This window comes from Hordeum vulgare, chromosome 3H (assembly GCF_904849725.1).
Source record: "Hordeum vulgare subsp. vulgare chromosome 3H, MorexV3_pseudomolecules_assembly, whole genome shotgun sequence".
Classification (NCBI taxonomy): Eukaryota; Viridiplantae; Streptophyta; class Magnoliopsida; order Poales; family Poaceae; genus Hordeum; species Hordeum vulgare.
Window position 1 is genome coordinate 228,213,950 of NC_058520.1, and position 72,089 is coordinate 228,286,038.

Below are 72,089 nucleotides of genomic sequence, written 5' to 3' on the forward strand. Positions count from 1 at the left end.
TCCATCTCAAGTAAGGGTCGCGCTACACGTTGAAATTTTGAAGGTGGATATTTTTAAAAGATCATGATCTCACGAGCCGTCAAATCTAACATAATCTTGTGTTGAGCATTGTCTTTTTATTTAGCATCTTTTCAACAAAGGTTCTCTTGTAGAACTTTTTTATAACAAAGGTCATGTTGTAGAAGGCATTTGTAACATAGATTGTGTTGTAGACTTTTTGTTGCAATAGAGATTATGTTGCAAAAACATTTGTAACAAAGTTCATATTATAGAAGACATTTGTAACACATGTTGTATTACATATAATTGTTACAACAAAGATTGTGTAGCAAAAAATTGTTTTGTCATCATCGCACCATTGTATTGCCACTACAACATTCTCTATGTTTCAGAAACACAGTCAATGTTTCAAAATCCAAAGACTGGCGGTGTATGTGACTATCCCAACACGTGTTTGACTCTCGACGCGGGGGACGAGAGGCATAGAATTAGCCGGATGATTCTAATCATTTACCATTGCCAAGCCAGTGAACCCGTACCACATCAAATTTTCTACATTTACCTTGCACGCATGTCCTAGGCAAAATAACCATTCAACCCTCATAGCATTGAATCGTGTCGCCTGACTATGTGATTTATTTGTATGGCTATTACATAGAGCAAATCAAATAACCTCATGTATCATCTCTTCCCATTCTGATTTTTAAAGTTTGGCTGCTTCCTCCCCACGCAAATTTAGCCCCTCAAACGATCCTAAAGAGTGGGTATCAGTCATGCTCTAGGCTCTTGATATCTCCAACGTATCAATAATTTATGAAGTAATAATGCCACATTTACCAATGTTAACAATACTTTTATATGGCTTTGATGCACTTTATATGATTTAATTAGAACTAACCCGGAGTGACGTTGTTTTCTACAGAATTACCGTAATGTTGTGTTTTGTATAGAAAATAAAAGTTCTCGGAATCACCCGAAACTTTTTAATGTTTTTTCCAGAGAAAATAACTAATACCAGAGCAAAGAACCACTAGAGGAGGGCCAATTGTTGGTGACAATCCAGCAGGGCGCTCCCACCCCTTTAGGTGCGCCCTGATGGCTTGGGACCACCCCGTGGGTCCGGTACGCATGATTCCAACATTGTAAAATCTTGTAGATCCCGAAAACCCAGAAGTTAACCTTGAACTTCTGCTAAAGCCAAATCCTTGTTCCGGCACCCCACTGGAGGGGGAATCATCAACACTGGCCATATGCATTATCCCGGTGGTCTCCAAGTCGAAGAGGGAGTAGTTCACCCTCTGGGCTGAGGGCATGTACCTGTAGCTATGTGTTTGATCTCTCTCTCTCATGTTCTTGAGATGTCACGATCTTGACTATCACGAGATTTGTTAATATAGTTAGATCATATGGTGTTTCCCCCTTGCTATCTTGATGTGATAAATTGAATCTTTCCCTTTGATATTTCATTATGTTGGATTGAATACTTTGGATTAGAACACTTGATGTATGTCTTGCATGTGAATCCCCGTGGTGATAATGGGTTATTCTATTGATTTAATTAATATATGTTACGGAATCAACTTGCGGATTCCGGTGACATTGGAGGATCAATGTCTATGGGTTGATCACTACTGGAATCAGAGATTTTGTCGTCTGCCTAGTCTTTGCCGTCTGCTAGCTGACGGCAAAGACACTCTTTGCCATCAGCTTCAGCAAAACTGACGGCAAAGAACTGGCTAATGGGAAAGAAGGTCTTTGCCAGCAGTCAACTCTTTGCCGTCTGCCGCAGACGGCAAAGAAGGGGCCAGCAGACGGCAAAGAAGCTCATCTGGCCGGGGGAACCTTAGGTCAAACTACTCCCTTCTTTGCCGTCTGCTGGCTGACGGCAAAGATGCCAGAGGCAGACGGCAAAGAGTATAGACCCCTTTGTCGTGTGCCAGCAGACGGCAAAGGTCTTGAATCTAGTAACGGCTGTCCCGCCCCCACCGCGGCCCTCTCTCTCTCTCAAACGGCCCCTCCCTCTCTCCTCCTCCCCCGACACCCAACGCCGCCACCAGTGTCGCCCGGCCACCCCCGGCGCCGCCCCGGTGCCCCTGGTGCTGCCCCGAAGCCCCACAACCCCCCTGGCGCCCCCTGGTGCCGCCCCTGAAGCCCCACCGCCGGCGCCCCGTGGTGCCCCTGGTGCGCCCCCGCTGCCCCACCCCCGACGCCCCTGGTGCCGCCCCCGCAGCCCCACCGCCGGCACCGCCAGCCCAGCCACTGCCCCACAGGCCTCGGCTCCGCCCCCGCAGCCCCACAGCCGGTAAGCCCATCCACCCCCGCCCCCTTGATTTTTTATTTTTTGATATTTAGTTTTTTCGAATTAGATTATAACTACCGGCATGATTTTTTATTGTTGTTGTAGTAGTTGTTCTTGTTATTGTAGTTGTTGTTGTTATTGTAGTTGTTGTGGCATATATAGTTTAGTTGGTAGGTTACTTAATTAGTAGTTTTAGTGGTAGTTTAATTAGTTGGTAGATTTAGTTAGTTAATTAGTAGATTTAGTAGGTAGTTTAGTGGTAGATTTTGTTTTGTTATTTAGTGGTAGCTAGATTATTATTTAGTTACTTAGTGATAGATTCTGTTTTTGTTATTTTTTTGCTGTTTAGTGCTATCTAGGTTTAGCGATAGGTTTAGTTAGATTGGTTAGTTAGGTTAGTTAGTTAGTTAGCTTACTAGAAAGAATAGGAAGAAGAAGAAGAGGAGGAGGAGGAGAAGAGGAGAAGAGGAGGAGGAGGAGAAGAAGAAGAAGAAGAATAGGAGGAGGAGAAGACAAAAAGAAGATCACATGTTTGGTATTTAGTTTTTTGGAATTAATTAGTCCATTTAGCTCCAAAATACAATAATAAGCTCAAAATGGCATAAGAACCTTGGTTAGCTCATTAATATTATATACTTAGCTTGTTTTCCTGTAAAATGGGATAATTAGCCCATTTAGCTCAAAAAAGACATAATTCGGTAATTTAGCTCCAACAAGAGGAGAAGAGGAGAAGAAATAGGCAAAATCAAAAGAAAGAAGAAGAAGAAGAAGAAGAAGAAGAGAAGAAGGAGAAGGAGGAGGAGGAGGAGGGGGGGGAGAAGGCCAAGGACCTTCTATCCTTCTCCTCCTCCTCCTCCTTCTTCTTGATTTCTTCTTCTTCTCCTCCTCCTCCTCTTTCTTCTCCTCTTTCACATTATCCTTGCTTTAATTAACCCAACAATGACATAATTAGCCCATTTAGCTCCAAAATACCATAATAAGCTCAAAATGGCACAAGAACCTTGGTTAGCTCATGAATATTATATACTTAGCTTGTTTTCCTCTAAAATGACATAATTGGAATATTTTGCTCAAAAAAGACATAATTAGGTAATTTAGCTCCAACAAGAGGAGAAGAGGAGAAGAAATAGGAAAAATGAAAAGATAGAAGAAGAAGAAGAAGAGATGAAGAAGAAGAGAAGAAGGAGAAGGAGGAGGAGGAGGAGGAGGAGGAGGAGGAGGAGGAGAAGGCCAAGGATCTTCTAGTCCTTCGCCTCCTCCTCCTTCTTCTTGATTTCTTCTTCTTCTCCTCCTCCTCCTCTTTCTTATCCTCTTTCATATTATCCTTGCTTTAATTAACCTAACAATGACATAATTAGCCCATTTAGCTCCAAAATACCATAATAAGCTCAAAATGGTATAAGAACCTTGGTTAGCTCATGAATATTATATACTTAGCTTGTTTTCCTCTAAAATGACATAATTGGAATATTTAGCTCAGAAAGAAGGAGAAGGAAGAAGAAGAAGAAGAAGAGAAGAAGAAGAGAAGGAGAAGGAGAAGAAGAAGAAGGAGAAGGAGAAGAAGAAGAAGAAGGAGGAGGAGAAGAAGAGAAGAAGAAGGAGAAGGAGCCCTCCTTCTTCTCCTTCTTCTTCTCTCCTTCTTCTCCTCCTTCTTCTCCTTCTTCTTCTCTTCTTTTTTCTTCTTCTCCTCCTCCTTCTCCTTCTCCTTCCCCTTCCCCTCCTCCTCCTCCTCCTTCTTGTTTTTCTGCTCCTTGTTCTCTTGTTGCTTCTTCTCTTTCTTCTTCAATTTAGCTTATTTGTCATATATATGTTGTTGTTCTTCTTCTTCTTCTGACTTTCTTATTCCCATTTTGCAGATTGGATGTACTACATGCATGGAAGCTGGCGTTGGAGTGCTTTAGTTTCCGTTTTTATTTGAGTTGATGAATAATGTGTTGGTTCTTTGTATGTGTTGATGAACAATGTGTTGATGAACAATATATGTGCAACTATATGTATGTATATATGGATGAAACTTTGTATGTGTTGGTTCTTTTGATATATGGGATGTACGTTGATGAACAAATGGCATTGATGAGCTTTATATGTATATCATATATGTGTTGTGATCTATTTATGATATATGTGCTATGAATTATATGTATATGTGCTGTGAAATAGAAAAAATACATAAAAATGTGACAATAGAGGCTCTTTGCCGTCTGCCAGCTGATGGCAAAGGCCTTTGCCGTCAGCCAGCCGACGGCAAAGGTGCCACGTGGCGCCAAGCTGTGCAACCTGGGCAGTAGCAGCTGGCCATATAGTCTCTTTGCCGTCTGCGTCCTGGGGGGCAGACGGCAAAGAAGAGGGCACAGAGGAGGAGGCAGACGGCAAAGAGTGGAGAGAGGGGGGAGGGGAGGACCCGGCAGACGGCAAAGATGGTCGTGGAGGCAGACGGCAAAGATGGAGGGGAGGGGAGGGGAGGAGAAGGCAGACGGCAAAGATTGACGGGGAGGCAGACGGCAAATATTGACGGGGAGGCATACGGCAAAGGCTCCGTTAACCCCTAACGGAGGCAACGCCTGTCGGCTGCCGTCTCAAACGCTTTGCCGACTGCTCCTAAGGAAAGCTGACGGCAAAGAGCTTTGCCGTCCACCTTGCGCGGGCAGACGGCAAAGAAGGTCCTATGCCGTCGTAAGCTGACGCAGAAATTTTGCCGGCCGTGAGAATCTTTGCCGTCTGTGATACTGTCTTTGCCGTCCGGGATATTGTCTTTGCCGTTTGTGATGGCAGACGACAAAGAAGCTGATTCCTGTAGTGGATGCACGTTTTTGTCCTAGTTTCTCTGATAGAAATCTTGGGGTACTCTTTGAAGTTCTTTGTGTTGGATTGAATATGATGAATCTGAAATTGCTTGATGCATGTCAAATAATCAACAATGGATACTTGTGGTGTCAATTGGTTCATGCGTATCATAGGTGTTATTCTAGAACAAACTCTGGGGATTTTTCTGACACTTATAGGAATAGCTCAATGCATTGAATGAAAATAATAACTTTGAGGTAGGTGGTTCTACTACCTAGAAAAAATCATCTTGTGTTCTCCGCATGATATGAACTTTGGAGTGATTCTTTATTGCACATTGAGTGATAATCATATGATTCTATTATGTTAGCATTGTTGAGAAATTGCACTAGTGAAAGTATGCACCCTAGGCCTTATTTCCAAGCATTGCAACACCATTTATGCTCGCTTTTACTACTTCTTAACTTGCTATTTTTATATTTTGAGATTACAAAACCATATATCTACTATCCATACTGCACTTGTATCACTATCTCTTTGCCGAACTAATGTACCTATAAAATTTTCCATTGTATTAGGTGTATTGGGGACACAAGAGATTTATTGTATTTGATTGCAGGGTTGTTTAAGAGAGACCATCTTCACCCTACACCTCTCATGGATTGATAAAACTTAGGTCATTCACATGAGGGACATTTGCTGTTGTCCTACAAAACTCTGCACTTGGAGGCCGAATTGTCATGCCTGTGGGACCGGGGATACCCAGGCCCATCGGCCTGCGGCCCGACTCGCAACGCACTGCATTAGCCCAACTCGGCCTAGCGACAGGTCAGCCGACAAGACCCTCACGAGGTCCCTTGCCTCGTGAGGCAAGCACCAGATGATTGTTGCCAATTACCACGGGAGGTCACCCGCTGCAAGGACACGTCTTGAGGCCACCCCTGAGGCCCTCGTGGGGCGGGCTCATCAAGGGCGACCAGGCAACACTACATGAATCAGCTTCTTTGCCGTCTGCCATCACAGACGACAAAGACAAAATCACTGACCGCAAAGACAAAATCACAGACGGCAAAGATTCTCACGACCGGCAAAATATCTGCGTCAGCCTTTGACGGCATAGGACCTTCTTTGCCGTCTGCCCCCCCCAAAGCGGACGGCAAAGCGCTTTGCCGTCAGCTTTCCTTAAGAGCAGCCGGCAAAGTGCTCGAGACGGCCGTCGACAGGCGTTGCCTCCGTTAGGGGTTAACGGAGGCTTTGTCGTCTGCCTCCCCCTCCATCTTTGCCGTCTACCTCCCCCTCCATGTTTGTCGTCTGCCTACTCCTCCCCTCCCCCTCCATCTTTGTCGTCTGCCTACTCCTCCCCTCCCCCTCCACTCTTTGCCGTCTGCCTCTCCCCCCTCCACTCTTTGTCGTCTGCCTCCTCCTCCCCCTCCTCTGTGCCCTCTTCTTTGCCATTTGCCCACCCTGGAGGCTGACGGCAAAGAGACTATATAGACACCCCAGGATGCACAGCTGGCTGCCATGTGGCACCTTTGCCATATGCCAGCTGATGGCACATGTCTTTGCCATCAGCTGGTGGAAGGCAAAGAGCCCATATAGTACCTATTTCTTTTGTTTTATATTATTTCACAGCACACACACACACACACACACACACACACACATATATATATATATATTTGACAACACCTTTATATAATTCACCACATATATATGATATATAGTTCACCACACATATACTTGCCAACACATATATATAATTCACCACACATATATGATATACATATAAATCAATGTACATCCCCATATATCCAAAGAACCAACATACAAAGTATTGCACTGTTTATCCATACATACATATACATATAGTTCAACATTGTTCATCAACTCAAATCAAAACTAGATGATATACATATAAAGTTCATCCATCGACATTGTTCAACTCCATGAATGCCAGCTTCCATGCATGTAGCATATCCAATCTGCAAAAATGTGAATAAGAAAGTCAGAAGAAGAACAAAATATGATGTTTTTCAGCTAATTATGTCATTTTTAGCGGAAAACAAGCTAAGAATATAATATTCATGATCTAACCAAGGTTCTTATGCCATTTTTAGCTTATTATGGTATTTTGGAGCTAAATGGGTTAATTAAAGCAAGGATAATATGAAAGAGGAGAAGAAAGAGGAGGAGGAGGAGAAGAAGAAGAAATCAAGAAGAAGGAGGAGAAGGAGGAGAAGGAGGAGGAGGAGAAGGACTAGAAGGTCCTTGGCCTTCTCCTCCTCCCCCTCCTCCTTCTCCTTCTTGTCTTCTTCTTCTTCTTCTTCTTTCTTTTCATTTTGCCTATTTGTTCTCCTCTTCTCCTCTTGTCGGAGCTAAATTACCTAATTATGTCTTTTTGGAGCTAAATGGGTTAATTATCCCATTTTAGAGGAAAACAAGCAAAGTATATAATATTCCTCAGCTAACCAAGGTTCTTATGCCATTTTGAGCTTATTATGGTATTTTGGAGCTAAATGGGCTAATTATGTCATTGTTGAGGAAATTAAAGCAAGGATAATATGAAAGAGGAGAAGAAAGAGGAGGAGGAGTAGAAGAAGAAGAAATCAAGAAGAAGGAGGAGAAGGAGGAGAAGGAGGAGGAGGAGGAGAAGGAGGAGAAGGACTAGAAGGTCCTTGGCCTTCTCCTCCTCCTCCTCCTCCTTCTCTTCCTTCTCTTCTTCTTCTTCTTCTTATTCTTCTTTCTTTTCATTTTGCCTATTTCTTCTCCTCTTCTCCTCTAGTTGGAGCTAAATTACCGAATTATGTCTTTTTTGAGCTAAATGGGCTAATTATCCCGTTTTAGAGGAAAACAAGCTAAGTATATAATATTCATGAGCTAACCAAGGTTCTTATGCCATTTTGAGCTTACTATGGTATTTTGGAGCTAAATGGGCTAATTATGTCATTGTTGGGTTAATTAAAGCAAGGATAATATGAAAGAGGAGAAGAAATAGGAGGAGGAGGAGAAGAAGAAGAAATCAAGAAGAAGGAGGAGAAGGAGGAGAAGGAGGAGGAGGAGAAGGACTAGAAGGTCCTTGGCCTGTTCCTCCTCCTACTCCTCCTTCTCCTCCTTCTCTTCTTATTCTTCTTCTTCTTCTTCTTCTTCTTCTTTCTTTTCATTTTGCCTATTTTTTCTCCTCCTCTCCTCTTGTTAGAGCTAAATTACCTAATTATGTCTTTTTTGAGCTAAATGGGCTAATTATCCCATTTTAGAGGAAAACAAGCTAAGTATATAATATTCATGAGCTAACCAAGGTTCTTATGCCATTTTGAGGTTATTATGGTATTTTGGAGCTAAATGGGCTAATTATGTCATTGTTGGGGAAATTAAAGCAAGGATAATATGGAAGTGGAGAAAAAAGAGGAGGAGGGGGAGAAGAAGAAGAAATCAAGAAGAAGGAGGAGGAGGAGGAGAAGGAGAGAAGGACTAGAAGGTCCTTGGCCTTCTCCTCCTCCTCCTCCTCCTCCTTCTTCTCTTCTTTTCCTTCTTCTTCTTATTTTTTTCTTCTCCTTTCTCCTTATTCTTCTTCTTCTTCTTCTTTCTCCTTCTTCTTCTTCTCCTTCTTCTTTCTTCTCCTTCCCTTCCTTTTCCTTATTCTTCTTCTTATTCTTCTTCTTCTTCTCCTTCCCTTCATTTTCCTTCTTATTCTTCTTCTTCTTCTTCTTCTTCTTCTTCTTCTTTTTCTTCACCTTCTTTCTTCTCCTTCCCTTCCTTTTCCTTTTAACCCCCCTGTTCGTGCGCCACCACAACTTAAGCCCCCTGTTTGCCTGGCTCCCTTTTAACCCCCCAGTTGTGCTAACGATGTTGCTAATGGCCCCCTTTGAGTTGATTAGCACTACATTAAGCAAATAATAGCACCGACTTGTCTAATTATTTTCCGAAATGACAAAACTGCCCTCTCTCATCTAGTATAAGTCACACGAGCTGGGCAAAAGCTGCTCCCGTTCTCTGCTCGTTCCCCTCCCTGACCTCGCCGCCCCAAGCACTGCTGCGCCTCGCCTCCGCCGCACCTGCCCCAGCCGCCGCATCTGCCCGAGCCGCCCCATCTCCATTGCTGCTCCAAGGTAAGGCAAGCCTCTTCCCTTCCCTAGCCGCCCCATTCCTGCTACACCAACAAATCTCCAGTAAAAGGAAAGAAGAAGAAGATGACTCCAAAGAAGAAGAAATTAAGTGAACGGTGAACTCGTTTGTGCTGCCATGAACTACTTTTGCTGCTGCTACACCAACAAAGTCTCCAGCAAAAGGGAAGAAGAAGAATATGACTCCAAAGAAGAAGAAATTAAGTGAACGGTGAACTAGTTTTCTCTATTGATGTACCCATTTGTTATTTATCCATTGACAAGTCTGTTAAACATTGCAAAGGGGGGCATCAGCTACATCATGGTGAAAACTGGGGGGTGGGGTTAAAAGGGAGCCCGGCAAACAGGGGGGCTTATGTTGTGGTGGCCTAGGAATAGGGGGGTGATAATCAATTCTCCCCTTCTTCTTTTCCTTCTTCTTCTTATTTTTTCTTCTCCTTTCTCCTTCTTCTTTTTCTTCTTTCTCCTTCTTCTTCTTCTCCTTTATCCTTCTTCTTCTTCTCCTTTTCCTTCTTCTTATCCCCCTTTTCTTTTTTCCTCTTATTCTTCTCTTCCTCTCCTATTTTTCTTCTTCTTCTTCTTCTTCTTTCTTCTCCTTCCCTTCCTTTTCCTTCTTCTTCTTTTCCTTCTTCTTCTCCTTTCTCCTTCTTCTTCTTCTTCTTTCTCCTTCTTATTCTCCTTCTTCTTTCTTGTTCTTCCCTTCCTTTTCCTTCTTCTTCTTCTTCTTCTTCTTCTTCTTCTTCTTCTTCTTCTTCTTGTTCTTCTCCTTCCCTTCGTTTTCCTTCTTATTCTTCTTCTTCTTCTTTCTTCTCCTTCCCTTCTTTTTCCTTCTTCTTCTTTTCCTTCTTCTTCTTATTTTTTTCTTCTCCTTTCTCCTTTCTCCTTCTTCTTCTTCTCCTTTCTCCTTCTTCTTCTTCTCCTTTCTTCTCCTTTTCTCCTTTACTAAACAGGAAATTAACCTAACTAAACCTAAACTAAAACTGAACCTAAACTAAGCTAATTTAACAACCTAAATAACTAGCCTAACTAACCTAATAAACTAAAAAACTAACCTAACTAATTTAACATAAATAAAAATAAGGAAAAACAAAAAAAATGGGGGGACTCACCGGCGGGGGCGGCTGGGGCGTCGGGGCGGCGAGGAGGACGGGTGCGACGGGGCAGTGGGGTGTCGCCGGGGGCAGTGCGTCGGCGGGGGGCAGTGGTGGCGGCGGTGGGGTGCTGTGCGGCGGTGGGGGGCAGTGGTGGCGGCGGTGGGGGCAGTGGTGGCGGCGGTGGGGGCGGGTGAGGGGGCGGCGGTGGGGGGCAGGTGAGGGGCGACGTAGGGGGCGACACAGGGGTGGCCGGCCGCCGGTGGTGCAGGAGGGAGGCGCGCACGATGGTTTGAAGGAGAGACAGAGCGAGGAGTGGGGAAGTGGAGCGGGGGGGGGGGGGGGTAGGGGATAACGGCCGTCAGCTTTGCCGTCTGCCCCCGGACGGCAAAGGGTCCAACGGCAGATGGCAAAGGCCAGGCTGACGGCAAAGAGCCTGTCCGTTGGACCTGGCCAGGCCCAAGGTCTAGTGGGACCCATCTGCCCTCTTTGTCGTCTGCCCTAGGTCTCTTTGCCGTCCGCAGGCAGACGGCAAAGCCCTGGCAGATGTCAAATATTCTTTTTACCATCAGTGAGCCCTTTACCATCCACTTTAGGTCAGCTGACGGCAAAGAGGGTCTTTGCCATCAGCCAGCAGACGACAAAGAACTGGCTGATGGCAAATTACTGTTTTCTAGTAGTGCAAGGTGTTGCTACCCTGCATCTTCATGTTGGTGACACGGGCTGACCAGTGGCAGAGGAGCGGTGCTAGTGGGCACGGACAAGGATACTTTCCACTTTCGTGCTAAAGAAGTGGGGCCAGCTGGCGGGCTCCCAAAGCAAACCCAAAGGCTTCCCATTTGGTGCAAGAGGACCAAGGATGGGGGCTCGGTAGGAGGCAGGTTACACCCGAGCCCACCGGTGCATCATGGCAAAGGGGGGGCTCCCGAAGGAGCCCGTCAACATGTCTTCACCCGTAGAGATTCCTGCGGGATGTGTTGGGGGAGTCGCCGCCCTTCGCCCTGCGTCCTCGAGAGGCGAGGGTGGAGTCACGTTGTGATCGGGCACATCGTTTGTGCGGTTGTCCGTCACGTCTGGACCACTTCCCCCGGCCCAGGTCGATGGCGGAAGGGCACGCGCCCGGCTAGGGGGCTTGTTTGTCCTCTTGTTCGCCAAAAGCCTGCATTGAAGGAGGGGTCAGCCACACCTGGGGCAGAAAAGCAAGCAAGACAAAGGTGCGGCAATCACTCATCTATGGCGGCTCATCTCCTCCTCTTCAGCACCCTCGCCAGCGAGTCGGCACTCCCTCAGACTAGGCCCAAGGTGGGGGCCCACTGCCCCATGCCACCCCGGGTGGGGGCTTGGGGCCCGTCAAGGCTCCCGGTTCAGAAGCCATTAGGACAAGGCTGTCCTGAGGCCCCTCGTGCCCCCTCGGAAGTAGCCCCTAGTGATCGAAGAACGACATTATCCGAACAAGGTCTTCCCCGCTCTTGTACTTGTACAAGGGGTTCCCCTCGTGGGGAAGGCCGCCGATGGTCTCACCAATGACGATCTGGAGCCCGCCGTCGAGCGCGTCGACCTGCAGGCGCTCCGGATGTAGCCGCATGGGGTCATTTGGCTCGAGAAGGTCTACATCGGACGGGAGTGGCATTGAAAGGGGCAAACCGTCGCCTAAGGAACTCTCTCATGACCACTGCAGCGGTCACCCCCGCCTGCGTCAAGGTTTCTAACCTCCTCCACACCGGCGACAACCTTGGGTCGTCAAGCGTCACGTGCCCCCACCCGTAGCTTGGCGCCACCAAGGACGATGGGGTAGGAGGGGCTGTACTACCCTGCCTCCGCATACACCCACTACTGTGTGAAGCCTTTAACAGTGTGATTGATCCTCATATTGATGAACTCACACTCTTTCATGTTCATGGCCAGGAAGGATGTGCACATTGAGTGCTAGTTGGGTGCGGTCAGCTGTAGAGAGAAGAAGTATCACAACATTGCAACTGAGGGGAGAACACACAAGAAGGCCTCGCAGAGGAAGGCAAACAACAAGAGAAGAAGAATGGATCTCAGATCAAGATGCAGCACATGAATTTGGTAATGCATTAGCATGACACTGAAGAACTCCGAGAATGGGGGAAGAAAGCCGGAGAAGAGCGTGGAAAGACGAAGGGTGATGGAGGTTGCAGCCAGCTCAGCGAGGAGAGTCGAAGCCAGCAAGATCTTGGTTGGCCCCCATTCGCTACAGTAAGCCATGACCGTGGGGAGGACCTTGTAGAGCCCCTTGCGATTCAGCACTATGGACATACCCAGGGCGGGTTCCGATGCCTGGCGCCCTTCCTCTGCTGCCATTTCCTTGCTCTTCCTGCCTGCGGGAGCTCTGTCGATGTTGTGAGAGAAGGGGTGATGTTCGCTTGGAAAATTGGGATAATCTTATGTGGGAAGGAAGGCATAGGGAGATAGCGGAAGACAAGGAAGAGCAATGATGGACCGGCTATGCCTGCAAGCTTTATGGGAGCTTGGGGCAATTACCAAGGTGTTGTGTGGGAGAAGGAGCATCCCACGACTGGCCAGGCGCCATGCATCGAGCCTAGACTGCAGGCGGTTGGTGCACACGTTGCTTCGCCCCTCCCGTCGGGCGCAATCGTGCACAACGCGGGGCCGGGGGCTACCATCGGACGCTGGGACCATGGGTACCTAGGCCTGTCGGCTTATGGCCCTAGGCGTAATGCGCTGCATTAGCTCAATTCGGCCTGGCAGCAGGCCGACCGGCAAGACCCTCGCGAGGGCCCTCACCTCACGACGCAAGCACAAGAGGATCCTTGCCAAGGACCATCAGAGGTTTCCCGCTACAACGACCCGTCCTGGGGCCACACATGAGGCCCTCGCGGGGGCGGGGTTATCAAGGGCGAACAGACATAGTAGACATCAAGCTCTTTTCTAGCATGGTTGCGGGGGAGGTGAGTGCTTGAAGGTATATCTATATATCTTGCAATTGAAACTTTTAGTTTCTTGTTTATCACTATTTTTGTTTACAAAACGGAAACTAGCAAAAAATTGAATTGATGTGGCATTAAATCCTTGATTTGATGATCTTGGTATCAATGTTGTTAGTATGAATATCCATGAGGCTAATGATATGCAAAGACACAAGATTGGGGATGCTATGTTTGATGAAGATGATATTTCTAGAGCCCCATGTTGTGATGATCAAATTTATTATGATGATTGCATGCCTCCTATTTATGATGATTATGGTGGTGACATGTATGCTATAATGAGTAATGATAACCATGAAACTTGTCATCATGATTTTAATTTTCAATTTGGTTATGACAATCAAGTATCGCATGATAGTTATCTTGTTGAGTTTGTTCCCACTACCATGAATGAGAAGAAAATTGCTTATGTGGAGAGTAATGAAAATTCTATTCTTGTGGATCATGAAACGAATGCTTTACGTGATAGTTATATTGTTTAATTCTTCATGGTGCAACTTCAAATTATTATGAGGGAGGAACATATGCTTGTAGGTATTGTCATAATATCAAGTTTTGTCTCTATGTGTTCATAGTTTTGAAGTCATGCTTGTTTTGTCTTCATATGCAAGTTGATTCTTGCCACAATAAATTGTTTGCTTGCAAAATACCTATGCATAGGAATTGGGTTAGACTTAAATGTTCTTGACATGTGATTCATGATGCTCTCTTTGTGTTTCAATTCTTTACTTCTATGTGAGCATCATTGAAATCATAATGCCTAGCTAAAAGGCATTAAAGAAAAACGCTTTTTGGGAGACGACCCAATGCTTATACCTACTATCTTTCTGCTTTGTGTCTTCTATTTCAATAAGGTGCCATGTAAAGCCTTTGGGATAGTGTGGATACTTGTTGATTTGATTTTTTGCAAGAACATACACTTTTGCGTCTAGTATATGAATGATGTGATTTTATTAGAGAATCAAAATATTCTGAACTTTTTACATAGTTTTTCTATGCAAATTCTCTATGTTTAATTATTTTTTCAGAATTTCTAGGTATAGTGAATTATGGTTTAAGTTCACATCTTTAGAGACTGTTCTATTTTTGACAGATTATGTTTTGCATGCATAGTTTTCTTGTTTTAGTGTTTCCATAGCTTATATTGATTGATATAAATTTTTGAATGATAGATACAATATGTATTATGTGATAAATGTATGAATATGGTCTTGCAAGTACCTAAGTGAATGATCTACCTTTACTACACCAACCCATCTCACGAAGTTATGTTAAGTTTTGTGTGATTGAAGTTTCCAAGTTTTGGCTGAGATGCCGATATGACGAGAATAGGTAGCGGAAATATCCAAAGATGGGGATGCCCAGGGGACCCTGTAATGTCCAAGATGCGACACTTTACATATTTGGGGGAGAGGCCTCAATAGGGAAAGATACACATCTTAGCGTTTCGCAAGTACATAAATCATCGCAATATATACATGAAGAGATGAGTATATGGAATGGAGTACACTCGCCACAAGTTAAGTTACACGCCACATAACATTCTTTAATCATTCATAACATAGGGTCCGTCTACGAGCAAGATAAACAACAAAAGAAATGACTCTGCCTCGCTAGCCTAGTAGACGAGCAAGGTCCTCTAATCGTCGGGGTATGTCACGTACATGCGGCCACTACCTTCACTGAAATCACACTGAAGCTACGTAGCATCAAACGCCTCTGGATCTGCAGTACCTGGACCTGTGGTGTTGTAGTAAATTGTGAGACACGGGGATTCAACAATCTTGTGACCATGATTCCAGAACTAATCAAGTTATTGGATCTGGAAGGTTGTTGAGGTTGCAGCAATACTAAGCATATATGGTGGCTAACTTACGAGAACATAATGTATATTGAGTGGCATACGTATGCCGGTCGGAACTACATAATGACCATTAAGTGATCCTGAACACCTACTTACGTCAGTCATAACCCTATCGTGCCCTCAGCCGGAGTAGGAGCTCACGACAGAGACAGTCATGGTTACTCACACAATTGGCATATTTTAGTTAAGTTTACTTCATGTTATATAGAACCGGGTGTGAAACAAAGTTTCCAAGTTGCCACATAACCCTACACTACTGGAATTGAGAAATTTGCCGTCTGCCTTGCCTTTGCCGCCTGCTCACGCATGGAAAAGATACTCTTTGTTGTCAACTGGCACAATGCTGACGGCAAAGAGGTGGCTGATGGCAAAGTTTTCATTTGCCGTCGGCCACCTCTTTGCCGTCTGCTGGCAGACGGCAAAGGACCCCTATGGGGACGACAAAGGGAGGGCAGACGACAAAGCCCCCCCCCCCCGCCCAAATGGCCGAAACCCCACCCCCACCCACCCCACCCCTTTGTCGTCCGCCGCCCACCCTTTGCAGACGGCAAAGGGGATGTGGCCTAACGGCTCCCCATGCCCCGCCTGCTTCCCTAACGGCCGGCTTGCCCCTGCCCGCCCACCCCCCTCTCTCTCTCTCTCGTCGTACACAAAGCCCTCCCTACCCACCCGCCGCTGCCGTCGTAGCTCCTCATCCACAGACACCCGCGCCGCCGCCCTCCCGATCGCCACCCCCCTCACACCTCCCTCCCAGCCACCGCTGCCCCCCTCCCACCTCCCTCCCGGCCCCCCTACTACCTCCCTCCCGGCCGCCGCTCCCCTCCTATCTCCCTCCCGGCCGCCGCCCCCTCCCACCACCCTCCCGGCCGCCGACCCCCTCCCACCTCCATCCCGGCCGCCGCCCCCCTCCCACCTTCCTCCCGACCGCCCCCTCCCACCACCCTCCTGGTCGCTGCCCCCTCCCACCTCCCTCCCGGACGCCGCCCGAGCTCTACCTCCCTCCCGGTCGCCGGCCCAGCCACACCTCCCCTGTGCCGGCGACCCCGGCGCCCTCCGGTGAGTGTTGTTCTTCTTTTTTGTTTTTGTTCCTATTTTTCTTCTTCTTTTTTGCTGCTTAATTGTTAGATTAGACTATGTATGTAGTTTAGTGCTAGGTTAATGTTAGATAAGATTAGGTTAGTGTTAGGTTTAGTGCAAGATTAGTTTAGTGCTAGGAAGAATAAGTAGCAGGAGGAAGAAGAAGATGAAGGAGAAGAACAAAAATTAGAATAAGTAGTGGCCGACCCCCGGCGCCACTAACCCCGACCCCCGACCCCCGACGCCCAACGCCACCGACCCCCAACCCACGACACCCGACACCACTGACACCCGACCCCCGACCACCAACTCTCGACCCCCGACGCCACTGACCCCCGACCCCCGACCACCAACTCTCGACACCTGATGCCGCTGACCCCCGACTCTTTGTCATGATAGGTGTTGAAAGATGGTGGGAAAGGGTCGAATGCACTCCGTGGCTCGTTCTCCGTCGGTGGGTGGTGGGATGGGTACTTCCATTCCTGCCTCGCCTCTTCGGAGAGTGTTGATCTCTACTCTGCATGGAGTGGCCGCTTCTTCGACTCCCGCGGACCCTGTGAGAGGACGTCGACCCCTCGCGAAGCCGAGAGGTACTAAAGTTATATTGGTATTTATGTTGTACTCATGTTGGTATTTATGTTGTAGGCATGTTGGTATTTATATAAATTTTATTACTCATGTTGGTATTTATGTTGTACTAAAGGTACACGTGGCCATGGGAGAGGTATGGCGGTGGCTGCCATGCCTTCCTCGCCGCCACCCCAAGCAGATTCACCTGAGGACATGACTTCTAGGGTGGATTCATCTGAGGTGTAGGGTACACGTTCTCCAGTTCACGACCCTCAGGTCGACGAGCCTCAAGTCGACGAGCCTCGGGTCGACGAGCCTTCGACCCACGAGACTCGTGTCCCAGAGGCTTCGTTCCTGGCGACTGCGGAGCAAAGCAGGGATGAGGGTACGTCCCCAGAGACCCAGTGGGATACTGGCCTGAGCCAAGTGGCCATGCTGATAGCGACGAGGAGCTGGGTGAGGGGCCTACCGTCTACCAGTGTGGTAGTTCGGGGCTCCCGCTCGTGCCAGCGACCCGCGAGCAGAGGTGGTCGATTAAGCCAAATGGGGACAAGTAAGTTAATTTGCTCTTATTTAACCTGTTGCCTTCACATTTTCTCAAATATCTAATGTTTTGGCTTTAATTTGTCATACTGCAGGGGTTGGATTGTTGCCAAGGGTGTCCGCAAGCCCAACAGCGTCCTTGGTGTGCTTTGCCGTCAGAACTTCCCAAGGTTTGTTACATTACCCGCTCGGGGGCGAGAGGTAGGAATGAGCGAAGGTGGAGATCAACGGTGTTTTGCGCCACACGAGGGCCGACATGGTGATCCGGCAGTTTTGGGTAATTTCTCCTTTACACAATTATAAATCAACCATAGCTAGTTACTGTACTAATCAGTGTTGTCTCCTTTGCAGACCTACTACAGGTGCGAGGAGGGATACGAGGAGGATGCGACAAATGTTATCGAAACCGAATGTCGCCGCCTACTTCAGAACTTTCGGCACAAGGCTCGGGTGCAGGCTGTTCTAGACTACTATGCCTTGCAGCGTATTAGGAAGGACAAGGCGAAGTGTCGTGATTCTAAGATGGAGAAGGAGCATTACATGAAGGTAATTACATATTATTAAGGATTTGTAGTTAGTTTCCTTGATTTGGTTCTTACGCGATCAAATTTCTCTTTATTACCTTAGGTGCCCCAAGATGGTGTGGATAAGATGGATTGTTGGGAGTCCTTGGTGAATTAGTGGTGCTCCAAAGCGTGGGAGGCCAGCCACAACAACGCCAAGGAGAGGCATGGCAAAATGGTTGGTGTGCCACACCATCAAGGGAGCGTCAAGTTAATCCAATTTGGCAAGAACTAGGTATGTTGTTTGCTTCATGCCTCATGCAATTCATTCTTAATGCTATCTTGAGCCCTTTACTAATACAATTTTCCTCTCTCTCTTTTAGGCGCGTCACAATAAGACGGAGGTGCCACAGATCTACGATGTGTATGCAATGGCCCATACTGCCTCGTACAAGAAGGTCTAGGCATTCTCTGAGTCTGACCTCGAGCATTCAGAAAACTTCACCAACATCTCCTCCCACCACAAGCTCGTGAAGTACAGAGATCATGGGAAGGCGAGGAAAGGGGAGGACTTTAAACCAAGCGAGGGGCTATTGATCCAGAGCTCGTGATGATAGCTGGCAACGGGAGGCCCCATGGCTCAATGGCCATTGGAGACGGCCTTATACGTTGTCCTAGCACTCTTGGGCAGATAAAGGCACGCCAAACGAGCTCATGTCCTAAGATAACACCTCATCCACGGCCAGTCGAGCTCGCCATCGAGGTTAGTTTAATGGACTCAACTATCTTTCTGCATTATGTTGTGCGTTGGAACCAATATGATTACAATGCTAACAATGAGTTGTGTTGCAGGCTGCTATTCTAAAAGAGAGAGAGGCAATGCGGGCTGTTTTGGCGGAGAAGGATAAGGAGATGAAGGAGCTGGAGGAGAGGACGACTGCATTGGTGGAGGCGAAGAGGGCACGGAATGATGCGTCTAACACGGCCATATACGAGCTCTTCGTGATAAATTTCTTCTTCATATTATTTCAAATCTTGCATTTTAATGTCCGTTTCATTAATAACGAAAAAGTTTGACTTGTCGAAACCAAATGTACAGTCTATGTGCGAGAAGACCGGCAGGGTCCCTCCGGCGATGCCAGTCATTAACATGGCGGGGACGGTGAGTTTCATTTCAATGCAGTGATCTTAAGAGTGTCATCATGCTAACGACACATTGCAAACGATGTTTGGTGCAGAATATCTCCTGAAACGCATCGCACGACCCTTCTACAGTGGATCCTTCTCCAGGGTAGCCTTCTCCAGGTGAAACAAGCCAGAGCCATCGTGCTTCACTGCCATGATGACTATAATGGTATGTTATCCTCCTTCTTCTCTCCTCCTTCTTTTACTTCTTCTTCTCCTTCTTCTATTCTTCTTCTTCTCCTCTTCCTTCTCCTTCTCCTTCTCCTCCTCCTCCTCCTTCTTCTTGTTTTTCTTCTCCTTCTTCTTCTCTTCTTGCTTCTTCTCTTTCTTATTCTACGTAGCTTATTTTCCCAAACATAGACATACTTAACTAATTGTCCTCCAAAATGACATAATTAGTTTAGTTAGGTAAAAACATCATCATAACCTTGCTTAGCTCATTAAAATGACCAATTTATCTCCAAAATGACATAATAAGCTCATAATGGACCATTTAATAAACAATGACCTATACTTACCTAATTATCCTCCAAAATGAGATAATTAGCTCCAAAAAGGCATAATTAGCTAATTTAGCTCGAAGAAGAGGACAAGAGGAGAAGAAAGAGGAAAATGAAAAGAAGGAAGAAGAAGAAGAGAAGAAGAAGGAGAAGGAGAAGAAGGAGAAGGAGTTAGCCCTCCTTCTTCTTCTCTCCTTCTTTTCCTTCTTCTTCTCCTTCTTCTTTTCTTCTTCTTCTCCTCTTCCTTCTCCTTCTCCTTCTCCTTCTCCTCCTCCTCCTTCTTCTTTTACTTCTACTTCTTCTTCTCTTCTTCTTCTTCTCTTTCTCTTCTTCTACGTAGCTTAGACTCATCCAACAGAGACTAAATTGGCTAATTATCCTACAAAATGACATACTTAGCTTAGTTAGGTGAAAACATCATAAGAACCTTGGTTAGCTCATTAAAATAACTAATTTAGCTCCAAAACGAAATAATAAGCTCAAAATGGCATAAGAACCTTGGTTAGCTCATGAATATTATGTACTTAGCTTGGCTTCCACCGAAATGACATAATTAGCCAATTTAGCTCCAAAATGCCTTAACAATCATAGTTCGCTCCAAAATGACATATTTTACCCAAGCTAGCTCTAGAATGGCATATACTTAGCTTGGCTTCCACCTAAATGACATAATTAGCTTAGTTAGCACCAAAATGACCTATTTAATAAAAATGACCTGTACTTAGCTAATTATCTGCCAAAGTGACATAATTAGCTCCAAAAAAGGCATAATTAGCTAATTTAGCCCGAAGAAGAGGACAAGAGGAGAAGAAAAAGGAAAAATGAAAAGAAGGAAGAAGAATAAGAAGAGAAGAAGAAGAGAAGAAGAAGGAGAAGGAGAAGGAGGAAGAAGAAGGAGAAGAAGGAGAAGGAGGAGAGAAACTCCTTCTCCTTCTTCTCCTCCTTCTTCTCCTTCTTCTTGTCCTTCTTCTTTTCTTCTCCTTCTCCTCTTCATTCTCCTTCTCCTCCTCCTTCTCCACCTCCCCCTCCTCCTCCTCCTCCTTCTTCTTCTTCTTCTTCTTCTTTTTCTTCTCCTTCTTCCTCTCTTCTTGCTCTTCTCTTTCTTCTTCTACGTAGCTTATTTTCCCCAACAAAGACATACTTAGCTAATTATCCCCCAAAATGACGTAATTAGCTTAGTTAAGTAAAAACATCATAAGAACCTTGGTTATCTCATTAAAATGACTAATTTAGCTCCAAAATGACATAATAAGGTCAAAATGGATTAATAATCATAGTTGGCTACAAAATGACATATTTTATCCAAGTTAGCTCTAGAATGACCTATGTAGCTCCAAGATGACCTATTCCACCTAACTTAGCTATTAAATGGCCTATACTTAGCTATTTCTCCCCGAAATAACCTATACTTCTCTTCTTCATCAAGTATTCTTCTTCTAACTTTCTTATTTGTTATTTTGCAGATTACATTCACTTCACGGGAAGCTTGGATTATATTGATGGAATGCTTGAATATGGTTTCTTGTACCATGGCTTCGCGGAAGCTTGTATTGAAACTATTGTAGTATATGGATATATATGAAACTTTGTATATGCATGGATGAAACTGGTGTAATATATGGTTTGGTATGGATGCAACTTTGCATAATATGTATGTACTATGGATGAAAGTTATTTTAACATGGTTATGAGTACGGAAACAAATTTATTTCTGTAATATATATATATATATATATATATATATATATATATCCTGATTATTGTGAAAATTGCGGGGTATAATAGAAAATAAAATAAACAGGGGTTGTTTTGAGCCTTTGCCGTCCGCCCACCGACGGCAAAGGCCATAGGGCAGACAGCAAAGGTGGGAGGGGCTAGGTGCAAAGGTGGAGGGGCTGGGTGGAAAGGTGGAGGGAGAGAGGGGCTGGGTGCCCCCTTTGCCGTCGGCCTGAAATATGGCTGACGGCAAAGAGAGGAGGGTTGACGGCAAACGGAGGAGAGCTGACGGCAAAGGTGTGAGGGAGAGAGGGGTTGGGTGCCACCCTTTGCAGTCGGCCCTAAACATGGCTCACGGGAAAGAGGGTAGGGCAGACGGCAAAGAGGAGAAGCCTACCGTTAGCACTTGATGGGAGCATATGTGGATCTGCCATCCATTTTATTTGTCGTCTTCCTCGTCATGGCAAAGATTCTTTGCCTTCCACCTTACAAAAGCAGACGGCAAATAACCCATTCACCGGATATTTTTTTGTCGTCTAGTTTGCCGTCAGCTGACGGACGGCAAAGCCTTTCCCGTCTGGGGTTCGCCCCTTTGGCATCAGCCATGGCAGACAGCAGATTCTCATATTCTTGTAGTGCTAGGCAGGACTTTCCAAAAGATATTAGCCCTGTAGGGGTGCTCCAACTAGTCCATCAGAAACTACCACAAGCTCCATAGGAAGACTCGACCATAGAAAACCTGTGATCTCCTCTGATTCCTTAGTGGAAAATCTTAACCTTGAGATAGCCCAAAGTATCCTCGAAATCCAATGCACAAGATATTTCAATAAGTAAAACAAATCCAGCATGACCACCAGGTGTGTCGACGCCCGATAGGAGCCGTGTATCTTATTCCCGAGACACAACCATCTATGCATAGTGGACGATAGCCAAAAGGACTCAAGTTGCCCCAAGGTGAGACCGCCGACTTCTAGGTAGGTGGACCAACACTCATGAGGAGCACTGGCCCGGGGCTTGATTAATTATCCATGGGGTTGCTAATTTTTATTAACTTGTTTAGCAAATTTAAAACCAATGTTGGGTTTTCCCAGACAAGTTTTAAACCAAATCGAGTTCTCAAGGGGGTCCCCATAACAACCCCAAGCGTGTTAGGAGAGCTCAGTTATGTTAAATAACACCGGTAGCCGAAACTAAGGTGGCAAAAGCGGAACAAAACAGCCAGCAAAAGGCCAAGCCTTTCGTCTTTTACCAAGTATATATGTGCATTAAATTAAATAGCAGTAATAAGATGATATTAAAAAGCCCATGTTAACACACGGATCAACCTGAACCTTCAACTAGCAATGCTATAAGAGACTAGAGCAAGCGCCACCTTAGCCAATCAATATTTGCTAGCTTGTGGAGGGTTAGTGGGTTTCTATGCAATTTTTGGAGGCTATTTATTTAGATGGTAGGCAGGCATAGATAGCGAAGGAAACGAGTCAACTAAGCACTACAAAATTAGTAACGATATTAAGGTCACATTCATCTTGCCTGTTGGTTCTTCTGACGGGTATAACTCTTGGTCTTCAGGAACGTACTCGACGTGATCCTCGCACTTGTTCTCAACTCCCCTTGCTACAAGAACAAAATACACATCTAATGAACATATGGCAAGGTGCAATGCTTCAAACAACACGACGCGTGAGTGTGGGTATGAAAGGTGCATGGCAGTGCTAACTAGTCATCTTTGACATGCATTTATTAAGTTATTAGCATTCTGTACAGAACCTCAAGTTTATTTATTTGTAAATGCATGAACATGGCATGAATGTATGCATCATGATAAAACGGTGCAAAAACATATAAGGAACGTCGCAAAGGGTGTTATGGATCTCTAAGAATCCACAAAACAAGAAACAAAAGGGGACAATGACTAAGGGTGTGTTTGGTTGGAGGGATAGGCTAGGGTGGTTGTGGGTATCCCCAACCAGGTGGCTGGGGATAGCCCTTTTTTTGTTTGGTTGGAAGGTAGGGTTATCCCTTTTTTTTTGTTTGGTTGGGAGGATGGAATCCTGCCGCGTCGGCCTCCTCCTGCGCCACCCGCGCCGGCCGCGCCGGCCGCCTCCACCCGCGCCGGCCGCCTCCCCCCGCGCCGGCCGCCTCCTCCCACGTCGGCCGCGCCTCCCGCGCCGGCCGCGCCTCCCGTGTCGGCCGCCTCCTCCCGTGCCGGCCACGCCTCCCGCGACGGCCGCCCCAGAGTGGTTGCCACCGCCCACCCGTTTTTGGCGGTTGGCCACATCCCTTTTTTTGGAGAATATTCCCAGCATCTGGTTGACTCTATCCCTCCTCGCCCCAGATCCAAACGCATGGCAACCACAGAAAAAAGTGGTTATCCCTGTCCCTGGGAGGATATCCCTCCAACCAAACACACCCTAAATAACAATGGGATGGAGCTATGGGAATTTTATTGGCACTCCAAGTATTCCACTAGATTGGGAACGAAATTCTAGGTGGAATAGACCTAAATATCATGCAAAACAAAGAAGTAAAACTCACACAAAGCACAAAACAACTTTGCAACCAATCTATCGACAAACAACAATATACCACTTTGATCATGTGAGAACTAGTAGCTACATCCACTCAATAGGTCCAACCAAGACATGAATATGAAGCTATCAAAGAGCACAATAATACCTAACTAACATCAATGTGGATAGGTTCATGAAAAAATGGCAATCAAGCTCACAACATGGCAACAAATATCATAGTTTAGGACTTGGTGAAAATCTCAGTTCGCACTTGATGTTGTTTTTAACCTGGTGGCATGTTGAAAGCAATAAAACTCTACCCTACAATAGGTTTAATGGCATGAAATTTAACAGGATGAAAGAGGGTAACAACTACTACAAATAACTGGCACTAAGCATCAGCTAAAACTGCATATAATCCATGGTAGCATCCCCTAAACGTGGCATGAAAGTAACAACAGATTTCCAAACTTTTTCAAATTTCACCAAGCAAATTTACAGCAACTTATAACATCATAGAATATTTGACAGGATGAATCTCTAATATGCAAAACCTATTTGTCAAGGCGGTGGCACCATTTGATAGAGGGAAAAAGAACTACAATTCATGGTACTCGGCGAACCACAAAGAAACAATATATTTATGAGATTCATCAAGACAACATGGCAAGATAATAACAAATTCTAACACTTAGAATATTTGAGCATATGAAACGACAACATTTGTTAGCATGTTTATAGCAAGAAACCCACTAAACCACAAGCTCATCATACCAAAGAAAAATACCAGGGCCTAGTACTATCAAAACTCTACCACATTCATGTTGACAAGTTTATCATATGATGCAAGAACTAATTCATGTGAAAAAGAAAAAATTACAGCTACAAACAAAATAACATTTTCAGAAAGTTGCACAAATGGAAAAATTAATGCCACCACTGAATTCCTGGGATTTTTCTACCCCAAATTCATATATCATAAGCATAGGTTACTATAGACAAAACTCACACTAATTTCCCTAGAAAATAACAAGATCCGCTTCTTTTTTAGTACATGCGAAAATAGGAATATCCACAAATGGCATTGGCACAAATGGAATCATCCAAATTTGGAAATTACCCTAAAAGGAAATAACTTAAACTAGAGAAATAAAGACATGAAAGAAAACAAAATAAATGGTTGGGCCACTTGGCATAGACACCAGGGTTCCAGAGGGATAGACATGTGGGCCCTTGGGCGCATTGTTAGGCCAAGCTTAAATTGAAAATAAAATGGGGCGCTGTTGGGATTTGAACCCGTGTCTCCCCCAAGGAGAAGTGGGCGCTCCACCCTGGGCTACGAGGGAGGGATTCGAAGTAAAGGGGCTCAATCGTATTTGAGCTAGCCCCAACTAGAGCATGACTTTCTTCTACCTCGACGAGGAGAAGGACAACGATGCGTTGGCGGTACCTGCGGCGACCAACGGAGTTGGAAGTCACCGGAGGGGCCGCGAGATTTCCTGGGGGTTCCATGCCCGGCTTTGGAGTGGATGCATGGCGCGGGGGTTAGAGGAGGCCAGGGAGCTCGAGCTCGAGCTCTTGCTCGGTTCAGGGCAAGGGTGAGGCGCACGAGGCAGGGAGGGAGCATGGCGAGGTGCTGGGGGAGAAGGTCAACTTCCTACATGTGCGGGACAAATACACGACGTGCGGGGAGCAAGAACAAGCGTGCAAAAGGTTAGTACGACTACACTCTCCCTATGACCGGAGAATCAAGGACACAAGATTGACATAGATGGAACGACACGTACACGATGCTAAAAACGATGAGGATGAGCAGAATGGAAGAAGGGGTATACCTCCCCTACCTAGGACAAGGAAAGATGGTGCATGGCATGATGGTGCAACAACGACGAGACGACGAACGCGGCGGGTCTTCCTGCATGTGAAGAAAAGGAAGAAAAGGCTCGAGACGACAACGATCTACAACCTTGGCGCTTCCTTGGACATTGCGGAAGAAGAGAGCATAGCGGGGGTTCCTTCCCGCAACACGTGAGCACCTGATGAACGATGAGGAGGTCACCCCGAGCAAAAGCACAAGGTCGGCCTAAGCATGGCGAGCATGGCGACGACTATGGAATGGGAGAGGCTTACCTGTGGTGATGGGGCGAGAAGAAGTGCCAAATTGGCTAAAGGGTTCTAGGGCTAGGTCTAAGACAGCTTATATAGACGGCTCGGATGTCGACGTGGAGCCTATGGATGCAATGTCAGATAGGTAGAAGACGATTGACATGGATTTCATCGTTGGTGGGCTGGTGGGCTGCGAAGGTGGTCCATGAGGGGAGGAGAAGGCCCAGGTTCCTTTCTCTCCCCTGAACATATCCTTCCTATTTATTAGAACCAATACAATGCAAAAAATCTCCTACAGAAAACAGGGAAAGTTTTGGAAGAAAGGGAATGCATTTTATAATGAGAGAAATATGACCTATTTAACAAAAAATGTTTGGGGAAATATGAAGACAAAATTTAAGTTCCCCTTTGGACCATTTTAAATCTGTTTTGCAAGATTTCAAAATAGCAGAAAATAATAAAATAAGCCTGAGAATACTTCTAGATTACCAACATGATAATTACAATTTTTGCAACATCTTTTACGAGGGTGTTGGCCAAATAAAAATTTCACGTCATAACATAACTTGTCTTAAATAGAGAGAGAGATATCTCAAAGCATTTGAAGGGAGGGGTTTCACTCATGAACCAACTAGTCATGCAAGCACATCACCACAACAACACTTCATTCCAACCACACAAGCAATAAGGAGACATAAAAAATGCATGACATGATGATATGGTGGTATGATGCAAATGATTGACATGAAGCAATTTTATTAAACCCAACACAAGAGGGCACAACATGGAAGGTACATACATAGAATAATACAAAGACGGAAAGGTAATGCACTTGGGCTATTACAACTCTCCCACACTACAAGTGGATATCGACCCGAGATCTAGGATTGAAAGAACTCAGGATACTCAGAATGGAGAAGGTCCTCGTGTTCCCAAGTGGCTTCTTTATCAGAATGGTGTGACCATTTAACATTGAGGAATTTGATAGACTTATTCTGAGTCTTGTGCTCGGTCTCTTTGAGAATGGCAAATAGATGCTCATGATAGGAAAGGTCTGGTTGAACATCAATTTCTTGGAACTCCACTCTACGCTCGGGAGTCTTGAAACACCTCCGAAGATGAGAGACGTGAAACACATTATGCACATTGGAGAAATTGGGTGGAAGCTCTTGCTGATAAGCTAGGTCATCTCTTTTGCCAACAATCTTGAAAGGACCGACAAAGCATGGAGCAAGCTTTTCTTTGATGCCAAAGCATCGAGTGCCCTTCATGGGAGACACTCTAAGATCGACAAAATCATCGATCATAAAAGTCATGTCACGATGCTTGCTATCATAATAACTCTTTTGAAGGGATCGAGTAGCTTTTAGATTATTCCAAATGACATGACACATTTCTTCTACTTCAGTGATCATGTCATTCCCAATAATTTGATCATCACCAGTTTCACACCAATTGAGAGGGTACGTCACTTTCTGTCATATTGAATCTCAAAAGGGGCCTTGCCTGAACTTGCTTGATAACTATTGTTGTATGAGAACTAGGCAAACGGGAGGTAGTCTTCCCAGTTCATGCCAAAAGAAATCACACAAGCTCTGAGCATGTCATCAAGAATTTTATTGACTCTCTTCACTTGAACTCTAGTCGGAGGATGGAATGAAGTACTGAAATGGACCTTGGTGCCCATCGTAGTCAGAAAGGAATCCCAGGACCTGGAAGTAAAGGTGCTTCCACGATCAAAATAAATGATCATAGGTACACCGTGCAAAGAAACTATCCTTGAAGTGTAAAACTCTGCCAGTTGAGATACCAAGATAGACTATTTGACCAGAAGAAAACGAGAAACTTTAGTCAACTTGTCGATGACCACAAAGATGGCATCGTTGCCCCTCTTGGACTTAGGAAACCCAGTTACAAAATCCATTTCCACATAATCAAATTTCCACTCGGGTATAGTCAAAGGATGAATAAGACCTGCTGGACGTTGGTGTTCCGCCTTCACTCTACGACACACATTACACTTGTTCACGAGGTGAGCAATCTCACTTTTCAAGCGAGTCCACCGGAAGGTTTTCTTTAGATACTGATACATCTTAGAGTTGCCTGGGTGTATCGAGAGAAGGGGATTATGGGCTTCATCCGTGATAACTTTCCCGAGCTCTTCTTTCAGAACCACAAGGAGATCCTCGAAGAGCAAAGTATCTTTTGTCATCAACACGGAAGCACTTATAGTTTGTAATGCTCTTTGCCAAGCCTATCTTCACTTTCTTCACCATAGAATCAAGAAGTTGAGCTTGGCAGACTTGGTCTTCAAGGTAGGAGAAATCTGGAGGTTGGCAAGAAATCCATGAGGAACTACTTGCAGGTTGAGCTTCATGAAGGATTCACAAAGATCACGCTGGAATGGCTTGAGGATGAGACTGTTGTAGTAAGCCTTTGTTCTCAAAGCATGTGCAATCACATTTTCTTTGCCTGGAGTATCATCAATGCTTGGATTGTAATCGTGGATCATCTCCACCCAACGAGTTTGACGAAGATTGAAATTCGGTTGAGTGAAGATGTATTTCAAACTCTTGTAACCGGTGTAGACTTCAACCTGTCTTCCCAACAACAGGTGTCTCCAAGTCCCCAAAGCATGAACAACTACTTCCAACTCAAGATCATGAGTGGGGTATATTTTCTCACTTTGATTTAGCTGCCTAGATGTATAAGCTACCACTTTCTTCTCTTGCATCAGAGCACCACCAAGACCTTGGGGAGATGCATCACATAACACTTGGAATGGCTTGGAATCATCAGGAGGAGTCAGAACCGGTGTTGATGTGAGCTTCTCCTCGAGTGTATTGAAGGCCAAATCACACCCTGGAGTTCAAACATATTTTACGCTCTTATAAAGAAGGTTGGATAGAGGGTTAGAAATCTTGGAGAAGTTCTCAACGAATCTTATGCAATAGCTTGCAAGCCCGAGAAAGCTTCGAAGATGGTTCACATTCCGAGGAGGCTCCCACTGAACAATGTCTTGAACCTTTTAGGGGTCTACCTTGATGCCATCGGCAGATATGGTGTGTCCAACGTACACAACTTCATTGAGCCAAAACTCACACATTGAGAACATAGCATAGAATTTATGCTCTCTTAGCTTATCAAGCACAATCGGAGATGTTCTGCATGTTCTTTCCCAGTCTCTGAGAAGACTAGAATGTCATCAACATACACTAAGACGAACTCATTCTTAAAGGGAGAGAATACATAATTCATTACACGAGAGAAAGTCGGAGGAGCATTGGCAAGACCAAAAGATATCATTGTGTACACATAAGAGCCAAAGCTGGTCCTAAAGGCAGTCTTGGGAATATCTTCTTCACGAATGTTGATCAGATGATCGCCCATCCGAATATCAAGCTTAGAGAAAATCTTGGCCCCTTTCAATTACTCAAACAATTCATTGATGTTGGGAAGTGGATACTTGTTTCTGATTGTCTTCTTTTTTTGACAAGCTACTGTAGGGAAACACCCCACAACTTTTCTTTTATTCCATTAACAGATTATATGTACATGAGAGGAGGTTGGGATGTACAAGTGAGGAGGGATGTGAGAATAGTACAAACCTCAAGGAGGTAAGAAAGATATCCACTTAAGTAAGTCATCCCTAAAACTAGCCTTGATCTTGTGAGCTAAAAGGGATATATCATGTAGGAAACCACATTTCCATTTACTAAAGCATGGTCTCTCATGGTTGAAGATCTTGGCATTTCGAACTGTCCAAATATTCCAACAGGCCATAAACACAACTTCAGTGAAGAAAGGATGATGAAACTCCCTTCTGGCTGTCAGTGAAGTGGTCCACATAGAGTTACCCTGCCATGAGATCTGGAGATAGTTCCAAACCCTGTTGCTGAAAATACAGGTAAAGAAGAGGTGATCTTTGTCCTCTTTGATTCTATCATGACAAAGAATACAGAGATTTGAATCAGACACCTTCCAGTTCCTTCTTTCCAGTATGTCCTGTGTGTTGAGCCTGTCCATGATGAGCATCCAGGCAAACATCTTGATTTTCATTGTGCAACAACTTTTCCATATCCATACAAGGAGTGGGTTGGGACTAATGGGCAGGTGCACATGAATATAATATTTTTTGGAAGTATAAGATTTACCATCACTATTCCACAACCAGCTATCTTTGCAGGTTGGATCATTATCAAGATTTTCAAGTAAAGAGGTGACTGAACCCAACTCCTGATGAGCCCTGTCAGATAAAGGTATATGGAACAAATTGATCAAAGTACCAGCTTGATGAGCCCGGAATACTTCCTCAGCAATGCAGAAAGTGTCAATGAAAAATGAGAACAATCTTTGGTACTGAATAGCTAGAGGTAAAGTAGAGTCACCTAGTGCCCAAGAGTCAGACCAAAAGAGAAAAGTGTCTCCCCTGTTGGGCTGTATATATGTGACAACTGTGTAGTTATCCAGTTTTTTGCAGATATCCCTCCACCAAAAGGAGCCACAGAGTGTGGTACCCTGAGGAACTGTGTTATGATAATATGTGTTCCAGATTAAGTGTACCCAGGGTATATCAAACTTATTCAAGAATTTGTCTGCATGTTTAAGAAACAGGGCTTTATTCTGGAGAGACAGATTCATAATGCCCAAACCCCCCTTCATCTTTGGTCTAGATACTAAGTTCCAAGCAGCAAGGGAAGGGGCATGATCTTGTCCATTTTTCCTCCACAGGCACTGTCTCTGTATCCTTCCCAACTTTTTAAGAATCCCTAGTGGTATATCCAAACTTTAGAGGAAAAAAATGGGAACAAAGGACAAGGTAGAATTTAGGTATTGCAATCTCCCTCCCTGAGCCAAGAAAGAGGAGCTAGCAGAAAGTCTCCTTTCCATATTGTCAACGAAGGGCATTAGATCAATAATTCTTAGTTTTGTTGTCACCACAGACGAACCAAGATAGGTGAAAGGTAAGGATCCAACCTTACAACCAATAGAGTCACCAAGTGTTTGAAGCTGTCCCTGATCAATATTAATGGGCACCAAAGCAGACTTGTGATAATTTACTTGAAGACGTGTGGATTGGGAAAAAAGGAGGAGTATTTTTTTGAACTCTAGTAGCTGCGACTCAACAGCAGGAAAAATAATAAGGGTGTCATCTGCATATTGAACAATTGGGAAATCTTTTCATGAGAGGGTATTGGCAGCTGAATGAGGCCATCATGCAACAAATTATTGACCAATGTTTGGAGGAAATCAGCAACAATGTCAAAAAGTAGAGGGGACATGGGATCTCCATGTCTCACCCCTTTTCTGCACATAATTTTTTTACGAGGGACTCCATTAAGAAGAACAGAGGAGGAACCAGAACTGAGCAGCTGCTGTGTCCATAAAATCCACTTACAATTGAAACCTTTGTACTTTAGGATCTCAAATATGAATTCATGCTCCATAGAGTCAAAAGATTTTTCAAAATCAAGCTTGAGGATGACAATTGGTTGTTTGGATTGATGACATTGATGCAAATATTCCAGGGTCCATCCAACACAATCCTGTATGGTTCTGTACTTGATGAAACCATACTGGTTTTTATGGATACATTTCATGATATGCAACTGCAGTCTCTTGGCAATCATCTTGGAGAGGAATTTAAGACCCATCCCACTCAAGGAGATAGGCGTGAAATCACCAACTTGTTCAGGGGATCTTTTTTTGGGTATCAAAGCGATGTAGGAGCAGTTCATATTTTTCAACTTGGCAATCCCTGCATGAAAGTCTGCTGCAAGCTGATAGAAATCAGAACTAAAGATATGCCAGCATTTCTTGAAAAAAAGACCATTGAAACCATCTGGACGAGGTTCCTTATCAATGAGCATTTATTTGACACTCCTATCCATTTCTTCATGGGTGAAGGTCAGTGTCAAAACATCAAGCCCATCTACTCTTGGAATGAGAGATTGGAGATCAAATTCCAAGTTGATTCCTTGAGAAGAACCCATTCTGCTTTTGAAAGAAGACCAAAAGCAGCCAGCAATCTCCTCATGGTTAGTGATAGTAGAGCCATCTTCCAACTTAAGAGATGATATGGAGTTTCTTCTGTATCTTTCAGTAGCCATGGCATGAAATTTTTTAGTATTTTTCTCTCCCACCTTGATGAACCTGATGGTAGCTCTCTTTTTCCAGTACAAGAATTGCAAATGCAGCAAATGATCTAGATGTAGTTTAACAATCAGTCTGAAATTAGCTTCAGGTCTAAAAAGGGGTCTGAGCTCTTCAAGGTCATCCAGAGAGAGCACCACTTGGTTGCACTTATTGATAAGTGTTTTTAGTTTGGAAATACCAGTTTGCTAGCTCTTTAGGGCTTTCCTCAGCTGTTTAAACTTATCCATGATGATCAAGACTTCTGTACACAGTCCAGAAAACCATCCATCTCCACCAAATAATTTTCAAACCTAAAAAGGTTACATTTAGGGATGGAAGTATTGATTGTTACCACACAGGGAACATGGTCAGATGCAGACTTTGCTAAAGGCAGGACTTGAGTCAGGGGATATGATGATATCCAGTTAGTAGAAGTGAAGAACCAATCCAGTTGCTGCAGGAGGGGTGACTATTGCATGTTGACCAAGTGAAAGACCTACCTTCGAGAGGCAATTCTAGAAGGCCCAGATGGCCAATGATCTCATTAAAAATGAACATGTCATTCACATCAGCACCTGGGATATTTCTATTGTAATGGGATCGAATAAAATTGAAATCTCCAAGCAGCATCCAATAAGCTTTGGCAGGAATATTAAGATTATAAAGCCAGCTGACACAATGGTCTCGAGCTTCTCCATGACAAGGGCCATATACAATCACCAGAGTCCAGGCCTCCGATGTGTGTTTGGATATGAATGACACAATTAAGCCAAAATTCTGCGTTTCAAGCAGAGTGCCACCTAAGACAGATGAGTTCCACAGGGTGATCAATCCACCAGATGCACCACACGAGGGGATGTAAGAAAATTGATCAAATCGTTTGGGGCAAAACCTCCTAACAATCTGAAAGCCTAAAATTCTTGACGGCAAACAACTATAGCCATGCTTTCATCAATTTTGTTTCTAACTGCCCATTGTCGTGAATCAGAGTTTAAACCACGCACATTCCAGCAAAGAACACCCCAGCTTCTTGTAGATCGACTATCCATAGCAAGTATAAAGAGAAGTAAAAGCGAAGTTACATAATAACCCACGCATCCAAATTTTGACGGCCAAGAAACACAGCCAGCGGTAGAAAAATAAACCAGACAGTACCAAGGACATAGATACATGAGACGTAGTTCAATCATCACAAGGTGCAGGCTTGGGAACATCAGGATCCTCCATAAGACAATCCTCTGACAGCTTCTCCGACGCAATGCCAAGGCTTTGACCCACCGCTTGAATAACCCGCGGGGAGTTGCCGGGGGAGAGCCTCCTCCTGAGATGAAGACGGCGCTGCCTGAACATCCGGGGTGTCTAGGGGCTTTGCTCGTGGTTTCCTCTTCTTGGGCACTGATGACCCACAAGTGTAGGGCATCTATCGTAGTGCTTTTGATAAGTAAGAGTATCGAACCCAACGAGGAGCAGAAGGAACTGACAAGTGGTTTTCAGCAAGGTATTCTCTGCAAGCACTGAAATTATCGGTAACAGATAGTAGTGTGATAAGATGATTCGTAGCGAGTCGCAAGTAACAATAGTAACAAAGCTCCAGCAAGATGGCCCAATCCCTTTTGTAGAAAGGGACAAGCCTAGACAAACTCTTATATTAGGCAAAGCGCTCCCGAGGACACATGGGAATTTCTGTCAAGCTAGTTTTCATCATGCTAATATGATTCACGTTCACTACTTTGATAGTTTGATATGTGGGTGCACCGGTGCTTGGGTGCTTCCCTTACTTGGACAAACATCCCACTTATGATTAACGCCTATCGCAAGCATACGCAACTACGAAAGAAGAATTAAGACAAGTCTAACCATAGCATTAAACTAGTGGATCCAAATCAGCCCCTTACGAAGCAACGCATAAACTAGGGTTTAAGCTTCTGTCGCTCTAGCAACCCATCATCTACTTATTACTTCCCAATGCCTTCCTCTAGGACCAAATAATGGTGAAGTGTTATGTAGTCGACGTTCACATAACACCACTAGAGGAAAAACAACATATAACACATCAAAATATCGAACGAATACCAAATTCACAAGACTACTTATAGGAAGGCTTATCCCATGTCCTCAGGAACAAAAGTTACTACTCACAAAGCATAATTATGTTCATGACCGGAGAGGTATTGAATAGCATCAAAGATCTGAACATATAATCTTCCACCAAGTAATCCAACTAGCATCAACTACAAAGAGTAATTAACACTACTAGCAACCTTACAAGTACCAAACGGAGTCGCGAGATGGAGATTGGTTACAAGAGATGAACTAGGGTTTGGAGATGAGATGGTGCTTATGAATATGTTGACGGAGATGAGTCCCCTCCGACGAGAGGAGTGTTGGTGACGACAATGGCGACGATTTCCCCCTCCGGGAGGGAAATTTCCCTGACAGGATGGCCCTGTCGGAGCTCTATATTGGTTCTGCTCAAGTTCTGCCTCGTGGCGGCGGCGGCTCCTCCCGAAAGCTTCCTTATGATTTTTTCTGGGACGAAACCCTCCATATAGCAAAAGATGAGCGTCTGAGGGGCAACAGAGGCCCCAGAAGCCACCCAGGCCCGGCCAAGGGGGTAGGCCGAGCCTGGCAGGCTTATGGCCTCCTGGTGGCGCCCGTGTGGTACTTCTTCCGCCCATTATTTTTCATAAAATGCAAAATAATTCCCCGTTGATTTTCACGGCTTTTGGAGTTGCGCATAATAGGTATCTCAAACTTCCTCCCTTTTCAGACCAGAATTCCAGCTGCCGGCATTCTCCCTCTTCATGTAAACCTTATAAAATAAGAGAGAAAAGGCATAAGTATTGTACCGTGAAGTGTAATAACAAACCATAAAACGATAAATATCAACATAAAAGCATGATGCAAAATGGACGTATCAACCCCCCCAAGATTAGACCTCGCTTGTCCTCAAGCGGAAGACGAGATCAACAAATATGCCCACATGTTTGGAGATATAGGTGTCGACAAAACAAAGTACGGACATGTAGGCATCATGATCATAATTAGAACAGCAATATTGTCATATAATGTCTTATGCTAAAGTGTCAATTCCTTCATAGAGTAAAGTATGAATCAAGAACCTTATTGAGAATTAACAACCAATAGCCCTTAACCATTGAAGCAATTGCAACTTATCATAACATCGGAAGGATTCAAATAAGATCTTGTAAAGCAAATCCACATACTCAATCATCCTTTCGTCTTCTACAATTGCTAAAACTCACGTGGTACTCATGAGATCAAAGTTTCAGTTGGACACAGAGAAATATAGCGGCTTATAGTTTCGCCTCCCAATGACTTACCTTAAGGGTAATGTCAACAATAATAATTCATGAGTACTTACTTCCAAGTTGACATATGAATATAGATCTTTCCCTAGCACATGGTGTTAGCCAAGATAAAGGAGAAATAGGGAATTGGTGTCGACACCATGACTCTTTGAAGGACAAAAAGTAAAGGTACAAGATAGGCCCTTCGCCGAGGGAAGCAGAGGTTGTCATGCACTTTTGAGGTTTGCATGTGTGACCTCTTAGCGTGAAGGAATGTCACTTTATGTTGCCTCCTGTGAAAAGAACTTTATTACGTAGTCTGTCGCTTTTATGTCTTCCTCATCACAGGTTCGTACAAAGCTTATTTTCCACACACTAATAGATCATACATATTTAGGGAGCAATTTTTATTGCTTGCACCGATGACAACTTACTTGAAGGATATTCTTCAATCCATAGGTAGGTATGGTGGACTCTCATGGCAAAACTGGGTTGAAGGTTTGTGGATGCACAAGTAGTATCTCTACTTGGTGCGGAAGTTTTGGCTGATATGAGGTGGAAGCAATCGTCACATGCTAAGGGATCTCTATTCATATAACATTGTTCGGAACCAAGCAAACATAATTCATTATATTGTCTTCCTTGTCGAACATCTACTTCTAAGCATGTAATAGTTTAATGAGTGTTCACAATCATAGATGGTGCCCAAGATGATATATTTATATGTGAACCTCTCCTTCTTTATTACTTCCTATTAATTGCAACAATGACCAAGGTCTACGTTTGTCCACCCGCAACAAGTTTCAATCATCATTCTTTTTATATGTGAAGCCATCACTTCCCATAAGATCTTTACATGATATTTCATGCTTCTGTTCCTTTATCATTCTTTTCTTTAGATCATGGCATGAGGCAAGGCCCTTAACTAAAGCACTCTTTATTATATGACTCACGAGCTCGATTACATCGGGGGTGACACAAAGCAAAACTCAAGCCTAGAACATACTATGAGCTTTTATTCTACTAGAAAAAGATAAAACCAAAAAGGATTGAACTAAGAAAAAGGTAAAAGCAAAAGATGTGATGGTGATACGATACTGGGGCAAATCGCCCAAGTTTGGCACAAGCCAAGGGGATTGCCCATACCCGTGCTCAGTTGTCTTCCTTCGAAGGTGATGGTGGTGGAGTCGTCCTGTCTTTTGATTCCAAGAGAACCATGAATCTTTGATTTATACCTTGAATCTCTGTGATATGTTTCTCCAGCATAACAACTTCACGGGTGAGATAAGTATTACGAACATGAGTTATTTCACATAACCTCAAGAGTTCGATCAAGGAAGGAGGTAAAAGGTGAAGGTAGGGTTGAAGAAAATCCTCTTCCTCAGCTTCTTCCTTGTTGAGCACAGACTGCCCTTCGTCCAACGGATTCTCCTCCTTAGTTTTGCCCTTAGTTTATTCAAGCAGCCTTTCATTTGCCTCCATGACCTCCATTCTTTTCAAATCAGCATTTACTTCTTCATAGACCTGAGGGAGATTGTTCTCGCCGACAGATTCCTCAGATGACATCCTTGCCCTAAATCTGCGGCAGAAACAGGCTCGAAATGAAAACAGAGGATATTTTCATGATACGAGGGTCAGACCTTTCGGGAGAATATATAATGAATTTTTCCCGACCAAAAGGAGTGTTCCACAAGAAAACGGAGTCCGGGAGGCACACGAGGTGCCCACAAGCCACTCAGGCCCAACCAGGGGGGTAGGCCGGGCCTGGCAGGCTTGTCGCCTCCTCGTGTGCTTTCTGGACAACTTTAATTTTTTCTAATTTTCTAAAAAATCCAAAATGGAGGAAAATTGCTACTGGAAAAGTTTTGGAGTTTGTTTACTTACCGAATCACATACCTCTTCGTTTTCGGAGTCTGAAATAGGCTGTTAAATATCCCTTATGTACTCCTCCATAGTTATGGTATTAATGATATTTCTTTCAACATTTATGGGAGTACCTGAGATATAGTGGTTGATGCTTTGCCCATTTACAACTCTCGGAAATTACCTTCCATGTTGTTGATCATGATGGCACCAGAACGATATACTTACTCAACAATGTAAGGACCTTCCCATTTAGAGAGAAGCTTTGCTGCAAAAAATCTTAAACGAGAATTGTATAGCAAGACATAATCACCTACATTGAACTCACGTTTCTGTATCCTTTTATCATGCCACCTCTTAACATTTTCTTTGAACAACTTGGCATTTTCATATGCCTGAGCTCTCCATTCATCGAGTGAGATAATGTCAAATAACCTCTTCTCACCAGCAAGTTTGAAATCAAAGTTGAGCTCTTTGATTGCCCAATAAGCCTTATGCTCTAGCTCAAGAGGTAAATGACATGCTTTACCGTAAACCATTTTGTACGGAGACATGCCCATTGGATTCTTATAAGCATTTCTATAAGTCCATAGTGCATCATCAAGCTTGTTAGACCAATTCTTTCTAGACCTATTAACAGTCTTTTGCAGAATTAGTTTAATCTCTCTATTACTTAGCTCTACTTGACCACTGGACTGAGGATGATAGGGCGACGCAATTCTATGGTTGACATCATACTTAGCAAGCATTTTACGAAAAGCACGATGAATGAATTGTGAACCAGCATCGGTCATTAGATATCTAGGGACTCCAAATCTAGGGAAAACAACTTCTTTAAGCATCCTGATAGAGGTGTTGTGATCAACACTACTAGTTGGGATAACTTCTACCCACTTAGTAACGTAATCAACAGCAACTAGGATATGAGTATACCCGTTGGATTTTGGAAAAGGTCCCATATAATCAAAAACCCAAACATCAAATGGTTCGATGACAAGTGTCGTGGGTATAAGCCTGACAGTAGATGTGTAGGGTACGAATGAGATGGGCAGAGTCCTAGCTACGGCGAGGTTGTATGAGTTCAGGCCCCTCTGCGGTGGAGGTAACAGCCTTACGTCTCAGTGCTCTCGGAGCTTGTTACCGAGTGTGATATGGAGTACAAAGATTTGCTAACCCTTTTACCAGTGGGGGAGGGCGGCTTATATAGAGTGCGGTGCCCTCCACAACGGTTCTGATTCAAGGGTGGAGTAGTGGCGATTGAATGCATACGTTACAGGTAATGTATGCTCTAAATGCTAGTAAATGCACCCGAAAACGTACAGCAGTTTCCCTCCAGAGAGGTTACGGCGCACCGAGTGTATACAGTCGGTAGGCCCGGTGTTCTCCGAATGTTAGTCTCCGACTGGATGATTCCGGGCCTGCTACCAACTGGACGATGGGGGACCTTAATTCAGTCGGGGCATACTTAAGGTCCTGTCCCTTGTGTGGGGTAGCCCTTGGGTAGGACGTGTAGGGCAGGCCTATGACCCTACCCTAGGACTATGACCCCATCATTAGTCCCCGAATGGATTGGGGTTGAAACGTTGAAGCAGTGCTTGAGGTTCAGATCTTACTGAACTAGGTTCGGCTTGGGCGTTGCTTGCCCTTATCCATTTTATCTCTCTCTCTCGACCAACGCTCCGAGTGGAAGTTCTTGTGAGACAGACTGTCGGGAGCCGAGTGCTTACACGACATCTTTTGACGCGACCGGTCAACTGACAGCGGCGGATTTTCCGGGATCTCAAATTTCGGGTTCCGCACGCTTAGCGGGGACGACGTCAGCGCGCTCGAGTAGCACCTGACTCCTCGATCCTCGCGCCTTCAACTCCTCCACTGATACCGCCGTGGCCGGTTGGGCAGATAAGATTCCGGGCCCACTCGTCAGCGACCCAGTCGGTGCTCTATTTAACTCTGGGCGACGAGATCTTTTGGTTACGCTCGCCGAATCCTTTGCTCTTGCTTGCTCCGTCTTCCTCGCCACCTCCTGCGCCTATACGCCCTTCTCTTCCCCTCCTTCTCGAGAGCTCACCGTCGCCGCCATGACCAAAGGTCAGACCAGCAAGATGGAGGCGAGGAAGAAGAAGAAGACCAAGGCGGCGGCAGCGTCCGTTGCCGGCGGGGTGGATCCAGGGAGACTTTCTCCCCTCCACGGTGACGGAGGGGGACCTGCTGGAGCTGGTAGAGCACGCCCAGCTCGTGCATAAGTCCTGGAGGCTGCCAGCGGATGACGAGGTCGAGCCGGCGCCACGGGAGGGGGAGCGCGTCTTACTCCTCAGCCATGTTCACAGAGGTTTCTCTCTGCCCCCTCACCCTTTCTTCAAAGGTATCATGAATCACTTTGGTGCTCAACTCCATCACTTCCCTCTGAATGCCATCGCCCACCTTTCTGCCTTCATTGTTTTGTGCGAGTGCTTTAGTGGTTGCCCCCCATTGGGGTTTATTCAAACATATCTTCTCCGCCCGCTCTCAAACCATCAAACGTCTTAGTCATTCGGATGACAAGACGCATCACCTCCAGCTCTGCGGGGGTTTAGGGTTTCAGAAGAAGAGTCGGAGCAGCTACCCTGCCCTCCAGTTGAGCGAGTCGGTTAGGAACTGGCAGTCGACGTGGTTCTACTGCCAGGACATAGCATGCCCGAACGCGTCGACTGGACTGCCTCCATTTAGTCTAGACCGCCCTGCCCCGCCCAAACAACTCGCCCTCTCGAAAGCCGAGAAGAACGAAATCCAGCCTTTGGTCGAGGCACTCGTGGATGTTGTCAGGAGGGGGGTCACCGGTATTGACCTGCTGGAAGTCTTCATCGGTCGGCGAATCCAGCCTTTGCAGGCCCGCCACCATGCTATGTGGCACTACACAGGGCCCGAGGATTCCACTCGGACCAACGTGGAGGGCATTCTCGAGGAGAAGGTGACCTCATGGGTGCTCCAAATCACGGGTCCTTGTGAGAACCCCAAAGGAGCCCGCCGAGTGACGCCTTACAGCGCGGACAACCCTCCACCAAATCAGGTGAGTAGCATTAGCCGAGTGCATTGAACTGTCTTGATTTCAGTCGTTTATTTATATCCCCGTGTGATGCTTAATGTTTCCGACTGAACCTCATGCAGGAGTGGACCAACTGGTCTTCCCCCGTCTCGAACGGGAATCCGGAGGAGGAGGAGGAAGAAGGCAGCCAGGACGGGAGCGTGGAGAGCGCCGAATATGTCTCCGACAGCGGGGAGTCGGAGGAGGAAGACAACGAGGAAGAGGAAGAGGATGAAGAGCCAGATTCGCTCCCTCCGCGGCCAGAGCATCGGAGTAAGCGTTGGCATGAGCCTGCCGTCCCTTCTGCCCCTCCTACGTCGTCGAGTGCTCCGCCTGCTGCCCCGGTGGTACCGAGTGTTCGAGGCACCAAAAGGGCCAGGGACGCAGCCGCTGAACTTGCTGGCCAGTCCTCCAGGGCGCCCAAGCCGAGTGGGCCCAAACCAAGGAAGGCTCTGCCGCGGATGAGGATGGCCATCCCCCTCACCTCCACGTAAGTGAATCTACTTTCGGCTCTTTCTGTTGACCGAGTGAACTCCTGATTTACAAGTCGACTGGACTTCACTCGACAGGGTTGCCACTTCTGCGACCTCGCCGGCCCGCCAAGGGGACGACCCCATGGACACGAACGACGTCGTTTCGTCTTAGCCAGGTATGTTGTGGGAGAGTCGGGTATTTTATTCCTGTAGACTGCACCACCCTTTTCCTTTTCTGAGGCGTTATGTCATTTGGCTTGTCAGGGGCGATCTGCCTGGACGAGGGTGACCAGGGGAGAGCCGACCCCGTCGTGGAGCCTGTCCTGGAGCCTGTCCTGGAGCCTGTCCTTGAGGTCGCTCTTCCTGTTGCCGCCCCTGCCACCAACGCTCCCCCGACCGAAGTGCCTCCACCGACTGAACCGGTGCCGGTGGGTGAGGAACCTACTGGGGCGAACCTTGGGATGCCCCAGGAACTTCCCACGATTCCCGGTACGTCGAATGCTGAATTCAGCATTCGGTGTGTCCCAGAGGAGCGGGTGGGGGCGGCCAAGGGGGCCATGATCCAGGCGGAGCTGATGGCCGGAGAGGCCAAGAGGGCTTATGACTCCGTTGCGGCCTTGTACCGACGGAGCTTGGAGCTGCGCGATCACATCCGAGTAAGTAGTCTAGTAAGTACTTACTTTTCTTCTGTAACCCACTGGGTGTTGTCTGCTGTTTGCAATGGGTTCACTCCGAGTGAACCCAGTGGGTGTAGTCCCCGAGACTTCTGTCGAGTGCTTGCACCGACAGTTGTCTTTATACATTTGGTCTTTAGTTTAGTTGTGTCCGTAGACAATATTTCCGAATGCGAGTACTTATTGCAGTCGGAGCGCTCTTGCGGTAAAACTCTCCGAGAGTAAGTTGCACGCAGGTGGAGTAGTATTAGCCCCTGAGGCGTAGGTGAAAACGTGCATCTCAATAGGGCGGGCCTGCTTGAGGTGCATGCCAGTGGGGTCACTCTTAGTGAACCCAATGGGTGTAGTCCCCGAGACCGCTGTCGACTGCTTGCGTCGGCAGGGGTCTGAAGAACTAATACTGTGTATTGAGAAACTTGCTGATTACTCTTTGTTTCGTGGTGTAGAAAACTTGTGAAATGGGAACTGCTTATGAAGCCATGAGGGCGGAGAGGAACCAGTATGCTAGTGAACTGGAAGCTACAATGCTCGCCATGGCCGGCATGAAGGACGCGCTGGAAGTTCGAAAGAAGTCCTTGGAGGAGGCACTGGAGGCAAACAGGGCGTTGGTGGCGGAAGTGGAGAGACTGAAGAAACAGAGGACTGAACTGCACAATCAAATGGCTGTTCGGAACAAACGATGGACAGCTCAGGAGAAGTATGTCAACGACTGGGCTGTCCAGATGATGACTCGTCTGGCAGGTAAGTCTGATGCTTTGTCGAGTGGTTGTACCGTGTGACGAACACTCGGTTTTTACTGTCTGTTTGTTCGTTTGGTGCAGATTTTTGTGGTGACGCCGAAGCTGAAGCGGCAGCTGTAGAGCGGTCCATGAAGGACAATGTGCCACTCGGCGAGGACGCCAACTGGGATCTGCTCCGGGCGGATATCCGTGTAGGCAAAGTGGGTCCGTTCGTGAGCCGACTGAGAGAAGTCATCGGCCGCATTGAGAAGGAGCTTTGGCCGGCAGACGAATCGCGGCAGGAGATGGAGACTCTGTTGGGGCGACTCGAGGAGATTCCGGACGGAGTACAATCCTGGAAGAAATCGGCAGCGCGTTGCGGTGCTGACGTTGCGCTGTCCCTGGTCCGAGTCCATTGCAAGGAGGTGCGGGAAGATAAGCTGAAAGCGTTGAAGGTCGCCAACACGAAGAAGCTTCAATTCGAAGACTTCATGGAGACTTTCCTTGAGACTGCCACCCGCATCGATGATGGAATCGACTTGGACACTTTTGTGGAGCCCTCTAGTCCTGACGCCGGCCCAGCTGACGCATGATCAAACTTTATCCTCGGTATGCCGAGTGTTTACCTGTAAGATACTGTGGCCACTTCTGTTGGCCGTCATACTTTTAGATCGGTGTGGGTAATCTTGATCCGCACTGAGTCAGCTATTGTTTTTGGACTTATGTTGTCGGAATGAAAACATTTAGTCTTTTGTTGAAATGTTGTTTCGAGTGGAACACTTAGTGCGTACTCGGAGAAGAGTAAGACTTAGGTGATTCCTGGTGACGTCGAAGTCCCTGAGTGGGACTTGTAGTGCACACTCGGAGGAGACTAAGACTTAGGCGATTCCTGATCACATCTAAGTCCCCGAGTGCGACGTGAAGTGCACACTCGGAGGAGATTAAGACTTAGGCGATTCTTGATCACATCTAAGTCCCCGAGTGCAACGTGAAGTGCACACTCGGAGGAAGTTATTACTTAGGTGATTCGTGATCACAACTAAGTCTCCGAGTGCGACGTAAAGTGCACACTCGGAGGATGTTAATACGTAGGCGATTCTTGATCACATCTAAGTCCTCGAGTGCGACGTGAAGTGCACACTCGGAGGAAGTTATTACTTAGGCGATGCAGGATCGCGGCTAAGTCCCCGAGTGCGACGTATAGTGCACACTCGGAGAAGGTTAGTACTTAGGCGATGCAGGATCGCAGCTAAGTCCCCGAGTGTGACGTATAGTGCACACTCGGAGGAGGTTAGTACTTAGGCGATTCTTGATCACATCTAAGTCCTCGAGTGCAACGTGAAGTGCACACTCGGAGGAAGTTATTACTTAGGCGATGTAGGATCGCGGCGAAGTCCCCGAGTGTGACGTATAGTGCACACTCGGAGGAGGTTAGTACTTAGGCGATGCAGGATCGCAGCTAAGTACCCGAGTGTGACGTATAGTGCACACTCGGAGGAGGTTAGGACTTAGGCGATTCTTGATCACATCTAAGTCCTCGAGTGCGACGTGAAGTGCACACTCGGAGGAAGTTATTACTTGGGCGATGCAGGATCGCGGCTAAGTCCCCGAGTGTGACGTATAGTGCACACTCGGAGGAGGTTAGTACTTAGGCGATGCAGGATCGCAGCTAAGTCCCCGAGTGTGACGTATAGTGCACACTCGGAGAAGGTTAGTACTTAGGCGATTCTTGATCACATCTAAGTCCTCGAGTGCGACGTGAAGTGCACACTCGGAGGAAGTTATTACTTAGGCGATGCAGGATCGCGGCTAAGTCCCCGAGTGCGACGTATAGTGCACACTCGGAGGAGGTTAGTACTTAGGCGATGCAGGATCGCAGCTAAGTCCCCGAGTGTGCCGTATAGTGCACACTCAGAGGAGGTTAGTACTTAGGCGATGCAGGATCGCAGCTAAGTCCCTGCGTGTGACGTATAGTGCACACTCGGAGGAAGCGAGTACTTAGGCGATGCAGGACCGCAACTAAGTTTTTTTTGTGTGTGTGAGAACTCTGAATCTGCACAAAACTGAATCTGCTGAATATATTATTTCTTCAAACTTGTTCGTTACACTGCTTCAGTCGACGATCACGTATAAAACGCTTGAGGAGATCTCCGTTCCATGCACGCGGCTCGTCTGTCTCCCTCTGAATGTTGTATAGTCTGTATGCTCCGTTGTTCAGCACCTTGGAAATGATGAAAGGCCCTTCCCAGGCCGGAGCCAACTTGTGTGGTCTTTGCTGATCTACTCGGAGCACTAAATCGCCAGCTTGGAATGTACGACTCCTGACGTGACGTGCGTGAAAGCATCGCAGATCTTGCTGGTAAATTGTTGAGCGAGTGAGTGCCATCTCGCGCTCCTCCTCTAGAAGATCGACTCCATCTTGCCTTGCTTGTTCCGCTTCGGCTTCGGAGAAGAGTTCGACTCGCGGGGCATTGTGAAGCAGGTCACTCGGAAGGACCGCTTCTGCTCCATAGACGAAGAAGAACGGCGATCGCCCCATTGATCGGTTTGGAGTGGTGCGGAGGCCCCAAAGTACTGAAGGTAACTCGGTGACCCATGCACCAGCAGCATGTCCTACCTCACGCAAGAGTCGAGGCTTCAAACCTTGAAGGATAAGTCCATTCGCATGCTCAGCTTGTCCATTGGATTGCGGATGTGCTACGGAAGCAAAATCCACTCGGATACCATGACTTGCACAGAAGCTTTTGAATCTGTCTGAGTCAAAGTTCGTCCCATTGTCTGTGATTATGCTGTGAGGCACCCCGAATCTAGAAATGATGTCCCTGACAAACTTGACAGCTGTTGAGGCATCGAGTTTCTTGATGGGCTTGGCTTCTACCCATTTGGTAAACTTGTCGACTGCCACCAACAGATGTGTGTAGCCTCCTTGGCCTGTCTTGAATGGTCCGACTGTGTCTAATCCCCAAACTGCAAATGGCCACACAAGTGGGATTGTCTTTAGCGCAGATGTTGGCTTGTGGGATTTGTTGGAGTAGAACTGACAGCCTTCACAACGGTCGACCATAGCTTTGGCCATCTCGTTAGCCTGCAGCCAGAAGAATCCGGCTCTGAACGCCTTGGCGACGATTGCTCTCGAAGAAGCGTGATGGCTGTAGGTTCCCGAGTGGATTTCCTCTAAGATCAACTGTCCTTCTTCTGGGGAAATGCAACGTTGGAGGACGCCTGAAACACTCTTCTTGTACAATTGACCGTTAATGATAGTGAATGCCTTTGACCTGCGAACTATTTGTCGGGCTTGGACTTCATCTTCTGGAAGTTCTTGTCTCAAGATAAATGCCATGATCGGCACAGTCCAGTCGGGAACGACTACCAGAATCTCTATGACCAGATCAACCACAGCAGGCACATCGACTTCAGTCGGATCAGTTGCGCTTTTGGGTTGTACTGGTTCTTCAGTGAAGGGATCTTCTTTGACTGAGGGAAGATGGAGGTGCTCGAGGCACACGCCACTCGGGACTGGTCTCCGAGTGGATCCGAGTTTCGCCAACTCATCAGCTGCTTGGTTATTCAGTCTCGGAACATGATGAAGTTCTAGACCTTCAAACTTCTTCTCCAGCTTCCTGACTGCATTGCAGTATGTCGTCATGGTGGGGTTCCTTACGTCCCACTCTTTCATCACTTGGTTGACCACTAAGTCCGAATCGCCGTAGACCATCAGGCGACGGACGCCGAGTGAGATGGCCATGCACAATCCGTAGAGAAGAGCTTCATACTCTGCCTCGTTGTTAGAGGAATCAAAGTGTATCTGAAGCACGTACTTGAGCTTGTCACCTTTTGGCGATATGATCACAACACCAGCGCCGAATCCATTCAACATCTTAGACCCATCGAAGAACACTGTCCAATGAGCCGAGTAGATGTGAGTCGGTTGCTATTGTTCTAACCATTCTGCTATAAAGTCAGCCAGGGCTTGAGACTTAATAGCTTTCTTGGCCTCGAACTTGATGTCGCAGTACAGCATCTCCATCGCCCACTTCGCCACTCGGCCCGATGCGTCTCGATTGTGGAGAATTTCCGACAACGGAGCATCAGAAACGACAGATACCGAGTATTCTTGGAAATAATGGGCCACCTTCTTCGCAGTCAAATAGATCCCATAGATAAGCTTTTGATAATGGGGATACCTCTGCTTGGAAGGGGTCAGGACTTCGGAGACGTAGTACACTGGCCGCTGAACTTTGTATGCTTTGCCTTCTTCTTCTCGCTCGACTGTAAGAACAGTACTGACGACTTGATTTGTAGCCGCGATATATAGAAGAAGGGGCTCTTTACTGAGCGGAGCAGAAAGAACCGGCTGGGTGGAAAGTAGGACTTTGAGGTCGTCGAATGCGACTTGGGCTTCATCTGTCCACTCGAAGGTATCTGACTTCTTCATGAGTCGGTACAGAGGAAGTGCTTTTTCGCCGAGTCGACTGATGAACCTGCTCAAAGCCGCTAGGCAACCTCTGAGCCGTTGAACATCGTGTATTCTGACCGGCCTATCCATTCGGACGATGGTCCCGATCTTTTCGGGGTTAACATCGATTCCTCATTCGGAAACGAAGAAACCGAGTAACTTTCTGATGGGAACACCGAATGAACACTTGGCTGGGTTTAGCTTGATATCGTACCTACGAAGGTTGGCGAATGTTTCTGCCAAGTCAGTCAGCAGGTCGGAACCTTTGCGTGACTTGACTATGATATCATCCATGTATGCCTCCACATTGCGACCGATCTGGTCGAGGAGACATTTTTGGATCATGCACATAAAGGTAGCTCATGCATTCTTTAGACCGAAAGGCATGGTGATGTAGCAGAAGCACCCAAATGGGGTGATGAAGGCTGTTTTCAACTCATGGGGACCATAAAGACGGATCTGATGATAACCCGAGTAGGCATCGAGGAATGACAAACGCTCGCATCCCGCAGTCGAATCGACAATTTGATCTATGCGGGGAGCGGAAAATGGTCTTTCGGGCAGACCTTATTGAGGTGCTTGAAATCAATGCACATTCGTAGTGACTTGTCCTTCTTGGGCACCATGACGACATTGGCGAGCCACTCGGAGTGGTGAACCTCGCGAATGAAGTTGGCAGCCAGCAGCTTGGCCACCTCTTCTCCGATTGCCTTCGTCTTGTGCGCGGCGGACCGACGTAAGCGCTCTCGGACGGGCCGAGCGACGGGATCCACATGCAGTCGGTGCTCAGCCAACTCCCTGGGAACACCCGGCATGTCAGAAGGCTTCCATGCAAAGATGTCCCAGTTCTCATGGAGGAATTGGGTGAGCTCGGCTTCCTATTTAGGATCGAGGGTGGTGGAGATGTTCGTCGGGGCGGCAGACTCGTCCGTCGGGTGGATGTTGATTTTCTTCGTCTCTCCCGCCGACTGGAACGCGGAGTCAGAAGCTGGTTTCTTCGAGCGCATCAGGTCGGCAGGGTCGATTGTCTTCTTGTACTCTTCGAGCTCAAGTACAGCCATTTGCTGGTCGGCGATCCTTGATCCCTCTTGCAGACACTCGTCAGCTCGCTGACGGTTGCCGGTGATGGTGATAACGCCTTTTGGACCCGGAATCTTCAACTTCAAGTACACATAGCACGGGCGTGCCATGAAACTCACGTACGCCGGGCGGCCCAGAATCGCATGGTAAGCGCTCTGGAAATCCACCACCTCGAATGTGAGCTTCTCCTTGCGAAAGTTTTTGTCGGAGCCGAAAGTGACGTCCAGCGCGATCTGGCCGAGTGACTTGGCCTTCCGCCCCGGGACGACTCCGTGGAACTGCATATTGCTGTCGCTGAGTCTGGACATCGGAATGCCCATTCCCTTGAGGGTGTCAGCGTACATGATGTTCAGTCCGCTACCGCCGTCCATGAGGACTTTGCGCAGTCGGACTCCTTCCACTACTGGGTCGACGACCAGAGCCTGTCTTCCTGGAGTGGGGACATGCGTTGGATGATCTGACTGATCAAAGGTGATCGCAGTCTGAGACCATCTAAGGAACTTGGGAGCAGTCGGAACGGCCATGTTGACCTCTCTGTTCACTAGCTTCAGTCGACTCTTGCTTTCGACGTCAGCAAAAATCATGAGGGTTGCATGGACTTGGGGGAACGGATCCTCCTTATCCTCCTCATCTTGTTCAGGATTCTTCTCACTCGGTTGTCCTTCGCTGAACCCTTGGATCAGGAGACGACACTGCCGAGTGGTATGCTTCGCGTATATGGGATTGCCTTCTTCGTCCATCTTCGTGTGAATTGGACAAGGCTGATCCAGGATGGGATTACTGAACGGCTTCTTCTTGGGGGTAAACTGCGCTTTCCCTTTGCCCTTGACCTTGGCGCTGGTTACAGCTGCAGCTTCTGCTTGCGGTGTGGGCGGAACCTTCTGTTTCTGCTTCCGAGTGTTACCTCCGTCGGTATCGCCGACTGTCTTGTGTTTGCCGCTCCGGATGCGGTCTTCTTCCTCGCCATTTGCATACCGAGTAGCTATCTCCATCATCTTGCTCATGGAGATGTCGCCTGTCCGGCCGAACTTTAGGTACAACTCTCTGTACCGTATGCCTGCCTTGAATGCGCAGACTGCTTGATGCTCGGTGACGCTCTCCACCGTGTGATAAAGAGTCGTCCATCGCTGGATGAAGTCGCGCAAGGGCTCATTCGGCTTCTGGACACAATGCTGAAGCTCCACAAGGCCTGCAGGGCGTTTGCACGTCCCTTCGAAGGTCCTGATGAACACTCGGGCAAGATCTGCCCAACTGTAAATGCTTGAGGGGGCTAACTGGTTCAGCCAAGCTCGTGCCGAGCCGTCGAGCATCAGAGGGAGGTGCTTCATAGCGACATAGTCGTCCCCTCCTCCGATCTGGACTGCCACTCGGTAATCGTCTAGCCATGTTTCGGGCTTGGACTCCCCTGTAAATTTATCGATTCCCGCAGCCAATCGGAAGTTGGGCGGGATGTCAGCCGAGCGGATGGCTCGACTAAAACACTCGGGGCCGGACACGATGGTTCTGCCGCCACTTGGACGATCTAGATCGTGGCCATCGCGGTGGGTTCGACCCCTGTCGACTCTTCGCTGGGCGATTCGCCCTCTTGCGTCGGGTCTCGGGTCGTAAGTGTCGCCGACTGAACGTCGATCATCATGATGTCGGGACCCATAGAGTCCACCCAGCGGAGGGGTGCACGAACAGCGATGATCTTCACGGACCATGGAACGACTGCCTCCCCTGTTGTGCTGATAGGAGCCAGGGCTGTGAACCGACCGATGCGTGTTTGCATGGGCGGAACTATTGTGGATCCGATTGTGCGACTGGGAGACTGCCGAATTCTGCTGCTGCGCCATGTGCAACAGAGCACGGATCTGCTCGATTCCTCTTCCTGCCTCTGAATCAGTCGACTGGAGGGAATCGGCGATCTTGGCTGCCGCAGCCAAGTTGAGGAGAGGTGTGCGGAACAACTCTACGTTGCTCTGCCGGGTGTGCCGACTAGCAGAACGGCGAGGCGGACGGCGTGCACCGGATGCTTCACCGGCTTCGCGCTCGTTCTGGCCAGCCTGACGGGGATCTTCATGGGTGTTGGCCATGTGAACTTCTGCTGCAGGCCCGAGGCCCATGTACTCGGAAGGGAGCTCAGTCGGAACCGAACCCGAGCACTGGGGACGCGGGGCAACCACAAGAGACTCCAGAACCGCCACTTGAGAGGACGCGAACTGACGCGCTCGGGCATGCTGCACCCAACGCGGTAGACGCGGACTGCGAGATCGTTTGTTGCGGCATGTGACGAAGGTGCAAGGCGGCAATGGAGCCGATTGTTGGAGAAGAAGAACGCCGCGAGCGCCGACACGGAAGTGTGTGGCCCCGTGACGGGGAAGCGCCTCGACGTCGAGAGGTGCCTCCCGAAGCCATGCTGAATCGTCGACGACGAAGGAGAGAGCGCCGAAAAGGATCTGGTGACCCATGCTCGAACCTCCACCGGACGACATGACGAAAGGAAGTCGTCGCAAACTCGCCGAAAGTCGCTTAGACGCCTGCCCCACGGTGGGCGCCAACTGTCGTGGGTATAAGCCTGACAGTAGATGTGTAGGGTACGAATGAGATGGGCAGAGTCCTAGCTATGGCGAGGTTGTCTGAGTTCAGGCCCCTCTACGGTGGAGGTAACAGCCCTACGTCTCAGTGCTCTCGGAGCTTGTTACCGAGTGTGATATGGAGTACAAAGATTTGCTAACCCTTTTACCAGTGGGGGAGGGTGGCTTATATAGAGTGCGCTGCCCTCCACAACGGTTCTGATTCAAGGGTGGAGTAGTGGCGATTGAATGCATACGTTACAGGTAACGTATGCTCTAAATGCTAGTAAATGCACCCGGAAACGTACAGCAGTTTCCCTCCAGAGAGGTTACGGCGCACCGAGTGTATACAGTCGGTAGGCCCGGTGTTCTCCGAATGTTAGTCTCCGACTGGATGATTCCGGGCCTGCTACCGACTGGATGATGGGGGACCTTAATTCAGTCGGGGCATACTTAAGGTCCTGTCCCTTGTGTGGGGTAGCCCTTGGGTAGGACGTGTAGGGCAGGCCTATGACCCTACCCTAGGACTATGACCCCATCAACAAGTGAGTTATTCATAGGCATTTCCTGATGTTTACTGGTATTACCTATTCTTTGACATTCATCACACGACAAGACAAACTTACGGGCATCCTTGAAGAGAGTGGGTGCTACTTCTCAAACAACACGTTGACGGAGACTTGTTTGCGTCGGTTTTTCCCTTGAAGAGGAAAGGGTGATGCAGCACAGGAGCAGTAAGTATTTCCCTCAGTTTGAGAACCAAGGTATCAATCCAGTAGGACAATCTCGTCAAGTCCACAGTACGTGCACAAACACAAAGAGCTTGCACCCAACGCTATAAAGGGGTTGTCAATCCCTTTAAGATTGATTACAAAATGAGATCTCAAGGCAGAAAGTGCAACGAAGTAAAAGTGTAAGGCTGAAAATAAGGTGTGGAGTAGACTCAGGGGCCCTAGTGTTCACTAGAGGCTTCTCTCAAAATTGCAAATATTACGGTGGGTGAACAAATTACTGTTGAGCAATTGATAGAACCGTGCAAAGTGATGACGATATCTAAGGCAATGATCATACATATAGGCATCACGTACAAGAAAAGTAGACCGATACTTTCTGCATCTACTACTATTACTCCACACATCGACCGCTATCCAGCATGCATCTAGTGTATTGAGTTCATGACGAACAGAGTAACGCCTTAAGCAAGATGACGTGATGTAGAGGGATAATCTCAAACCAATGATGAAAACCCCATCTTTTTACCCTTGATGGCAACAACATGATGCGTGCCTCGCTACCCCTTCTGTCACTGGGTGAGGTAACCGCACGGTATGAACCCAAAACCAAGCACTTCTCCCATTGCAAGAATCATAGATCTAGTTGGCCAAACAAAACCCACAACTCGAAGAGAATTACAAGGATATGAAATCATGCATAAGAGAGATCAGAAGAAACTCAAATAAGATGCATAGATAATCTGATCATAAATCCACAATTCATCGGATCTCGACAAACACACCGCAAAAGAAGATTACATCGAATAGATCTCCATGAAGATCATGGAGAACTTTGTATTGAAGATCCAAGAGAGAGAAGAAGCCATCTAGCTACTAGCTACGGACCCGTAGGTCTATGGTAAACTAGTCACACATCATCGGAGATGTCATGGTGTTGATGAAGAAGCCCTCCCTGTCCGAATCCCCCCTCCGGCAGGGCACCAGAACGTGCCCCAGATGGGATCTTGCGGAGATAGAAGCTTGCGGTGGCGGAAAAATATTTTCGATGATCTCCTACTTTTTTCCGAAACAGAAGACTCCATTTAAAGTCCTCCTCTGAAAGGAGTCAAAAACATGGAAAAAACAGGAACTGGCACTTGGCACTGAGCTAATAAGTTAGTCCCAAAAAATATATAAAAGGCTTGCAAAACATGCAAAGTTTGACAAGATAATAGAATGAAACCATCAAAAATTATAGATACGTTGGAGACGTATCAAGCATCCCCAAGCTTAACTCCCGCTCGTCCTCGAGTAGGGAAGTGATAAAGAATGAATTTTTGATGTGTTATGCTACCTAGCATAGTTTTCCTTTGCAACTTCTTTCATGTGACATGAGTGTTCAGATCCATGAGATTCAAAACAATAGTTTGCTATTGACATGAAAACAATAATACTTCAAGCAAACTAGCAAGGTAATCATGAACTTTCAAAATAACAAGGCCAAGGAAAGTTATCCCTACAAAATCATATAGTCTGGCTATGCTCCATCATCCTCACACAACTAATGTATATCATGCACAACCCCGGTATTGGCCAAGTAATAGTTTTCGTTGTCTTACTTTCTCAAACTTTTTATAACTATCACGCAATACATGAGCGTGAGACATGGATATAACACTATAAGTGGAATAGAGTGTAGTGGCGGTTGTGAGACAAAAAGGAGAATATGGTCACATTGACTCGGCTTATCAAAGGGCTATGGAGGTGACCATTAATAGATATCAATGTGAATGAGTAGGGATTTCCATACAAAGGATGCACTAGAGCTATAAGTATGTGAAAGCTCAAAAGGAAAACTAGTGGGTGTGCATCCAACTTGCTTGCTCACGAAGACCTAGGGCAATTTTGAGGAAGCTCATCATTGGAATATACAAGCCAAGTTATATTATGAAGATTCCCACTAGGATATAGGAGTGACGAAACGAGAGGCTCTCAATCATGAAGACCATGGTGCTATTATGAAGCACAAGTGTGGAAAAAGATAGTAGCATTGTCCCTTCTCTCTTTTTCTCTCTTCTTTTTTTTATTTGGGCTCTTAGGCCTCCTTTTTCTATTTTATTTTCTCTTCTCTATTATTTTTTGGGCTCTTTGGCCTCTTTTTTTTTATTTCCTCACATGGGATAATGCTCTAATAATGATGATCATCACACTTTTATTTACTGACTGCTCAAGGCTTAGAAATGACTTCTATAGGAAATGCCTCCGGTAGTGTACCAGGATATGCAACGATCTAGCTTGGTGTATGACGTGGAAACATCTCGCTAGCTATCTTACGATCATGCAATGGCAATATAAGAGTGACGGCACAAGTCATGAGACGAAACTGTGGGAGTTGCATGGCATTATATCTCGGAATGGCTATGAAAATTCCATAGTAGGTAGATATGGTGGCTGTTTTGAGGAAGGCATTTGGTGGGTTTGTGTATCGGCGAGAAATTGCGCGGCACTAGAGAGGCTAGCAATGGTGGAAGGTGAAAGTGCATCTATACCATGGACTCACATTAGTCATGAAGAACTCACATACTTGTTGCAAAAGTTTTTATTAGTAATCGAAACAAAGTGCTAAACACATACTCCTAGGGGAAGGGTTGGTAGGTGTTAACCATCGCGCGATCCCGACCTCAACACAAAGGATGACGATCAATAGATCAATTATGCTCCGACTTCCTAACATAGATGTTCACCATACGTGCATGCTACGTGAATCACTAACTTCAACACAAGTATTTCTAGATACACAACACCCTACTAACATAAATCTTAATATTACCAAATCCACGCCTCAAAACTAATTGAGAGGAATCAAATCTTCTCTTTCTACTCAATGCACATGAAGATGGAGGTTTTTGTATCCTCTTTGGGTACCTATCACCTTTGGTACTACTTTCATAGCATAAGCCAAGTACCAAATCATGCACCGCCGTGCTCTAACAGATCTAAGTGAAGCACAATGAGCAAAATTATCTAGCTCAAAAGATATAAGTGAAGCACAATGAGCATTCTAGCAAAATCACGACGAGTGCATGTCTCTCTCTAAAGGTGTGCAGAAAAGATGATTGTGACACAACAAAAAGAAAAGACTCCTAAGATACAAGACACTCCAAGCAAAACACATATCATGTGGTGAATAAAAATATAGCTCCAAGTAATGTTACCGATGGATTGAAGACGAAATAGGGGATGCCTTACCGGGGCATCCCCAAGCTTAGGGTTTTTGGTGCCCTTGAATTTGGCTTGGGATGCCTTGGGCATCCCCAAGCTTGAGCTCTTTCCACTCCTTATCTCTTTGTCCATGAGAACATCACCCAAACCTTGAAAACTTCACAACACAAAACATAAACAGAAACTCATGATATCATTAGCACAAGAAAACAAACTAGCACCTCTTTAGGTACTGTAGCAATCTTGATTTCTATTTGTATTGGTTTTGGGCTACTGTATTCTCACTTTTCCATGCTAGTACCCCCCGATACTAACCGTAGTTTCATCAAAACAAGCAACCAACTCAACAAAAACATAATCCGTCAAAAACAGACTAGTCTGTAGCAATCTGTATACTTCGTATACTTCTAATACCTCACAAATTCTCAAAATTATGACTTCCTGGGAAAAAGGCATATAAACCAGCAGAAAAAAGAATCAACTCAAAATCTCTTTCTGAATAACAATGAAAAATCATCTCGTGGGCGAAAAGTTTCTGTCTTTTTCCTGCAGGATCAAACAACCATTACCAAGACTAGCCATAAAGGTTTGCTTGGCTCAAACACAAAAATAAACACAAAAGACACAATCACAACAGAATTATGATAGTGTGGATGCATAAACAGAAAGAGAAAGAAATAAATTCATTGGGTTGCCTCCCAACAAGCGCTATTGTTTAATGCCCCTAGCTAGGCATAAAAGCGATAGAGTCACGTATCGTTGTCTTTGGTGCTCAAACCATAAGTGGCCCTCATCATGGATTCATAAGGCAATCTTATTTTCTTCCTAGGAAAGTGCTCCATACCCTTCTTTAAAGGAAATTTAAATCTAATATTCCCTTCCTACATATCGATGATAGCACCGATAGTCCTTTGGAAAGGTCTACCAAGAATAATAGGGCATGTAGGATTTCAATCAATGTCAAGCACAATGAAATCCATGGGTACATAGTTCCTATTTGCAATAATAAGAACATCATTGACCCTTCCCATGGGTTTCTTGACAGTAGAATCCGCAAGATGCAAATTAAGAGAACACTCTTCAATCTCATTAAAACCCAGAACATCACATAAAGACTTTGGAATCGCGGAAACACTAGCACCCAAATCACACATAGCATTGCATTCATAGTTTTGATTTTGATAGTAGGTTCCCACTCATCATGAAGCTTTCTAGGGATAGTGACTTCCAATTCAAGTTTCTCTTCAAGAGATTTTATCATGGCTTCGACGATATGATCGGTAAAGTCCTTGTTTTGGCTATAAGCGTGTGGAGAGTTTAACATGGATTGCATGAAGGAAATGCATTCAATCAAGGAGCAACTATCATAATTGAATTCCTTGAAATCCAAGGTAGTAATTTCATTACTACTCAAAGTTTTAATATCTTCTACTCCACTTTGAATGCTTTTAGCATCAAGATAGATGGACTCCGAATCATTGGGGCACTTTTCTACCAAAGCGGATTCATATCCAGCCCCATCATCATTGGGTTTGACACAAGAAAAAAAAAGATTTAATGGGAGTCACACCAAGCACTTTAAGATCGTCGTGATTCTTATCACGAGAACACGCCTTTTTAAGCCATTCATGTCTAGCACGAATTTGGGCGGTTCTTTATTTTCTCTCAATCATGGAAACACGCATAGCTTTCAAAGTTTCATCCATATTGATCTTGGGAGGAGCACATCTAACTTTCAAAGCATCAACATCACTAGAAATTCTATCAACGCTCTTAGCCAAATCGTCAATTTTGAGTAGTTTTTCCTCTATGGACGCATTGAAAATCTTTTGCGACTTGATAAACTCTTTGATATTACTCTCTAGATCAGAGGCTAATCTATTGTATTTTCCATGAGTATTGTTGTAGGAGTTGCCAAAGTTATTAGAGGAGTTACTAGGAAAAGGCCTAGGAACATAGTTTCCTCCAAAACATTATTGTTGCCAAAATTATTCCTACCAACAAGATTAACGTCCAAGCTAGCGTTGCTACTCTCAATAAAGGAAGACAAGGGCATATCATTAGGATCTAAAGGAGCACTTATAATAGCAACCAAATTCATTAACTCATCCATCTTAGCACTCAACGAGTTAATTTCTTCTATAGCGTGTACTTTCTTACTAGTAGGTGACCTTTCAGTGTGCCACTGAGAGTAGTTCGTCATGATATTGTCTAAGAGCTTCATGGCTTCTCCTAACGTGATTTCCATGAACGTTCCACCTGAGGCGGAGTCCAAGATATTTCTAGAAGCGAAATTCAAGCCAGCGTAGAAGATTTGTATAATGATCCAAAGACTCAAGCCATGAGCGGGACAATTTCTAATCATCAATTTCATTCCCTCCCAAGATTGTGCAACGTGTTCATGATCAAGTTGCTTAAAATTCATGATATCATTACGGAGAGAGATAATCTTAGCCGGTGGAAAATAGTTGGATATATAAGCATCTTTGCACTTATCCCAATTATCGATACTATTTTTGGGCAAAGACGAAAACCAAGTTTTTGCTCGATCTCACAACGAGAAAGGAAAAAGCTTCAATTTAATCACATCATTATCCACATCTTTCTTCTTTTGCATATCGCAAAGCTCAATGAAGGTATTGAGATGGGATGCGGCATCTTCACTAGGAAGGCCGGAGAATTGCTCTTTCATAACAAGATTCAGCAAAGCGGCATTGATTTCATATGAATCCGCACTAGTGGCGGGAGCAATCGGAGTACTAATAAAATCATTATTATTAGTATTCGAGAAGTCACAAAGTTAGGTGTTTTCAGTAATGGTGACTTCGGCAAGCAAGCAAGCACACAAGCGAACAAAGAGCAAGCGAGAAAAAGGGCGAACGAAAAAGGCAAACTAAAAAGGCAAATTGGGGTAGTGGGGGAGAGGAAAACGAGAGGCAACTGGCAAACAAAGTAAATGCAAGAGATGAGTTTGCGACACTTACTTGGATGAGTTCTTGACTTGATCCTCCACGGCAACGGCGCCAGAAATTCTTCTTGCTACTTCTCAAACAACAGCACCAAAAATTGACACGTTGACGGAGACTTGCTTGCGTCGTTTTTTCCCTTGAAGAGGAAAGGGTGATGCAGCATAGGAGCAGTAAGTATTTCCATTAGTTTGAGAACCAACGTATCAATCCAGTAGGAGAATCTCGTCAAGTCTAGAGTACCTACACAAACACAAAGATCTTGCACCCAACGCTATAAAGGGGTTGCTAATCCCTTCAAGATTGATTGCAAAGTGAGATCTGAAGGCGGAAAGTGCAACGAAGTAGAAGTGTAAGGATGAAAATATGGTGTGGAGTAGACCCGGGGGGCCATAGTGTTCACTAGAGGCTTCTCTCAAAATAGCAAATATTATGGTGGGTGAACAAATTACTGTCGAGCAATTGATAGAACCGCGCATAGTCATGATGATATCTAAGGCAATGATCATACATATAGGTATGACGTTCGAGACAAGTAGACCGATACTTTCTTCATCTACTACTATTACTCCACACATCGACCGCTATCCAACATGGATCTAGTGTATTGAGTTCATGACGAACAGAGTAACGCCTTAAGCAAGATGACATGATGTAGAGGGATAATCTCAAACCAATGATGAAAACCCCATGTTTTTACCCTTGATGGCAACAACACGATGCGTGCCTCGCTACCCCTTCTGTCACTGGGTGAGGTCACCGCACGGTATGAACCCAAAACCAAGCACTTCTCCCATTGCAACAATCATAGATCTAGTTGGCCAAACAAAACCCACAACTCAAAGAGAATTACAAGGATATGAAATCATGCATAAGAGAGATCAGAAGAAACTCAAATAAGATTCATAGATAATCTGATCATAAATCCACAATTCATCGAATCTCGACAAACACACCGCAATAGAAAATTACATCGAATAGATCTCCATGAAGATCATGGAGAACTTAGTATTGAAGATCCAAGAGAGAGAAGAAGCTATCTAGCTACTAGGTATGGACCCATAGGTCTATGGTGAACTACTCACGTATCATCGGAGAGGTCATGGTGTTGATGAAGAAGCCCTCTGTGTCTGAATCCCCCTCCGGCAGGGCACCAGAACGTGCCCAGATGGGACCTTGTGGAGAGAGAAGCTTGCGGCGGCAGAAAAGTACTTTCAGTGATCTCCTGATTTTTTCTGGAATTTTACGGAATTTATAGGCGAAAGTCCTAGGGCAGAGGTGGCCCAGGGGGCCCACAAGACTGGGAGGCGCGGGGCCCCCTGGCCGCGGCTAGGGGGCTTATGGGGTCCCTGCAGGCCCCCTGCGCTGATTCTCAGGCTTCCCGATCTTCTTCTGTTTTGAAAAAAAATCTTTTTGGCAGTTTCATTCCGTTTGGACTCCGTTTAAAATCCTCCTCTGAAAGGGGTCAAAAACATGGAAAAAACAGGAACCTGCACTTGGCACTGAGTTAATAAGTTAGCCCCAAAAAATATATAAAAGGCATGCAAAACATCCAAAGTTTGACAAGATAATAACATGAAACCATCAAAAATTATAGATACGTTGGAGACGTATCAGTGGGCCAATAGAAACGTGATTGCAATACCTTGTGTGTAGTTCTATCTCCCGCATGGAGTCCTCTATAAGCCTCGGAGTGACACTTCTGTAGGATCTGTCCCTGTTCAGGCTCAGGTACACAACGTCTAATAACACCATCTACTCCTTTATAAAGGTGAGGATCATCCCAAAAGTAATGTCTCAAATCGTAGAAGAATTTCTTCTTTTGCTGGTATGTGAAACTAGGTGGTATATATTGGCAACAATATAATTTGCATAATCCGCATACCACGGTGTACTACATGAAGCATTGATGACATTCAATTGCTCATCAGGAAAGCTATCATCAATAGGTTGTGGATCATCAAGAACATTCTCCAACCTAGACAAGTTATCTGCTACGGGGTTCTCAGCACCCTTCCTGTCAACAACATGCAAATCAAATTCTTGTAGAAAGAGAACCCATCTGATAAGTCTAGGTTTAGCATCTTTCTTTTCCATGAGATACTTGATAGCAGCATGATCAGTGTGAATAGTCACCTTGGAATCAACAATGTTCGACCTGAACTTTTCACATGCAAACACGACTGCTAAAAATCCATTTTCAGTGGTAGCATAGTTTCTTTGGGCACTCCCTAGAGTTCTACTAGCATAGTGAATAACATTCAACTTCTTATAAACTCTTTGTCCTAGAACAACACCAACAGCATAATCACTAGCATCACACATCATTTCAAAAGGTAAGTTCTAATCAGGTGGTTGAACAATAGGTGCAGTTATCAAGGCCTTCTTAAGTATTTCGAAGGCTTCCTCACAATCATCATCAAAAACCAAAAGGAATATACTTTTGCAAGAGATTGGTAAGAGGCCTAGAAATCTTAGAGAAGTCTTTAATGAACCTTCTATAGAAACCAGCATGACCAATGAAACTTCTTATACCTTTGATATCTGTAGGGCATGGCATTTTCTCGATCGCATCAACCTTAGCCTTATCGACTTCAATACCTCTTTCAGAAATTTTATGTCCTAAGATGATGCCTTCATTAACCATAAAGTGGAACTTCTCCCAATTCAAGACAAGGTTGGTATCTTTACATCTCTGCAAAACTCGATCAAGGTTGTTGAGGCAATCATCAAAAGAAGACCCGTAAACGAAGAAGTCATCCATGAAAACCTCAACAATCTTCTCACAAAAGTCAGAGAATATAGCCATCATACATCTTTGAAAGGTAGCCGGTGCATTACATAAGCCAAAATGCATACGTCTGTAAGCAAAGGTACCGAAAGGGCAGGTAAAAGTGGTTTTCTCCAGATCAGATTGTGCAACAGGTATTTGGGAGAAACGAGAATAACCGTCTAGAAAGCAGAAGTGTGTGTGTTTGGACAATCTTTATAGCATTTGGTCAATAAAAGGCAAAGGTTAATGATCTTTCCTAGTGGCCTTATTCAATTCCCTAAAATCAATTACCGTCCTATAGCCAGTAATAATCCTCTGTGGGATCAATTAATCTTTATCATTAGGGACAACGGTAATACCTCCCTTCTTAGGGACGCAATGCACCGGACTTACCCAATCACTATGAGCAACAGGATAGAAAATACCTTCTTCCAGGAGCTTTAGTATTTATTTTCTTATTACCTCTTTCATCTTAGGATTTAATCTCCGTTGATGATCGACAACTGGTATGGAATCAGGATCGGTTTTAATTTTGTGCTGGCATAGAGTGGGACTAATGCCCTTAAGATCATCAAGACTATATCCAATAGCAGCATGGTGCTTTCTCAGAGTTTTCAATAATTTCTTTTCTTCCTGCTCTGAAAGGCTAGAACTAATAATAACAGGATATATCTCTTTTTCATCAAGATAGGCATACTTAAGAGTATCAGGTAACTGTTTAAGCTCAAACACATGATCACCCTTTGGTGGGGGTGGATCTCCAAGCAGCTCAACAGGCACATTATTCTTAAGGATTGGATGTTGTTCAAAGATAGCTCTATCTATCTCGTTCCTTTCATCCATAGGCATACCATTTTCATGCTTACGCAAGTATTGCTCTAAAGGATCAGTAGGAGGCACATCAATAGAAGCTAGAGCAATAATTTCATCCTTACTAGACAACTCTTTTTCATGAGGTTGTCTACCAAACGTGGCGAAATTGAACTCATGTGACACAACTTTGAAGCCAACAGTGACAGTTTACTTCTCACAGTCAATATGAGCATTGACAGTGTTGAGGAAAGGTCTGCCAAATATGATGGGACAAAAGCTATCTTGTGTGGTAGCAAGGACGAGAAAATCAGTAGGATACTTAGTTTTACCACACAAGACTTCAACATCTCTAACAATTCCCAAAGGGCATATAGTATATCTATTGGCAAGAAGAATAGTGACATAAATAGGTTCCATCTCGATATGTGCAATCTCGTCTTTAATTTCCTCATATAAAGATTGAGGTATTGCACTAACACTAGCACCCACGTCACATAAACCATGATAAAAATGATCTCCTATCTTAAGAGAAACAACAGGCATGCCAACAACAGGCCTATGTTTGTCTCTTGTATGAGGTTTAGCAATTCTAGCAGCATCTTCACAGAAGTGAATATCATGCCCACCAACATTGTCGGACAGGAGATCTTCGATAATAGCAATGCTAGGTTCAACTCTAATTTGCTCACGGGGTGTAGGTGTTATAATGTAGCCCCTATGTATCACAGTTGAAGCTTTAGAATGATCCTTCATTCTAATAGGGAAAGTTGGTCTCTCACTGTAAGCACTAGGAACAATAGGATCATTATAAGCAATGAATTTCTCTTCAACTGGATTGGGTTTAACTACATTGAATTCTAAGGGAGGATGATATTTAAACCACTTATCTTTAGGGAGATCAATATGAGCAGGAAATGATTCACACAATGAAGCTACTATCTCAGAGTCAAGTCCATATTCGGTGCTAAAATAACAAAAAGTATTTGTTTCAACAAAGGATTTAACGCAATCAAACTTGAGATTCATACCTGACTCATTACCTTCATCAAACTCCCAATCTTCAAAGTTGCGTTTAATTCTTTCCAATAAATTCCATTTGAAGTCAATATCTCTCTTCATAAAAGAACGGGTACAAGAAGTGTCAAGCATGGTACGATTATCACGAGAAAGCCGAGCATAGAAGTTGTGAATAATAATATCTCTCGAGAGCTCATGGTTGGGGCATGAATATAACATTGACTTAAGCCTGCCCCAAGCTTGAGCGATGCTTTCTCTGTCATGAGGCCAAAAATTATAAATATAATTCCGATCACGATGTACTAGATGCATATGATAAAACTTTTGATAAAATTCCAATTTCAATCGGTTGTAGTTCCATGATCCAGTATCATCACATAGCCTATACCATGTCAATGCCTTATCCCCCAAAGATAAGGGAAAGACCTTCTTCTTGACCTCATCCTTGGGCAAACCTGCAAGCTTAAATAAACCACAAACTTCATCTACATAGATTAGATGCAAGTTGGGATGTGATGTTCCATCTCCTCTAAAAGGATTAGCCAACAGTTTCTCTAGCATACCCAAAGGAATTTCATAACAAATATTCTCAGTAGGTGCAGCAGGTTGAGGAGCAAATCCTTGTGCTTCCGTTCGAAGTGAAGATACCCCGAACAAGCTCCTCAAATGATTAGTTTCCATAGTGATAAGTGACAATAAATTTCAGCCCACTATATAAATGTTTCCTTACCAAATTCCACTTACCAAAGGCACTTGACTTCCCGGCAACGGTGCTAGAAAAGAGTCTTGATGACCCACAAGTGTAGGGGATCTATCGTAGTCCTTTCAATAAGTAAGAGTGTCGAACCCAACGAGGGGCAGAAGAAACTGACAAGTGGTTTTCAGCAAGGTATTCTCTGCAAGCACTGAAATTATCGGTAACAGATAGTAGTGTGATAAGATGATTCGTAGCGAGTAGCAAGTAACAATAGTAAAATAGGTGCAGCAAGATGTCCCAATCCCTTTTGTAGAAAGGTACGAGCCTGGACAAACTCTTATATGAGGTAAAGCGCTCCCGAGGACACTGTGGAATTTCTGTCCAGCTAGTTTTCATCATGCTCATATGATTCGCGTTCGGTACTTTGATAGTTTCATATGTGGGTGGACCGGTGCTTGGCTGCTGCCCTTCCTTGGACAAACATCCCACTTATGATTAACCCCTCTCGCAAGCATCTGCAACTACAAAAGAAGAATTAAGACAAGTCTAACCATAGCATTAAACTAGTGGATCCAAATCAGCCCCTTACGAAACAACGTATAAACTAGGGTTTAAGCTTCTGTCACTCTAGCAACCAGTCATCTACTTATTACTTCCCAATGCCTTCCTCTAGGCCCAAATAATGGTGAAGTGTTATGTACTCGACATTCACATAACACCACTCGAAGAAAAACAACATACAACAAATCAAAATATCGAACGAATACCAAATTCACATGACTACTTATAGCAAGACTTATCCCATGTCCCCAGGAACAAAAGTGACTACTCACAAAGCATAATTATGTTCATGACCAGAGAGGTATTGAATAGCATAAAAGATCTAAACATATAATCTTCCACCAAGTAATCCAACTAGCATCAACTACAAAGAGTAATTAACACTACTAGCAACCTTACAAGTACCAATCGGAGTCGCGAGACGAAGATTGGTTACAAGAGATGAATTAAGGTTTGGAGATGAGATGGTGCTGATGAAGATGTTGATGGAGATGAGTCCCCTCCGACGAGAGGAGTGTTGGTGATGACGATGGCGACGATTTCCTCCTCCGGGAGGGAAATTTCCCCGGCAGGACGGCCCTGCCGGAGCTCTAGATTGGTTCTACTCAAGTTCCGCCTCGTGGCGGCGGCGGGTCCTCCCGAAAGCTTCCTTATGATTTTTTTCTGGGACGAAACCCTCCCTATAGCAAAAGATGGGCGCCGGAGGGGCAACATCGGACCCACAAGCCACCCACGCCCGGCCAGGGGGGTAGGCCGGGCCTGGCAGGCTTGTGGCCTCCTGGTAGCGTCCCTCTGGTACTTCTTCCGCCCAATATTTTTCATAAAATCCAAAATAATTCCCCGTTGATTTTCACGGCTTTTGGAGTTGCGCAGAATAGGTATCTCAGACTTGCTCCCTTTTCAGACCAGAATTCCAGCTGCCGGCATTCGCCCTCTTCATGTAAACCTTATAAAATAAGAGAGAAAAGGCATAAGTATTGTACCGTGAAGTGTAAAAATAGCCCATAAAGCGATAAATATCAACATAAAAGCATGATGCAAAATGGACGTATCAGGCACATGCATCGGAAGCTCCTGCAGCACCGGCTTGAACCCATCCCTCTTGATGGACCCCCTTGTACCGCCACGTACCGAGGAGTCCACAATGGGCGTGGCCTTCTTGCGTGGCCCCCACTTCGGGACAACCGGATTCTCAAAGGAGAACAGTTCACCTGATGGAGCGGAAACACTGTCAGACGACGCCGTTACATCAGGAGCAGGAGCAGGGTTGTTGTCGAGGTAGACGATGCAGGGTTCAGTGCTCTCTTCATCAAAAGCCAATGACCAGGAGCGCTTGGGAAGCACAATTGGCATGGTTGCAGGCATGGCGAGGTGTCGAGGAACATCCTTGGCAGTGAAGACTCCCATCAGTGCTTGAAAAGAGCGTGTACAAGACACCACCGGCGGAAGCAGAGGACCTTAGGCCACCAGAACTGCTCCGATCAACAGCTGATCAGATCGGAACAGTGGCTGTTGGTAGGGAACAATCGCTAGAGGATTAAAATCCGCAGGTTCCTCCTCAGCAGCAGCGTCCTCCTCAGGTGCCAAGTCTTCGGCAGCCTCCTCCACATCAGCATTGACCCCATTAGGAACGGCGGGGGCGTTGACAACATCATCATCAGCCGCCTCTTCTCCTGCAACATCATCTTCTGCAGCGGCATCAGCAGCCGGTTGAGAATCAACCACCACAATCTCCCGAACAGAGTCAGCAGAAGTTGGTTGATCAACAACCATAGACTCCTGGTCTTGGTCTAGAGCGGCAGGTTCCTCCTCAGGAGCAGCTTCAGGGGCCAACCCCAATCCCATCATCATGCTGAGCCGACGGCTCAGGCATTGGGGGTGGTGGCACAAAATTCTAGCCCATCGCTGGGTATGGAGGAAGAGCGAAGAGCATGTTGTTCTGCTCCAACTGGCCTGGCAGTGGATGAGGGTTGCCATCAAGGGGCATAGGGTCCTCATCATTCGGCATTTGCTCAACAAAACCTGCACCTAAGTGCAGACCAAGAAACCCTCGCCCCCAAGCAGCATATTCCGAAAAAGGGACACTGCATGGCACCATCATATCTTCTGGGAAGGATGCAAAGACTATGGAGCGGACAAGATATGGATCATCACTCACCCAATGATGAAATTCCTCAAAAGTATTAACCGCAACCCTTCGATCATTAGTATTGTCATAATCCAACGGAACGCCTAAGAACATCAGACATCCCTGACGAAAACCAGCAACCCCTCTAAAACCTACACCCTCGTTGTGGCGCATGCATCTGACAAAAGTATCGTCCCCCATAGCTTGGGGAACCATCCTAGCAGCAACAAAGCTTTCTCCAGCATCCCGAAGCTCAAATAAACCTACCCCCTCAATCCATGGTTGAGTAGAGCGGACATGGAAGCTGAGGTTGTGGAGAAGATCAACAACCTCTTGTCGTACCTGAGCGACTTGATCAGCAGGGAGGAAGGCATGACTTCGGCGATGACATACTGTTCACGTCTGCGAGCAATGGGGTTTGTTGGCGTGATGAGCGTCCATTGGAGGCGGTCAAGGCCTCCGTCGATGATGTTGTGGCCTCGAGGCACAAACCTCTCGGGGTCGAGCTCGAAGTTGGCCATGTCGGGGAGAGATTCAGGTGGAGGAGGCGTCAATGGCGGTGGCTCTGATGGAGTCCTGGGAGGCGTTGAGTGTGATAGGACAGGAAGGAACTGTTCGGCAGGCGGTGCGTCTTCCCCAAGAACAATAGAGGTTCCCGAGAAATCGGTGATAGGGGAGGTGGTGGGGCTCTTACGTTTCCAAGTAAGACAATTATCACGCATAAAGGAAGTACAATTTGATTTGGAATGGCTCACATAGCCGCAGGAGGAGCATATCAGTGACGTGTAGTTGGGAGCTAGGTGCCCACGTTCTGAGCAGATTGTGCAGGAAAATATCTCCTGAACCATGTTGTTGATGAGTTCATCGAACTGTTGGTGGGCTTCCTGCGGAGAAGGAATTTCTGGACCCATCAAAGGAGAGCTTACCGATGGCCCATTAGGTTTAGGAGAGACGGGCCCAGAGGTAAATTTATCCATCCCAGAGAAATCCAGAGATTTTGAAATCCCTCTTGAGGGTGAGGGAGTCACCCGATCAGAGCAGTGGGAGGGAGAAATCCCATCAATCATGGGGATATTTGTTTCCTTGCCGTGCAATCCAGAGATGATGTCGGCTGACAAACTGTACCGAAAGTAATGTGAGGTGTCGCCGTCGTCCACCGGAGTTCAGCCGGCGGGGTTGCACTCATGATGACACGCTCGTGCGTTGGCACAGAATAGCCAGCAGATTGCAAAGTCAACAGCTCGTCCTGCGTGACTGGACATCGGTAACCCTTGCAAACCTCATATTGTTGGAGAGTTGCAAAAGAGAGCTTCTTACGTGTAGATGATCCAGATTTCAGACATGATTTTCGTGCCTGGAATGCATTGCCATCAGACCTAGTGCATCTCGTTGCTTAGAGGGGCTGACCAAAACCCATTCAGTATCACATTGTTTCTTCCATAGAGAGAATTCCCGGTTCCAATTCGGGCCACCATTAACCCATAAATGAAAGAAACATTTAAAACCGGAGCACTTGTAAGAACGTAAATCCAAGAAAACCAACTTGCTTGCAAGAAACCAGGAAATAGAAAACTGAGTCCGAGATCTTCGTCACCATAAGATCAATGGCAGAACCCCCAACGGTAGACTCCAACACCGCAGCTACGAAATCTTCAGTTAGGCGAAAAGCATGACGACCAAAAGATACCACCATGATGAAAGGTCAACGACGATGCATCAGGTGTACCGAGAAGCCACAGGAGTAGAAAAACTTGTCCGCAAAAGATGCACCAGGGGAGAAATCCAGATCAAACGTGGAACCACCCATGCAAGCCATGAAAAAGTACGTACGTGATCGTGGCGGTGTACTAGAGATGATGCACCGAGCGAAGGAGGAGCACGCCGGCTAGAAATCCAGATCGCTATGGAGTCGCCCGTGCGGGAGGTGGGAGGTGGGAGTCGCCATAGATGTTGTTTTTCCTGTGCATCCCGCTTCTGATTGTCTTCTTAGTCAATGACCGGTAGTCGACACAAAGCCGGTCCGTGCCATATTTCTTCTTGACAAAAAGAACACCACAACCCCAAGGAGAATAACTTGGTGTGATCAGACTGAGGCGTTCTTGTTCATCTATCTGTTTCTTGAACTCTTTCAGCTCTTCGAGATCAAGCTTGTAAGGATGCTTGGAAACCGGTTCGGTCCCAGGTTCGAGTTCAATCACAAACTCCAGTGGCCAGTGAGGAGGCATTCCTGGAAATTCTTCTAGAAAGACATCTTCATACTCACAGACAACATGCACTTGAGAAATGGCTGAGATTTCTCCCTTCTCATTCAGAGAGAATAGACGAATCGTGTCATCGCGAGCCACGAAAATGATCATGTCTTCAGAAGGATGAGTCAATTTGACTTCTTTGGCTTAACAAACAATGGATGCCTTGTTCATTGCCAGAAAATCCATGCCAAGAATAAGATCAATATCTGAATTGCCAAGAACAATTGGAGCAATTTTGCAGGAATAGGATTAACCAGGAGATTACCCATAATCACATCTGAGGAGTCCTCTGCTTAAGCTGCTTTCACATTGTTCACTCTTGTGTAGTTGGGATTATGCTTCACTGTTGCATGGCCTGGGGGACCTTATTGGAGGAGGAGGCTGAAGACACCACTGGTTGGTACACTTGTTGGAGTAGTGGCCCTTCTGACCACACTTGTGACAAATCACCTCTGACACCGGACGAAAATGAGCTGGAGGAGCTCCGGACTTAGTCGGCTGAGAATTCTGCTTGAAAGATGGGTTGGGTGGGTGGGAAGATCCACAACCACAAGACTGCTTGAACTGTTGAGGCTGGTGAGGCGGAGGAGGAACCGAGAACTTCCGCTGCTTTGGGACAATCTAAGCTAAGGACGAAGAAGAGTTAGAGTCCTTGAAGTGCTTACTTGATTTCTTGGCCCTGATCAAACTCCGGAGGGTGGTGCAGAGCAAGAGAAAGGTGCAAATCTTTGTCGAGACCACCTCAAAACTGATAGATCTTGCTCTTCCCATGTGGAACATCCTGCTTGGCATAGCATGCAAGGTCCTATAACGCAATGTTGTAATTGTACACAGATCAGCTTCCTTGCTTCAGACACGTGAACTTCTCACGCATGCCGTCAGCAAAGCTTGCCGGAATATGACGGGTTCTGAAATCATGATAGACATCATACCAATTGATCAGACGGTCATCTCTAGAATCCTTGAGCTGCTTCCACCACTCGGCTACCTAACCCTTCAGCTGGAAAGTAGAAAATTTGACAAAGTCCTCAGGCCTGACATTTTCTGCACTCGAAATGCTTCCTCATGTCACGTATTCAATCATCCACATAAAAAGGTTGTTCACAACAAGTGAAGGACTTTGGCTGATTTGCCAGGAATTGATTGAGATACGCAAACTACTACTAGTTGTTTAAATTTCCTTGCTTTCATTGGTTCCTCTCTTGCATAATTTGAAGCAGCATCTTAGTGTTTGCATTGGTTGCAGCCATCAAAGCCGTCCACGCCTCTTGAGGAGGAGGAGGGGGTGGTGGAGGGTTTGAATTCTCCCCATCACGACCCGAGTTCTTGCGAGTTGCTGGAGCCATCCTGGAGACGGACAACAACATTAGACCACAAATGAAAGATGTAGGTGATAAGCTGAATTAAAGGATTGAATATTGCAACATAAAGTCTTAGCAATTTGCATTCGAACTAGAATTAGTAAGGATGCTTCCACAAAATTAGCGTTAACGACATTTGATTCAAAAGCCACTTGCAAATGTCAAGTTTGAGCTAGAATTGCTTGAAACAAATGTATATCGCAACATACACCCGATGAAAGGATTTCGTAGGTGACTAATGGAATTACCACCTGAGAACTCCCGAAACTTCCAGTTATGCAATCGGGTCCACGCATACAAGGAGCAAAACTTCACACAACTCCTAATATGATACTACGCTGCAATGTTTCTCTTATGTCAACACATAACCAGAGCATCGGAAACTCATCTATCTCGGACCCTCGAAATCACAACGATACCAAGTATGTCAGTACATCCAAACTCTCTCCACCAGTACTGGGGATCCTGAACTCCTCTCGCCACTTCTAGTATTGAAGTAATTTCGAACATCGTCCATCCCAAGATACTAAGAAATCTGAATGATAACGATGTGCTCAAAAATCCCCTGGAGCTCAACTCCCCGGAAGAAATCAAATCCGATAGGAGGCACCAAGTCAAAACTTCTTCACATCGGTATCGTACAGATTCCAAAATATCGGAGTGATCGTATTTTATTTTGAGCGAGAAGAGGAGTATAATTTAAATTCCTCAGACGTGAACCTCACCAGAGCGGGTAAGAGGAGTAAAGCGAATCCTACTGTCCGATATAACTAACACTCAAAATAATTTTTACTAGACTCGACTCAGCCAAGTTCGATCAATCAAAGGCTCCGAACGTCGTGTGGCTCTGATTACCAAATTGTAATGTCCAAGATGAGGCACTTTCCATATTTGGGACGAGGCCTCAGTAAGGAAAGAGACACGTCTTAGTGTTTCGCAAGTACAGAAATCATCACAATACATGCATGAAGAGATGAGTATATGGAATGGCTTACACTCTCCACAAGTTAAGTTACATGCTACATAACATTATTCAATCATCCATAACACAGGGTCCGATGACGGACAAGATAAATGACAAAAACAATGAATTTGTCTTGCTAGCCCAGGAGACGACCAAGGTCTATAATCATCGGGATATGTCACGTACATGCGGCCACTGCCATCATCGAACTCCCACTAAAGCTATGGAGCATCAAATGCCTCTAGATCTGCGATACATGGACCTATTGTGTTGTAATAAACTGTGAGCCACAGGGACTCAACAATACTGTGACCGTCATACCGGAACTAATCAAGTTATTGGGTGTGGAAGGTAAAGTGTTGATGTTGCAGCAACACTAAGCATATATGGTGGCTAACTTACGAGAACATAATGTATATTGAGTAGTATACACACGCTGGTCGGAACTACATAATGATCACTAAGTGATCCTGAACACCTACTTACGCGAATCATAACCCCATCGTGTCCTCATCCGGAGAAGGAGCTCGCGACAGAGGTAGTCACAGTTACTCACAGAGTTGGCATATTTTAGTTAACTTTACTTCGAGTTATCTAGAACAAGGTGTTACAGAAATTTCCAAGTTGCCACATAACCGAAGGCAGGACTTTCCAAAAGATATTATCCGTGTAGGGATCCTCCAACAATTCCAGCACAAACTACCACAAGCTGCATAGGAATCCTCACCATAGAAAACCTGTAATCTCCTCGGATACCTTAGTGGAAAACCTCAACCTTGAGATAGCCCAAAGTATCCTAGGAATCCCGATGCACATGATATTTCGATAAGGTCAAACAAATCTAGCAAGACCACCCAGTGTGTCGATGAACCAGATAGGAGCCGCGTATCACGTTCTCAAGACACAACCGTGGATGAAAACCAAAAGGACTCGAGTGTCCCCGAGGTGGCACCGCCGACTTCTAGGTTGGTGGACAAACACTCATGAGGAGCACTGGTCCATGGGTTGATTAATCATCCACGGGGTAACTAATTTTTATTAGGTTGTTTAGAAAATTTAAAACCAATGTTGGGTCCTGCCGGACAAGTTTTAAACCAAATCGAGTTATCAAGGGAGTCCCCATAACAACCCCAAGGGTGTTAGGAGCGCTCAATTATGGAACATAACACAAGTAGGCGAAACTAAGGCCGCAAAAGCAGAAGAAATCACCCAGCAAAAGGCTAAGCCTTCCGCCTTTTACCAAGTATATAGGTGCACCAAATTAAATAGAAGTAATAAGATGATATTCAAAAGTCCATGTTAACACATGGATCAGTCTACACCTGCAACTAGCAATTCTATAAGAGGGTTGAGCAAATGCAACCTTAGCCAATCAACATTTGCTAGGTTGTGGAGGGTTAGAGGCTTTTCATGGGAATGATTGGAGGATAATTATTCGGGTGGTAGGCAGAGATAGATAGCGAAGGAAACGAGTCAACTAAACACAACGAAATTAGTAATGATATGAAGGTCATGGTCATCTTGCCTGTTAGTTATAATAATGGGTACAACTCTTGCTCTCCAGAAATGTACTCAATGTAATCCTCACACTTTTCTCAGCTCCCCTTGCTACCCAAAGAAAATACACATCCAATGAACACACAGCAAGGTGCAATGCTCCAAACAACATGATGCATGAGTGTATGAATGGATGCAGCATGGCAATGCTAACTAGCCACCTTTCACATGCATCTAGGAAACCACAAAAGAAGAAACATAAGGCAACAATGACTAAACAACAATGAGAGGGATCTATGTGCATCTTCTTGTCACTCCAATATGCCACTAGATTGGGCACAAAATTCTAGGTGGAATAGACCTAAAGATCATGCAAAACAAAGGAGTACAACTCACACAAAACACAAAACAATTTAGCAACCAATGTGTCCACAAACAACAACATACCACATTGATCATATGAGAACTTGTAGCTAAAACCACTCAACAGGTCCAATCAAGACATGAATATGAATCTATAAAATAGCACAATAATACCTAACTAACAGAAATATGGATAGGTTCATTAAACAATGGCAAACAAGCTCACAACTTGGCAAGAAATATCACAGTTTAGGACTTAATGAAAATCTCAGTTTGCACTTACAGTTTTTTAACCTGGTGGCATGTTGACAGCAATAAAACTCTATTCTACAGTAGGTTTCATGGCATGAAATTTAACATGATGATAGAGGGAAACAACTACTACAAATAACTCTCACTAAGCATGACCTGAAACTGCATAGAATCCATGGTAGCATCCCCTAAACATGGCATGAAAATAAGAGGAGATTTCTAAACTTAGTCAAATTGCACCAAGCGAACTTACAAGTGGTTATAACATCATAGCATATTTGACGGGATTAAACTCTAAGATGCAAAATATATTTGGCAAGGTGGTGGAACCATTTGGCAAAG